General features: G+C 34.7%; 2 long non-coding RNA genes across 2 annotated transcripts; both read left to right on the top strand.

The window, feature by feature from the left end:
• The first annotated feature begins 17,224 nt into the window (after window positions 1-17,224).
• LOC112942146 (uncharacterized) lies at window positions 17,225-51,420 on the top strand. The gene is made up of 3 exons (XR_003248146.2): window positions 17,225-17,881; window positions 42,994-43,060; window positions 51,180-51,420. It is a non-coding gene; the product is annotated as an uncharacterized lncRNA (long non-coding RNA).
• A 17,570-nt stretch (window positions 51,421-68,990) lies between these two features.
• Window positions 68,991-70,971, top strand: LOC104649209 (uncharacterized). The gene is made up of 2 exons (XR_743169.3): window positions 68,991-69,200; window positions 70,693-70,971. It is a non-coding gene; the product is annotated as an uncharacterized lncRNA (long non-coding RNA).
• Window positions 70,972-72,089: the final 1,118 nt, after the last annotated feature.

The raw sequence follows: 72,089 nt of genomic DNA, 5'->3' as shown, positions 1-72,089 counted from the left end.
CCAAGCTTCCATTCCTTCGTTCTTTTATGTCTTTTGTCCCTTTTTGCAACAGAGTCTCCATGTTTTCCTTAAAACATTAAAATAACTAAAAAAAACTTAAGCGTTTCATAAGACCAGCATAGCAGATAACCTTAGTAGAATATATATGGGTAGAGTACCTCAATTTTAGGAAGAGAGTAAACAAGTTCACAAGCTTGCTCGTTTGGGAGTTCTTGATATAGAAGCTCAAATGGTGGTGTAACGGTTCAGAATGGGTCTGAATCTATATTGGTAGCGGAGGTTAAGCAAAAACATGACCATGATCCTATACTACTTCAACTGAAGGGTGAAAATCATCGGTAGAGAGTTGAGGTTTTTTCCCAAGGGGAGATGGTGTGCTTCGCTATCAGGGTCAATTATGTATTCCTATGGCGGTTAGTTGATATAGAAGATTCTTGCAGAAGCCCATAAATCCATGTATTTTTTTCATTGAGGAACCACTAAGATGTACCGTGATAGGTGAAAAGTCTTTTGGTGGAATGTTAGAAAAAAGATATATCTGATTTTGATGCTCAGTGCCGTAATTACCAACAAAATAAGGTAAAACAATAGAAAATAGTGGATATGTCCAAAGAGATAACATTCGTATTTGGAAGTATGAAGTTATTAAAATGGACTTCATTACAGGTTTACCATGTACTCATAGATAACATGACTCAATTTGAGTGACAATTGATAGAGTTACTCAGTCTCTATGATTTTCAGTTTTTAAGACTACATATACGGTGTAGGACTACACCACACTTGAAATTAATGATATTGTTACATTTCATGGGATACTTTGTCAATCATATCAAATAGATTTCCATAGTTCACCTCTCTTTTTCGGAAGTCATCTTAAAAAGGTCTTGGTACTAATGTTAATCGTAGAACATCATTTCATCCAAAGAAGGATGGTAAGGAAGAGCGTACCATTCTGACCTTAGAATACATGTTATGAACTTGTGTGATTGACTTCAAGGGTATAAGGGATGATCACCTTCCTCTAATATAGTTCCCCACAATAGTAGATATTATTCCAGCATTTAGATGGGCCTTTATAAGGCATTATATGGGTGTAGGTGCAAATCTCCAGTTGATTTGTTTGAAGAAGGTGAAAAAGTCATGATAAGAATAGATTTGGTTCATGATAATATGGAAAAATTTTAGCTCATCAAAGATAGACTTAAGACAGATAGAGTCTTTACAAATCATATGCATATGAAAGGAGAAGGGACTTACAGATCAAAGTTGATGATTGGGGTTTCCTTAAACTATCACCTAAGAAGGGGTAGATGAGATTTTGCATGAAAGAGAAGCTATGTCCTAAATATGTAGTCCCTTACAAGATCTTTAAAATATTTTGTAAAGTGGCTTATGAGTTATGGTCGCCAGCAGAACTAGCACTAGTGCATCTGGTCTTTCACATTTCATTGTTGAAGAATTGTGTGGACGATCCAACATCCATAGTACCTTCAAGAAATGTGGCTGTGAAGAATAGTCTCACTTATCAAGATGTGGTAGTTGAGATTCTTGATCTTCAGGTTTGAAGGTTGAGAAACAAAGAAGTCGTCTTAGCTAAGGTGTTCTGGAAGAGTGAATCCGTAGAGTGAGCTACTTAGAAAGCAGAAGCAACCATGAAGGCCAAGTATGCTCCTCTCTTTTCTTTCAATTCCATTCTAGCTTGAGGTAATAGTTCCTCTTAGCCTTTCAGTCATTAAGGTGTAACATCAGTCATTGAATAATTTTCCTTTAGTTTATACTTGCATTTCAGCGTATTTGCATCTACTAGGAACTTAGTTATGTCAGAAATAGATTTCTAGTAAAAAGTTGTAGGGTTTGCAGCTTTCTCCCTCCCTATACAGCTAATTTAGACCATATTTGAGGATGAATGTTTCTAAGGTGGACACATTATAGCTCCTAGGAAACCATATTTTCAAATAACAACAGGAAAACCTCCCGAACCGGTGAACAAGGGAAGGGTTCACGGACTGCGATAGGGTCTAGGGTACGTTGACCTACCCATGGTTTCAGCCCTCTCCAAAAAAAGGTGGACCACAAGACCCTTCACAGGTTGTGGACCACCTCATGGACCGTACTGGCACTTGTGGCCTCCAGGAAGAGACCACCAGGACCTGACTTTCAGACCACGAGACCTTTCACGAGCCATAATCCTAACGACGAGCTGCAGGAGTGCTCGTGGAATCCTCTTTAAAAACATCTTTGGAAATTGCCGAAGTGTCAACCTCTGACCATACCTATGGATCATTGGTCCGACCATGGTCCATGGTCCTTTTCCATGGTTAGAGGCCCAAGAAATAAAGACTTTGAATCAAAGACGACGGTAGACATGATTGACCATCGATCAGTCTATTGGTGGCTCCAGTAAACTCTTAAAAGAGGGATCATTTGGTCTTTTCCATATGCGTTGGACCCCTAACTATGTCGTTTAAACCCTCAATTACATAATTTTGATCAGTTTTAGCCTATTAAACTAATTAGAAGCTAACCTTATCCATCATTCACCAAAATCAAGCAAAGCTTAGAGCAAATTAGAGGGAAAAGTCGAGCATCCATTGTTCAAGAATGCGACAAGTTCTCGTCAATTACAGCCCCAAAATCAAAAGATTTCTCCTTGGAATTCGTCACTAGGTATGTGGGATTTCATTAACAGTTTACTTGCACTAGTGGGTTCCTTTCACCAAATAGGTCCCTAGAATTCAGTAAGTTTTTTGATTCTCTACAACATGTGAGACCTAGGATTTCTAGAATATCAGAATTTATGTTGTGATTAAGTTGTTAGACTAATCGAAATAAGATTATCATGTTTTCGTAGAATTGTTTCTTAGTTCTTGCATAAACTCAAAAACCTAGATATTTAGTTCTTTTGGTTTGTGAATCACATTAGCTAAGGCAGATAAAGAGTTATACATGCCTTATTTTTTGAATGTTTCATTATGAGTGTATTAATTTTGCGTTTTCAGTATGCAGGTCATAGTTTTAAGCTATCGAGTATTTCGAGAATTTAGTCATAATATAGCTTATATACATAATCAATTGGGAGTACGCTTAATACAGAGTTGGACTAGGGTCATTCACTCGTATAGTCCGAGCATTACATGTCCCATAGGTTTATAAGTCCTCTATTTAGGCATCAATTTTGTGATCACGCCAGAGGTTATGTTGGGTCCTTTTGATTGACTTTATACACCTGACTCCACATTTGTCACTCATGGCTTTATGTCAATGACTAGTAGATCCCACAGTCAGATTCTAGTGTATTGACAAGGTTATCAATTACAGTTCAGCATTCAGTTTCAGCATGCTATCTAACTTATTCATTACATCAGTTAGTTCATGTTCTATATTTTCAGTATAGTATCATGCTTTTTTCATTTACGTACGTTGTTCAACTTTATCCTATCATACATGCTCAGTACCTTTCAAATATTGATGCACACTCTCCGCTACATCTTCTCGTGCTGTAGGTTTAGTCCTCAACATCAAGATAAGGCATATATCGGTTCTCGATCTCTATTTCAACAGCATCTGTGATAAGTTTGATATTTCAGTTATCAACAAACTCACAGATTTTTTATAAATATAACTTTGGGTAATCTCCATCATTTCATTTTATGAATGTTTCTAAATTTTGCACACTATGAATATTATGTTGAAAACGTTTAAGTATGCTTTTGATATGTTGGCAGAGTTTTCTTGGACTCTTCCCGTGCTTGCATCCTAAGGGTAGCCTCGGGGCATGATATATATATATACACACACACACACACACATACTATCACATCCTGAACCATACGAAAAAGTTAAGAACTATACAAAAACTTTAAAAGATATGAATGATTAAATCATTTAAAGATAATTTATACAGAGGTATGAAATAAAACTGTATAATAATGATAATTTTTAAATATTTAAATATCAAAGACTCAATTTTCTCGTTAATTTTTCTATAAAATCTCTACTGAACTAGGATAGGTTTTGAGACAAAACCCACAACTATCTTTTGGGCCTATATAAACTCCATAATAGTTTAAGTTAGAGTTAATGACAAGTTAGTACTGAAAACCTAGTCTCGATGAATTTTAATCTTATCAAACCTATAGTTTATAAGATGAGAATTTGTATTGAAACTTAATTTTTGATACACTTTGATCTAATCAAGGCTCAAATTTAGAACAATTTATATGTAGGCTTTAGGAATATTTTCCATGTTGACATCCTTTAAATGGGAGCAACGTCCCGATGACTCAAATAAAAAATAGTTAAAAGAATGTTAAATGGTTAAAGAGGTAAAACGGAAAATGGATTTGAACACCTTATTTTTAGGAAAACTTGAAAATCAATTATTTAATTAACTTAAAAGGAAGTTTACGAAATCAATTGATTCTAGGTAAGGGGTTCAAATTATTCCAAACAGAATGAGTTAGACACCCTTCGGAATCCAGAAGTGTGGGTCCTGACTGAATTCATTTTTTTCAAATTGAGAGGAGACAAAATTAATATTCAAGTATAATAAACATGTAATATGCACATGTCATAAAATAACATAATACAAGAATAATAAATGAAGAATATAATTTGAACTTAATTCGAATAGCTTCAATGAGGAGGAACTCCAGATACCTATAAAGACACTAGTAAAAGTGTTAGCAATTAATAAATATGAGTAATAATAAATTAATCAAATAATACCTTAAAAAATAAAAAATTCATTTTATTAACATGGAAAGTCTTGAATATTGACGGTAATTTCTTCATCGGTAAATTATAACAAACAAAATATGTAAACTTAAATTAAATTTTGCGTCTTTTAAAATAGGGAGGCCTCCAAAACCAACGGAGAGATTTTTATTGGTCATTTAATGTGAAATCTAAACTCATATAAAATCAATATGCAATGATTTAAATAAAATGCAACAACCAAAATGATAACATGAACAAAATGGTAGTAAAAACTTTAATTAAATAATAACAAGAATGCGGGACATCCTTAGAATAATAGGAATTGAAAAAAACAAATAATAAACAATAATGAAGGGAAAAATGATTTTTCATAGAAAAGAATAACACAACCAACAATACAACAATACCAATAATAATTTAATTGATAACTATTAGCATGAGGAGTCAACAAAACATATAATAACTTAACAATAATTTGAAATAATAATAAAATAAATAGTAGCAACCAAAACATATGACTTATCAATGAAGCATTTTTAAATTATACACCATATATTCAACAAAAATAAGATTAAATCACCTAGCTAGCTGTACAAGGCTAGAATTAAAAATAATAAAAACAAACACCAAACTGTACTATACACTACCATTTTTTATTTGATAGTCAAAAACGTTAATAGCATAACCTAGACAAAAACAAATAAAGCCAAACAAAATTATAGATGCAGATCTGAAAATTTGAAACTAAACAAAAACTCAACCTCAACATAACAAGCAAAGAGATGGTAGCATCAAAACTAAAATATTAATAGTAATACACCATCACAAAAAAGAAATACTAACAGTAACAGACCACCACAATTATACATGAATGAAAAAAGTAGACCGGTAAGCAAAAAATAAAATAAAAGAAAAATTAACAAAGAGAAGATAGATTTGTATTACCATTTGGAGCTCACCGAATTTAACGTTGCAGCAGCTGGTTATTTAAACGCCTAAAAATTTCATCCACCACCATCTTAATCTAGTGAACCAGTAAATGTATATATAGGAAATTGTTAAAAATTGACCTAACTTATCGGCTTAAGAATGTGACCCATAAATTATTGGTTGATTAAATATTTGTGTATGCAAATTATATTCGCATTTGAATAAATTTTTTAACTGTGTAAAATACTAAAATGAATATTAACCAATGTAATGAGCAAAATTAATATTAAAAAACATAATGAACGTAACTAATGCATATGAAAATGCAATCTCAATATTTACTAATAAAAATCCTAATTTTTGATAAGTAAAGATAGTTATCGATAAACTTATTTAAGATTAAAAACAATTATTTTGAACTATTAAATAAATAAAAAAATAAATAACGAATTTTGAATAATGTTAGGCAAAAATTGAATGTCAAAAATTCAAATGTATGTGTTACTATTTGACTATATTAAAGGACTCCCTGTGAAGAGATGAGCTCTCCAGTGAAATCTGGTTTATTGTGCCCGAGGGCTTACATACACTACCAAAACCATAAAGGTTACATTGTCACTGCTATTGTTTAACATTTTATAATGCAAATAGAGTCTCATTAGTTGTCAAAATTTAAAGAGTCATTAAAGTAAGAAAAGAAAGATTCATCTTCACTTTTACATACACTGCCAAAGTATAGAGGCTACATAAGTATAAACAAAATGTATATATGATATTAATTAGAATATTCATTAAAAGAAAATGCATATATAATCTGATCAAGTTTATCAAGTACTTGAGGCAACCTCAAAGTTAGAATTTATATAGAAAGGTCCAATTGTCTATCCCTTGAAAGAGGTACCTGAGAAAGTTCCACAATAAAAAGGCGAGCATTAACATAAAAGCAAGTCAGGTGAGAAACACCACGCAAAGTTGTTCTCAGAACAAATTTCAATGAAGAACTTCACGCTAACCTTCCCAAAACCTTCTACAAAAGAATTGAGAAGATGCAAGACTTCTAAGTTCCATGAAACCACAATAAAAAAGGATAAATAATTTACTGATGATTGCATTTCTCCTTCATCAACTGCGAATGGTGATTCACAAGCATGTAATTAATACTAATACTAATGTATCTCGTATGATGAAGATTCTTATCATGTTTTTCACTATGACCCTAAAGGATGAACTGCAAAAGTTGAATTAGGAAAAGGTTAACCATTAAGAAGAATTTGGAAGTCCGCTCAGTGTGTATTCCTTTATGAAAGGTGAAGTAGGAAATGAAAGATTTGAGATTGAAAGCGTGCATCATGTTTGTTATGACTTGCTAAAAAATTGGAGTTGTGTCTAATAAAATTGGAGAGCCAGATGCGTTTGGTAAACAAAGAAAGAGGTGAGCCTATTGCACGTTTTTAGTCCTAGTATCATTTAATTCTAAAGGAGTTAGAAACCATTTCAAAGTTGTATAAGGGTTACTTTGGAGGAATTGTTTTGGGAGAAATTAAGGCAAAGAAGAGTTGTGTTGTGCTTTATGATAGGTAGACTTTCAAAAAGGTCTAAAAATTATCAGTGGGTTCTTGAGAAAAAGGAGGTAACACATATTAAGATAAGGCGACGTTTTGCCTTGAAGATGCTTGTAGAAGGGACACACAAGAACGAGGAGTATTATGAGATGCTCTTTTGTAGGTTCCTTTTGTGTAAAGAATCAATTGAGTACATTGGACATACGAGTCCTCGATCACTGAAAATCCGGTTATTTATGCAATTTGAGAATGAATAAGCTACGACTCTTGTTCGTTTTCATCCATTCTTATATTGCAGGAATAAATTTCCTTGCAGCGATCTATGATCCACATGTCCAATTGACTCAAATGATTCTTCCAACAAATGGGTCCTACAAATGAACATCTTGTATAGCTCCTTATTTTTGAATTTCCCTTCTCGAAGCATATTCGAGGAAATTGTTTTTCTTATTTTAACTAAGTTACCTCTATGTGCAATATAATCCACGGATAATCTCTAGACATTTTTGATAGTCTAACAATTAAAAAGCAGAATGGAACTCTTCTTTCCCTCTTCTTCTCCTAAATTCCTCCAAGCTCTTGTATAGTTTTGAAATGCACCTTAACTCCATTAGAAGTACGAGATACTAAGACCAATAAATTACAATTGGTTCACCTCTTCATTTTTTATCGCTAGCTGTCTTGTTTCATTAGACACTACTCTATTTTGTCCAAGTTACAAAATACATTAACCACACCTTTAATCTATATTTTGTAATTGTACATCTCAAATCATTTCCTTCCTACTTCAATCTTACCTTGCTTCAATAAAGGGAAAATTAATCGGACAACCAAATTCCTTGAAGCTATATTGTACACTTCACGGGATGTATAAAATTGATAAACTAATTCACATCTTTACCTCATAACCCTATAAACTCAACTGATCACAAACTCAATTTACTTGTTTCAAACTCGTGAAAGATGAAAAATATCCTGTAATATTAGCACATTCCTAAGATCATACCACTTCATCGTAAATACTAAACTACTACCAAACAATATATACAGAGCATCATTAAAACCAACAATCCCTCTAACAAATTTATAGAACTCTAACAATATAGGAGCACTATCAAGACCCAACCCACTAGACAATGTAAGCACCTCTTTTAGCATTTCCGTAGATTGTTTAGTTTATACTTGTTGTTCTTCATCAGAGGATAGTTCCATTCCCCCTCAGCTTCTATAACTTTTTGGATTTTATATGCGCGGAGATCAATGATATAAAAGGTATACAAGAAGAAGAAGACAACCGACAACACCTTAGAAAATGTCCTTGGTCTGATATAAGCCTCTTCGTAGATAGCCTCAACACCATAAATATTCTATGTAAATTGTTGTGCTAAAAAGGAAATAACCTCTAGGAAGTTTTGGAATTCAAAATCAATGATTACTTTTTATACAAAGTCAGAAAATACCCTAAAGATATTTAGAAAATAAAACAAACACATAAATAAATTATAACATGCACTAGTATATGCACTCTCATAAATTAGAAATAATTGATTGCGGTGATACATGAACCTCCTCTTTATATATGTCCATATAATGTTAAGAGTAAAAATATTGTATTCGGAGATTAAGGTGAAAAATTACACTTAAATGCATCCATTTAGAGAATGACTAACCTTTCTTACACCTTGGTGGAATCATTGGAACTCAAAGACCAACATAGAATACTATATCTTCAATGCTTGTTTAAATTGATTGAGTATTGGAGTCTACCAATGGCTGCATTAAAGGATTCCCCACTAAGAGATGAACAAGTTTGAAGGTTGTCTCTCAATTTTTTCGTACTGTCAAAATAATATCTGATTTATTGGATCCTAGAGTTAAATCAAGAAACAAAAAGCTAACTAAAAAATTATCAGACACATGTTAGCTTGTGTAAACTTAAATCCTCATTTCCACTACGTATATCACTTTTATGATCATGTTTATCAATTAATTGAGGAAACCTTAATGTTTGCATTGTAGAGAGGGCCAAACAAATTGAATTCTTCCAGAAAGAGGTAACATTATCCCCCTAAGAAATTTTCACATAACAAAAGACAACAATAACATAAAACGTCAGCTGAGGAACACCACACAATGTTGTTATCATAACTAATTCAAGAAGAATTTCAATCCTAATTTCCCCAAACCTTCTATAAAAGGATTGAAAAGATTCAAGACCTCTATGTTCCATGAACCCACAATAAAAAAGGATAAATAATTTATAGATGATGGCCTTTCTCTTTCATTAACTAGAAAACGTGATTACCAAGTGACTAATTCTACTAATAATGTCTCTCATATGATAAAGATGCTTATCATGTTTCTCACAATGACCCTAAAGCATGACAGTAGTATATCTGAGGAATATATCCTAATATTTGATTACTCCTTTGTTCCTGCGCCTCCTTCTATATTAAGCAAACAAGCTGCTCATGGATGCATTTGTAAATTTGTAGATTCATGTAAGACATTTTCCCCAACCATGTAACCGTATATAGGTAGTGTGCTCCTATTTATTAGAATTTGTAATCTTTTGTCAGGGGTTGTATGATGTTAAGAATATTTTAGGATTGCAGATGCTTTACATTTGTTCGCCCATTGGGAACAAGGTAATTGCACATTTTAGAATATAATGTGTAATCAAATCTGTTTATGAGGTTATCAGGTATCCATGATTTATCAAGTTTATGTAGAGAATAGCAAAAGAAAACTATAAATAGGAAGGTTGATTTAGGAAGAGAATGTAGCTTCAAGAATAAGACAAGACCAACCCAAAGTCTAAGAATAAGTTATAGGGCTGGGAGGTATGAGTTGATCGGATGCGAGGAAGCTCGAGTAATCCGTTCCTATCAATCATTCTTTAGTCCAAGATAGTTATCTATGAATGGAAGACTCAATTAAAGAAGAGGAAGCTAAAGAGGAGAAGAAAGATCTTGGATAAGAGAACTTTATTATATAAGAATACACTATTGATTTAGGTTGTTTTTGGGTTTTTCTTAGGTTGAATATCAATGACTAAATTCACCCCTATGTATACTTGTTTGGAATGGTTGTTGATATTATAACATATATATTATTCTATATTTTACTTCAAATATCTAACTCTCTAAAATATCTAGTTATTTCTTCAAGGAAACATCTATAAATTTTTTTTAAAAATTCATTAAAATAGTTATTTTTCAATACAACACTAGACTATTCTAAAAATCATACTTGAAATCAACGATATTCCAAAAATCAACTTTAATATTTTTCACATTTTATGCATCACTTGAACTGTGCAATATACCATTAAGAAGAGTTTTGTTGTACACTTAGTTTCCCTTTAAAGTAAGTTAAAACTGAAGCAAGAAGAAAAGATTTGAGATGCACTATTACGAAAAAAAGATTGAAGGTGTGCATTATGTCTAAAGAAATTGGAAAGACAACAAGAAGATGTAACTCTATTGTACTCTTGTTGGTTTTGGTAACAAAGAGATATATACACATTCCACTCTTTTATGTTATGAAGGATTTTAGAAGAAATTAAATTCCATATATAGGCATTTTACTCCTATATTATTCTATTTTTGTTAGATTCTACGAGGGTTAGAGGGTGCTCCTGATGCTTTGTATATATTTTGACATAGTATTTTAGCTGTGATGATGAAGGGATGTATCCATGATGTTAAGTGTGTGTTAAGATTACAGGATGCTTGTCCTTCTGGTAAACTTGGATCTATGTCCAAAGGAACTAGAAATCCAGCCAGGTTTGGTAAATGAGAAAGAAATGAGCCTATTGTATGTTGTTGGTCCCAGTATCTTTTAATTTTAAAGGAGTTAGAAAGCATTTGAAAGTTGTTTGAGGGTTTGGAGGAAATGTTTTGGGACAATTTGAGGCAAACACGAGTTGTGTTGTGCTTTCTTATAGGTAAACTTTCAAAAAGGTCTAAAGAATATCAGTAGATTCTTGAACACAATGAACTAACACATTTTAAGATAAGGAAGCATTTTACCTTGAAGATGCTTCAAGAAGGGAGGCATAAGAAAGAGGAGCTTTACGAGATTCTCATTTGCAGGTTTCATTTGTTCTTGTGCCTCCCTTTTCGAAGCATCTTCTAGGAAAAATGTTGCCTTATCTTAAAATTTCCTACGTCCTCATGCTAAAAGATCCACTGATTATTTGTTGACCGTTTCGAATATGTTACTATCCAAAAGCACAATTTAACTCCAGGCAGCAAATGCTGCTTTGATATTATAGTGATAACTGATTTTATGGGCCTGATACAGGTGAACTTTTAGTTAGTTTGAGGACACAAGGTTGGTCAAAAGTTTTCTTAAAATATAATAAACAACATAAAATGGGAATAAAAAACACATGTCAATTCTATATTAATGTGTGGTGAGAGATGTTTACTTCATTTTTAACCCTTATGACATGCTGACATCTTGGATGTTCCAAGCATGGGGTAGTGTCACAATGTGAAGCAAGATTGACCTCCACTTGATGAATTGCTTTCAAGCTTGTATATATCAAGAAGCTTATCAAATATTCCCATGTTAGAGGCTCATACCAGAGCTGAGAAAGGTGTTATGCTTCCCTTGTAGAAACTATTGTTTGATGTTATGCACAAACTGATGTTCCTAAGAAAGCGCAAGTGTACTGACGTGAATGAATGTCACCCTTATGGAGTTATTGATTTATCAAATTCCTCTACATTTGTCCTAACTCATCTCGTGTGACGTGCATTGAATTTCTAAGAAGGATAAACAAAGTATGTGCTTCGTTATCAGTTCTACTTGGAGTTTCTCTTTTAAAACTTTGGGATTTCTATCAAAATTTGGAGAAATTATTCCGCTTGGGATGCTTTAGTGTTAGTGAACCAGGCAACTATACATGCTCTTCGGAGGAGGGGTTGGCGTAAATGCACTACTTCAAAGGTTGAGGACACTGCTTGTTAGCAAAGATGGGGGGTATTACAGCACTTCAAGACAGTCACGTGGATTCATGGATCATCTGTGTGTCACCTATAGAATTTAACATACTGAATTTGTGGATGACGCGCTAGGGTCAAGGCGGAGCTTCCCCACGTTGAGGATGTCTTTGAAACTGAGAGGTGGACTAATTTTTCTAATCTAAAGGGTCGTGTTGATCTTATTAAGAATGATATTTCATCATACTCATCCCATTCTTCTTCTTCTTCTTCTTCTTCTTCTTCTTTGTCCTAATCATTCTTACCCTTCCCATTCCATGTTTTAACCACAAGTGCTTGCTTTTACCTTTTCTTTTTGATTACATTTGTGGTGTAAATGTCTTAATTAATGCTATTGTTGTTTTTTAGTTTCTTATTATTGTAGATCTCCTCTGATGCAGGGTACTCATTACTGAAATGTGTTTCACTCTGACACAGTCCGAACGGGATTAGGAGAAGAGGTATCACATGAATAAAAAAGCTTAAAGGTGGTGAAAAAAATAGAGTTTATGACAAGACTTGTTTACAAAAAGTTTCTTTTTATAGTGGAAGTGTACAAATAAAGAGAAGTTGTATAAGGAAGGACTACTACAAACTCAAAGAAGGAGAAGTCCTGCATCTATTAAGGGTTTCCCAAGAACTTTACTCACTTACAGTGAGAGCTACAAGTAGAATACAATCAAATAATAGAGAGTTTAGGTTGAAGATTCTAGTGCATTGATACAGAGAAACAAGATTAAAGAACACGTTCTATAAGCTTATCCATTCTAGTTCTTCAGTGTAGATCATTTGGATTGATAATTTTTGAGTTGTAATATTTTGTTTCGATAGATTAGATTATTCTTCGAGTTGGAGGCAACTTGAAGATGTGTTCAACAGTCAAGGATGGTTGTTGATACAAACGATTCAGAGTTAAATTCCTAGGATTTAGAACTGTTATAGTCTAAATCTTTTTTGTAGTCTCAGATTTTTTTGAATTTTAGTTAAATCCTATATAGGTTTAAGTTGTGGTTTGTACCCTTTGTGAGATGGGGTTTTCCATGATAATTTATTGAGGTATTACTCTACTTTTTCTTAATTAACGCAGTGCCAATAATTTATTAAGGAAAATATAGAGTATATTTTTTCTTTGTATGATTAATGGCTCAATATTCCAACACAAACATAACAACAAATAGATATGAAAGATATATTGAAAAACAAGACTTGCAAAATATATAACAATAAAACAATATGAAAACAATAAAACTAAAGGCAACTTAAAAGAAATCTTGAAAATAATGCTGGAGGTTGGAACCTGGAGTTTGAAGAGGAGATTGTATGCACTCTGATGCAAAGGAAAAATAATTCCAGCCAAATTTATAGCTTCTTGGTTGTCGGAATCTTGTTGCTTTTTTTGGGTAAAAAGGTGACAGTGTCCTGGAGGAGAAAAAAAGGGGAAACGAAAATGATGGATAAATTGCCAAAGAATTGTCGTGATGTCTAAAATGGATAAACCCTAGAATATTTTTGATAAGAGAGTATAATATTTTACTGGAATTCACGAAGAGAGTGGATCTGAGATGCAACAATGAAAACGTGTTGTTGGTTTATATATACTGAGAGGGGAACTTATTACAAATTCTCTAAATCTAATGAACGCTTACATGTTGACGCTTGAGGTACAATAATTTATTTTATTTAAGTGAAAATCTTACTATTTGTGACCTTTGGATAGTAAATGGGAAAAATCACACCCCAAAAATAAGATAGAGTGCCCATATATTACCTCAATAATTTTAATATATAAAATGTGATAAAATATTCTTATATGTGATATTTTTATCTTTAATCTTTTATATTTAAGAATTTAAATTTAATTTTGATTACTTGATTTCATCATTGCATACTAGAGGCACGACTAATAAGAATTCATGCCAATTTTTTTTTCATTTCCAAAGCAGAAACCAATTCTCTAATACATATTGAAATTTACATATCATCGGTAGAGATCATTATTTTCCTTAATTTATTAACAGATCTATGAAACAAGACACACTTGTCGCATTCAAGTATAAATGATAAGCAATTAATTCAAATTACTATTTTATATTTCTTGTTTTCTTCGAGTAAAAAATTAGTCTAACAAATAAGATTTTTGCATTATTACTATTTTGTATTATCCTACAAAGAGGAAACAGTTAGTTTAATTGATTTATACTTTTTCATACAAATCTTTTTGCCCACCAAGTAATTTTTCAAACCATACAAATAGACAAAACCCCTTTGATTTATAAACCAGTATATTCATATCATTTGTTTTATTATGGTGTATGCATAGACCTAGACAATTGCAAAAGTGTACTTGTTAAAAATTCCACCAAAGCTCTACGATCTTGTTAAACTCAAAGAAATTGCGTCACTTTAAAAAATAAAATTTAAGAGACCATACAAATTAAAGTATTGAAAATGTAAACAACCAAGATATCTCAGTGTCTCATACAAAAAAAGTGTTATTTTTCTAAAAATATGAAGCCTACAATAAAAGTTCAAAATATCTCTCAATCTTTTAATAAGCATATGGGGCTTTAAATAGAAATGTTACAACAAAAAATCTCTATAAGAAAATTTACGCACCTAAAATATCTATATGAAAAGACAAAAAAACCTAATAAAAATTTAAATTTCAAATTCATCCAAAGACTAGGAAACCTATGCTAGAAATTGCTAGTGTAACTTGAAGCAAATTTCAATACTCATCCTTTTCTTTAGTTACCGCAAATTTAAAAATGTTATTCCTTATTTTTTCGTAAATGATTGGTGATAAATTATTTTCATTTTTTTTGAAATTGTAAATTTGTGTATTTTTTTTATGCTTAAAAGATAAGTTTCCAAATTTTTATTCATTCTTACCAACAAAATTTAATAATCATCATCAATAGAAATTTGTGGGGCATTGAAAGAGAGAATATTGCTTGTCATGGTTAAAAAGTTATTAGAATTATATGCATGTTAGATATAAGCATGGTTGGCAATGAGTTGAGAATAGTCCTAAGGGGGTTAAAAAGATCAGAAATAGGTAAGGTGGTCAAAATGAGTTTAAAGTAGCCTTAAAGGGTAAATAATAGTTTTATAGAAAAACTCACAAATCATGTAAGATCATTTAGGCTCTTGATATCCCTGTTGCTATGGGGCAACAAAAAAAGCGTTTAAAATATCTTCCAAACATTTTATTATAGGGATTTACATATCCAACTTTAAACAAAAAAACTATAAAATTAGAAACTTAAAAATCTAAAATATATCAACAAAGTAAAACAACATAATGAAATATAAATTTCAAATTTATCCTAAAAGTAGACAACTTATTATGCTAAAAAATACTACATATCTTAAAGAAATTTTAACAAAAAGGTCGAAATAAAAAAAATCATGATTGAACTTGGGCTTCCTAATGGATTAATCTGTCATGTATGACGATAAGACAACTAATCACATGATTGGAACTCCCAAAACTAGAATTAGGAGTCGCGACTATGGTGTCTTCTTGGAGACATTTGATGGGTTTTTTTGCGATGGAAGTTGATTTTTTAAAGCGTTAGTTGGAAAGGAGTGAAATATAATAGGGGTGAATGAAAGAGAAAGGGAAACAATTTACAAGGGAGTGTGATGGGTGTGGAAATTTAAGGGAAAAAAATTAATGGGTATGAATTTTATGAAGTATAGATTGTGTCACGTGTAGAATCAGGTGGTCTTTTCTTAGGATTGAGAACTACGAAGCTAAGAAAGATCGTGTATAGTTCCATGGTTCATAGAATAATTCCATGGATTGGTTCTTGATACTTAGAAAATTTAAAGTCATACTTAAGATCTACAAACACAATCGATGGACCATGGTTATATTTACGCTTCGTAAAAGATGGTCATATATCTAAACATGCAGCTCATAATGCCATACCCACTATGAATGTCATCTATGGTCCGTAGGATAAAATATGACTCGTAAATGGGGCTCCTAGAAAAATTTACGCCGGTTGTATGTTTCTATTAATTCTACCATGAGATTCTGATACTTATCGCGACCAATTACACTAACTACGCTTCAAGTGTCTACGATTGTCGATAATATAGTAACCCAACCGAGGGTTGAGGTCATGTTCCAAGGGAGCAGTTTCGAGAATATGTAGCTAATTAGAATTCTATTATAATTAGTCGTAGTTAAAGAAATTTACGAGTAAAAACATAATAAATTAAAAAGGGGGTGACATGAAAGTGTCAAATATCAAATGGGAGGTTTGTCAAAAGTATTAAAAATGGTAAAATTAAAGAAAAATCAGGTATGAGGGGGAATTCTTGGGATATGACCACTATACAAGTTAATATAGATTATTGGTTGCATGCTTTCGATAGAAAATTAGCAGATAAATAGTTAACTAAGCTAAGTTTTAATTGGAAATAAATTCTCTCTCGAGCAACTTACCCCATGTTGACACCCAATTTTGACCGACCTTTAACAATTTGAGGATTTTATTTGACTAAATACGTATTTTAAAATTTACTTAAAGTTTTAAAGTTTTAGTCGACTTTTCTCAAAAATCATATATTTTAGTATCGTTTACTTTATAAATTTATTTCAAATGTTTTAAAATTGAGGTGATTTTCAATTATACAAAAATATTTTAATGTATGTAGTATTTTAGTTAAATAGTAATTCCTACACTTTCCTTAAAATTATTTAAATTCTAGCCTATTCTATTTTAATTTCTTTCAATTCGAGCTACTCTAATTAAATTTTATTTCAATCATAATCCCTCTTTCATTTTCAATTCTAGCCATTTTAATTGCAATTTTATCCATTCTATATCTTTGTCAATCTAATTTCAAAACATTATCTTTTAATCTCATCCGTCCATCTTAAAAATAAGCGAATCCTAACCCTTCATCTCTATCTAATCTAACGGTTGTGATTAACTCTCTTATTCTCTCAACATCAAATAACTAAAACCTAAACTTTTTCACTCTCAAAAACCTAAACTTTTTCACTCTCTCTTCCTCCCCTCCCTTTCTCCAGCCGCCTCTCTCTCTCTCCCCATTCTTGCTGGCGAGCCTCCCTTCTCCATAGCCGTCGCTCCTCCTCCCCTCTCTCTCCTTGCCTGAATCCCCTCTTTCTATCCTCTTCTCCTTCTCGTCTTGCTCTTCCCTCTTTCTGACGAGGAAGCTGCTACGACCAGCAGCTGGACAGCAGTAGCAGCCAGGTGAGGCCATGGCAAACAGCAGCTTCAACCGGCGACCCCTCTTTCCTCTCCTCGACTCCTCTTCTTCTCCATCTCTTCCTCTCTTCCTTTCTTCTCCGCTTTCCTTTTCCCGTCACTGGCAGCACTCAGGCGAGCTGCCAGGCACCCGCGAAGGAAGACGGATAGAAGCTCCAGCGCCAGCCGCCTCCCTCTCCCCTTCTCCCATCACTCCTCTTCTTCTTCTCCCTTTCTCCGTCTCCTTTTGCAGCCAGAAATTAGCGGGACAGCAGCCTGCTCTTCCTCTCTATTTTCCAGCGAATGCAACCGCTCAGACGTACCAGCAGCAGATCAAAACCAGCAGCTCCAATCAGCCCCAACAGTGACAGGTTTGGCCATATATTCCGGCAAGAACGACATCGAAATCCGGCGAAACTCAAAGACGGATCTTAACAGATCCATCCAGGTTCGATTTCTCTATTTAGTTTATTATCCAATCTCCTAATGTTATTATTGTGTCAATACATAAAATTTTCAGCATGTTTAATTTGGAAAAATAAGTGGCTTCAGCTTGAGTATTTTCGTTTAGCTTCTTTACTTGTCATTTAATCTTAGAGTACGTTCATTGTGATTATGTCATTTGGTCTACCAAAATAATTATCGTTGGAATGAGCTGCCCATATGATTTGATTATCATATATCCCCTCTTGATGTAATATAAAAAAAAGAAATTGGTGATTCATTTTACCTCTCTGTTTTCATTCCGTAATCAATTGTAAACCTTTTGAAAATTAGAATAATTTGTTATCTAGCTTAATTACGGCATATAATGAAATGTTGTTATAATTGTTTCTTTGTAATTCAATTTTGTTAATACATTATCTGTGATTCACTTCATTCCATCTATCATAACCTATAGAGTTAGAGTAACTTTGTAACGTCGTATTTGAATCACTTAGTTGTCTTATCGGAAATGGTATAATAGCTTGAGTTATAATTTAATTTCAATCCAATTTAATTTATTTAGTTGAGCTCATTAAGCTTAGGATTTGCTTATGGTAAGTATATATTGATGCAATTGTGATTTGTTACGGTATCTTTTAAATGGTATTTGTTGATTTCTTGTATCCCTTAAAATATTATATTCATCTTTTGTTGATAATTTATTACCTTGATTAACTTTAATATTCTTACATGTTGTATTTTTAGAAAAGTGATATTTAATTAAGTTAAGAGAATTGCATTGATTTCTTACTTGCTTATTTATGGTAAAATAATATTTTCTGATTTTGGCTTCGTTTATTTAAGGAAAATATATATTACTCTTCTCATTTTATTACTTGCTTATATTTGGTAAAATATTTAAATAACTTGGCTGATTTGACTTCCTTCAAAATAAGGAAATAGTATTATAATTGATTCTTTAATTTATTTATTTCCCTTATTAAGTCCACCCCTCTTTGCTATATAAATAAGACCCCTTTTATTTATTAGAAAGAATCAACTCATCAACTCAACAACTCATACACTCATTCACTCTCAATCACAAGTTCTCATCACTCTTCATTCTCATTTCTCTCTTGCTACTCTAAATACATTAAGATTTCAATAGACATTCAAGTGCTCTTCTTCGCTATCTTGCTTTTTACTTTTGTTCGAGTAAAGGTTGGATCAACTTGCTTTTCATTGCTACCATTTCTAATGTACTCAACCGTTATTTGACTGCTTTAACTGGTTTCAAACTTGAAGTTCAAGTTGAAGATCAACCATGAAGAAAGATTTATTTGTTTATTTGAATCTATATTTCTTTTTCTTATATTTATTTATTTGAATGTTGTAACATTTGTAATCATATATATAAAATTATTTGGGGGATCGTCTAGGGGAGGGAGATTTACATGCCTACTTGTTCATTGTAATTTTTTAGAAATCATGCCTATAGGTTTGTCTTTAACCACCTAGATTTAATATTTGTAGGCGTTATAATCTAATCAATTTTCAATTTGCTTGACGCTTTTGTTAATAAGTCTTAAAAAATAATAACTAGATTCCATTAATTTTTTAAATGTTAAAATCAAATCCTAATAATCTAGTAGGTTGTTAGATGTTAAAAATATATTATAAATTTTCATTTGTCTTATCACGTAGAAACCATGCCTAAGTATTAAATTGTTCATATCATTTACAAAATCATGCATATATATGTTACTCTATTATTTAAACACCTAGAAATCATGTCTATAGGGTTGTAAATAAACTTTTAGCATATCCATAAAAAATAAAATTTGTTTGTGCATATTTGAGCCCTCCCCTTAAAGTTAGTTAATATTATTTAATTAGTAATCCTATTTGTTTTCCGCATTCATGATGCAATATTTTTCTTAATAATACTAAATTAGAATCATTTCATGCATTTAACAAATTACTTGGCTTTAAAAATATTTCATATCAAAACCTTGTAACATAATTTTCTTAAAAAGTCATTATTCAATCTTCCTTTAAAACTTTGGATTGATTTTGACATTGTTTATTTTGAAAATAAATTATAAGCACTATCTCCTAACCTATCGTTAGTGAAAAGTCAAAGGAACTACGAGGTCTAGTTCCAATTTTTAAACCTGACGCGCCCCGGAAGTACCACTTACCCATGAATTTCAAAAGGAATTATGTGTAAATATTTATGTGCCTAAATGTAAACTAAATCTTTAAATCATTTTCTAAAAGATAAACTACTTTTAGACCGACCTCAAATCAAAATTGTTTCTATGGTGGAGGAGCGCGATCAACAATATCGGCATCATCCCTATAAAGAAACAAACATTTTTTTTAAAAAAAAATAAAAAAATTTTATATTCAAAACTTATCAATTTTCAAACTTTACTTTTTGCACATATTAATCGTTTATCATTTGCCAATTTTGTTTATAACATAGTCTCATATGCTTAAATAAAAATAAAACTTGATTGTTTATTTATTGCTATAGCCTACCCTTGCATGCTCAAATTAATGAAAAATAGTATTAATTATTTTGTATTTGTTATCACTTAGGAAGATTAAATAAATCAATAAAATGAAGTGACCTTGATTGATAATTGTAACCCCCACATAGATTGCATGAGATACGGCCTGGACCCACACTTGTGGACCTCGAGGGATGCCTAACACCTTCCCCTCGAGGTAATTTGAACCCTTACCCTAATCTCTGGCTCGTTGACCTTAGTTAGTCTTAGTTAGGTTAGATAGGTGCCCTAACACGCCTTAATTCGTTAGGTGGCGACTCCAAACTCGAAAATCCCAAAAGAGTTGTTAGGTCGTGCACAAAACTCGTTTTTTGCGAAAATGGGGCGCGACACCCCGTTTCAAATGGGTTACTCTCGGACACCCATTTGCCGCATGAAGACCAGCCTACGCCTTACCCACTCTCTCTCTCGAGCTGTGTGTTAGGAGATGTGACTATGGCTCGCCCTCTCGGGCTGAACCTCATATTGATGTACTCCTTAGCCATCAATCTAGTGGTCTTTTTTTGTGACCTTTCTCTCTCGAAAACCAAAAACACATTGTTGAAATTGTATTTATAACTACAAATCCATTAGATTAAACAATAATGACTAGACGAAATCACAATTAAACTACATCTAAACTATTTGCAAGCAAGACCCAACAATAATACTAACTCATATTTGCTAAATTACACCACAAGAACGGGTTCTTTTTAGCCATATATAAAGAAATAAAACAACATACATTCAATAATGTTGAAAGCAAATGGGTATAAGAAGGTAAGTCTTGATTTAAGAAAAAACAATTGAGAAGAATTACTTTCAATTTGGGGAGTATAAAATCCTTCCATATTGAAGTCTTCCAAAACCCTTCTTCAAACTTAACAGAAAATATGAAAAACTAAAGTTTAATGTCTAATGACTAGAATAATGTTAAGACTCTCTAATTAACAACTAAACCTAGTATTTATAGTTTTCAGATTTTGTGTTGCGATGGGTCGTTCGGCGAGGTTGTTTAAGGTCACTAATGACTCGGGGACTCGCCTAGTGGATTTAATTCAGCCTGAACAAAGTTAGAGGGTGTGAATTCCTAAATCCATTTACCTCATATAGTTCATCCCCCTTTTGTTATTTCACAAAACATCATTGAGTCTTGGACTTTGGGCAATATAGTACTTCTTCACAGAGCAGTTTGGTGGTGCGCAAACTGCTTCTTTCTCCGATGATTTGATCCTCTTCGTTCAGAGCTCAGCTGCTGGAATAAAGGAAAAATTATAATCAATATAAGGTTTAGGAATTAGACACAACGCTCACACTCAAAAAGAGGAACACAATGCATGTTTTCACCCATATGCTTGCCCTTATTTTCCAATCAAGAATATTTCTGGTTTCTCAAACTCAGAAAGGTTTTTTCAAGGCTTGTAATGGGGCTGAATGTTAAGGTATGGTTATTTAGGCTTAGTTAATAAAGATCCTTATGAATTGTGGTGCCCACAACACTTCGTCTTATTTACCTGCTTTTATTAATTTTTCTTCAAGTGATTCTAAGTCATCCTATTATTTACATCCATGAATTGATTGGAAACCCAAATTTCTTTTGTACACTTATTGTACAACCTTCTTTTTAATTATTTTCTTTTATTTTTATTTTTTCTCTTTTTCTATTTTTTTTACATGGAGGGTTTCCATTCCTTTGCAATACCATGGGTTAAATTAGACTTTTCTTGCACTTCGTGACTTCCCTTTCCTTTTCACTATACCCAAACTTTAGCTTTTATCTTAACTTGGTTATTCAGTAAACCAAAAGTCACGAGGATTATAGGTAGAAGATGAATTAACGTCTATATTCTAACAAGTTTCTTCCAAAGAAAGGTAAAGTTCAAGGTTGTTCAAGAGATGTTTACAGACCCACATTGTGGGTCACAGGAGAGGTATATGTCAAATTGACTCACACTCTTCCAAAAGTGCCTAAGATTATCCAAGAGGAAGCATTACTCAATTGACTGGACTAACAGGGGAAATTCTAGTTTTATTGATGCATGGTTCATTGTAAGATTATCACATAAGGCATCAATACTTAAGTTAAACAAAACATTAAACTTTAGCTACTGTGCAACAATCATTAGAAGAGAATCAATTTTTCAATTGGCTAATCACAAAAAGATGTAAAAAGTTTACATATTGTGTATGAATATTCATTTGGTCTCGGTATGGCCACACATTCATGTATATTCAATTGAAATCACTATTTAAATTATCTGAATTGAACGGAAATGATACTTAACACGAGAACAACCACTATCAACACAAGCGGTGGAAAACATTATTGAAAAGTAATTCTTTTGGAAGGTCCATTTTGCAATTAAAATCAAACAATGGAGCCATAATATTAAACAATCGCACAAGAAGTATTAAAAAAAATATAAAACAACAACCCAACTATATATATGAGACAAAATCCAATTTAACTCAAACATATATAGTCAGCAAACAAAGGTGAGACTCACCCACGCTAAATAAATGTGTTCGTCCTTAAATGCAATTACTAAAAATATATCGTAGAGAATGAATGAAGAAAAGAGTAATATTAAGAGGGGATCCTATCTAGACACTTGCTTTATCTGTCGGGGCTTCAGTGCCTGAGGCATCCGCCTAGAACGGGACAATGATCCCCACGTTATTATCATTCTGATTTTCCTTGTTTTTAGTTGCCTTATCCTCTGCAATGATATTATCTGCATTCATCTTGTCCATGTTCTACGCTGCAATAAGGGAGTTTATAGCAGTGTAGACTCCACATTTCAACAAAGGGATAGTAGGGTCAATAGGAACCCTCCTGCTGGAACTTGTATTCTTCTTCTCTCTCCTCTTCTTGGCTAGCTCTGTTATCTTTTTGTCTCCTTTAAACATCCATGCTCTTAACAGTCAAGATTACATGTCTTTCCCCTCTACATTTGGTCTAGCCATTTTGGCAAAGACATGAAGATAAAGTTAGAGAGTATTTAAGTAGGGGCAATAAGATAAATTTATAGTGTAGAGTCACTTCACAAACTAGTTAATGAAGTTTTCATCCATCTAGGCGATTTGTTGAAAGTAATGCACTAAGTGTATAAGTATGCAGACAAAAAGGCAAACATGAAATCTTTGGGCAAGTCGACGAATGCATTCGAAGACATAAGCTTTATCACCAACAGTTACAGAGTCAACTACACATTTGAAATTAATTTAAAAGTTATATGGGGACATTAGGCGAAAAACCAAACCATTCGGCAAACTCTAGTCAGCATGCCAAACAACTCGATATACATATTTAAAAATCATCCTTTCAAGTTCAACCCGACAACCTCTGGGAAAACAATATAAACCTATAAAATACTAATTAAGCAAGGATTAACAATATTGTCACACTCCCAAAGTAAATAAATTCAACTCAAAGCTTCATTAAACAAGATTCTAGCATTTAACAGGAGTTGGACTGCAATAGAGAATGTATGTACTTCAATCAACTAAGAGAGAGTCAAGAATGATTTATATTATGTGAATGAGTATAATAGTAATTAAAGAAATTCGAGGTTTGAGTTATTAACATTTGATGCGGAATAAGATGTTACAAAATGTTAGGCGTCAATGCATTCCAAATCCGAGCATAATTCAACAACTTTAATACTCTAAAAAACAAGAAATATAAATCTACAGTGCAGGTGTGAGTTTGTGTAGAGTTAAAAGTGAGCGAGAGTAATTGAAAATGGAGTTTTAAACCTTTTACTTTTAGTGACCAACCATCTTATGCGGTTCAGAAATATTTATTAAACTTGCCCATTCTCTCGGTGAAGCATCGAGTATTTGGTGTCTTCACCAAATGTCAGAGGATCTTCTACTCATGCAGGAATCCCTATAGTGTTCTTCATTGTGATTGACAACCTAAACGGTGGTACACCGCTAATGCTCTATGGACTGCCGAGTTCATAGTATCCAAGTTGAAGGCTCAGTGAGTCGAACGGTTGAAGAAATCATGTTCGCTAACCCTAACAATGATTCGCCAACCGGACCTATTATTGTCCTTCGTACATTCTTTCAAACACTTCCCTCACATCAACTTGTACCAACATCAGACCATTATTTTACTCGGAAACAAAAGCAAATTTAAGATGGATTTTGGGTTGCCTCCCAAATAGTGCCTTAGTTTACGTCTGGCACGACGTGACTCAATTTTAGATCTCACTTTTGGGGTTATACATAGTATCACTAGGAAATGCCCCCTTAGGTGTTGGATTAAGGTGAGACACGATATGACATATCTGAGTTTTAATAGTTAGACGGACACTGAATGTGAGGTAACAGTCTAACTAAGGGTGGATATTTTTTTAATGCATTTTCACATCTTGTCTAAACCTTCAACTTTTTTGAGGATGCGCAAGAGCATGTCCTCAGTTTTTCAACCTTCCTAATAATTTGGCTTTATACGCTCATGGGGAGGCACATATCGATCTTTCTCCCCATCTTTCCAATTCGTATTATGGTCCCTCCATTAACGATCTCTATCTTCCGACCCTTTATTTTTGCCCCAACCATGATTTCTATCATGTCTACAATAGACAGATGACTCTCTTTCAAGGACAAAATGCCCTGGATATCAGTATGATTCTTTAGGGTAATACATAAGATTATCCATGGGCAAATCGAGATGCGGTCCGCTTCGAGCATATGCAGTTTCATATCCATATCATGCCGATGTTGATTCTTTTATTACATAATACGTTTCAGCAGGCTGGGTTTTTGTGGAAGCATTTAACCAGAATGCAACCACAATCACCTCTTGGTCACCCTTCCTTGAGGAATTATACCAAAAGGGTTTATGTGCTCAGATGCACCTAAATTCTTATCATCTATATCCATTTTCCGTAAGGATGGTAAATCCTTAGAACTGGTAAGGAGATCCTTGCCTTGAAGAACACTAAATACCTACTGATAAACCAATATAAAGCTGAGATTTGGAGGACAAAACAACCACCTAGGTGTAGTTCAAAGGTTCCAACCTGCTCCAATATCGTAACACTTCCAAACGTACCAAAACTTGATTAATTCATAATCTTCGTTTGATCGTTTCCAAGAAGTGGCACATATAGGAACATCAAATAGTTGATCAATGGTCACATCTAGTGATAATGGTACAGTATGATACCAAGTAAGCCAAGTCAACCACTATTTCATCCAATTAAGGATAACAGCCCGCTCAAGGATTTTCTGTTCTCCATCAAATACCAAATCTTTTGGAAAGATTTATATCTGCTTAGGCTTTACAGCCTCACGCACATAATCTATTATTTTCTCCTTCAAATAAGGATTGAGGCGCTACTTTTATCCATGCCTATCAAAAAAGCAAGAGGTAATCGATGTAACCTGTGTGGTTTACAAGCAGCCGCCTTTAGTCTTTCCCATTGTGGTGACTGAGAAGACATCAAGAGAGAATGAACCTTATAACATGCACCCGATAGACTTAATAAAGTTGATATTTCTATCGAGTATCGGTAGGAAGATAGGCACAGGCCTACAGTCGTTCTACAGGAGGTTAAAACTTTGAGAGAGATGGGAGAGATATCTTTTTGCATATCTCGTATCCAAAACCTCTTAGCAAAATCAATTGTTCCATTTTTAGATACTATTTATTTAGCAAATGAAAAGGTTACACTGAGTCTATCCAATAACCTATTGTACTGATTGGTCACCTTCTTGTCGGTGATTAGGATATAATCACAAAGAAGGGCATAATAACCAAATAGTGTGCTTCGAAGCGGATAAGCCTTCAAATTTACCAACCACACTAAATAGTGATGGGCCAGCGAGAACAGTTACCATGAACCATAGTAACCTAACGGTTGTCCAGTAGGAAAGGCTACTTTTGATTCGAGAAAGGTGTTAAGAACCAAGGAACTGTTGACTACTGAAGATGCTAAATTACTACCACAAATCATTTCTATTAAGGTGTATATAACACTCAATGGCCAACGGTCGTTGCTGATTTTAAATCAAAAGAGTAACAAGACTTCGGGATTTTACTCTTAGATACTAAAACGGACGCTCTTGGTTTAATGTACCATCAATCTTATGAATTTATAGTACATTCATAGCCCAAAATATGGACGGGATGCAGAAGTCTTTGTTTAATATAATTACATATAGTAAACATCCACCGCTTCCCACCACCTTCAATGGCCTGAGCCAATCTACCTGTCACGACCCAAAATCGAGCCGCGAGTGGCACCCACACTTACCCTCCTATGTGAGCGAACCAACCAATCTAAACCTTAACATTTCAATGTAATATCAACATAAAGTAATGCGGAAGACCTAAACTCATTAATAAAAACCAATTCAAATAACTATTATTTCCCAAAATTTGGAAGTCATCATCACAAGTTCATCTACTTCAAATTAATAAATCTAAGAGTTTATAAGAAGCTAAAAATACATAAAAGCTAGTCCATGCCGGAACTTCAAGGAATCAAGACATGAAGAGGAAGATCCAGTCCAAGCTAGAAGCATTAGCTCACCCTGATATCCGGAGTAATGAAGACTGGCTAGAGTTACTGTTGAGTCGAAGATGACGACACGTTTGCTGCACTCCACAAATAAACAAGAAGAAAACATAAAAGTAGGGGTCAGTACAAAACACGGGTACTGAGTAAATATCATCGGCCTACTCAAAATAGAAATCAATATATACCAAGTAATATCATAAAATCAACTATGATACTCAACATGTAGCAACAGCAAGTACTATATCATTAACAATTACCGTTAAGCTCACACATGAGGACTCAAGCCTCAATACCATACTCATTTGGGAATTATGTTCATTAGATTGAGTATATTAACATCTTTCAAGATTCATTATCTTTATTTCTCTTGTGTCGGTACGTGACACTCCGCTCCCTCATATTCATTAATCCTCTTGTGTCGGTACGTGACACTCCGATCCCCTACTACTTTGTGTCGGAACGTGACACTCCGATCCCCTACATCTACATGTCGGTTCGTGAATCCCCTAAATCTATGTGTCAGTTCGTGACACCTGATCCCCTAAATCTACGTGTCAGTTCGTGACACCCGATCCCCTAAATCTACGTGTCGGTTCGTGACACCCGATCCCCTAAATCTACGTGTCGGTTCGTGACACTCGATTTCCTAAATCTACGTGTTGGTTCGTGACACCCGATCCCCTAATCTTCTTCTATCAATTCATCAAGCCTTATTTCTTACCAAGGCATCATCAATCTCGTTATTTTAGTTCATCACGCCTTCTTTTATACCAAGGCCTCATCATTAACAAAGAGATTAGGGTTTTGCAAGATTTGGGATTCAATAACTTCATCATACTTATATAATCACAATTGTATAATTACATTCATGCAAGCATACAATTAAGCACATAGTAGGGTTTACAATATTATCAATACATATCATTCGCTATTAAGAGTTTACTATCAATATCGTAAGAGAAACCATAACCTACCTCCACCGAAGATTAGTGATCAAGCAAGCAATTTCCCAAGCTTTGTTTCTCTTCGTTTCTCCTCTTTCTCGTTCGACTTTCGCTCTCTTTCTCTTGTTCTTTCTATTTTCTTTATTCAAAACCCTCTTTTTTTACCCTAATTAGCATATAATTAAGAATAAAAGATGGCAATAATAACCCACTAATTAACTTAAGGTTACCTCTTTTAACCCCCAAGTAATTAGACTTATTAACATTAACCCACTAACTATATAATTAAAGCAGGAATAGTCAATAACATCCCTTAAAACAATTGAGGAAATCCGACTTAGACTAGGATTACGCAACCTGTGACGGCCCGTCGCACCTGCGACGGTCTGTCCTGCTGCTTCGTCACAGAGTTCAGAGACTCAATTTCTCTGAAGAGTCTGTGACGGTCCGTCACACCTGTGACGGTCCGTCCTGCCATTTCGTTACGAAGTTTAGAGAGTCAATTTTCAGTACCCAATTTCAGATTTTCTAAGTGTTTTGAAACGAGACCCTGCGACGGTCCGTCGTGCCCATGACGGTTCGTCGTGGGGTCCGTCGTCTCAGCCAGTTTTCCAAAAATAAAATCTGCTGCTTAAAACGACTAAACAGGTCGTTACACTACCATTCAGTAATGGAACTCCTTGGTAAGCCCCTAATAAGCTAGAGAAAGAGGGTCCTACTTGTTTTTCAAATAAATCAAGGGATCATTAGCAAACCAGGTATTATTAGAATCAAATGGGTATAAACCCTTTGCGACCAAAGAATACCAGGGGAAAAGAACCCATCTTGAATGGAATGAATTTTATTCACATTAAAGATGAACACTGCTATCTCATGCTTTAAGTTCACAAAGATATTGTGTTCTTTAAAATATTTAGCCGCAACTCCGTCTACAACATCATCCACCGAATATTGAAACCAGCGGACAAAGTTATTGAGTAATGGAGTACTTTTCCAGGTTGGTTTACAATTCATACCCTTTTATATAGGTATGGATTTGAGATGTTGAAGATACATTGGTCGAAGCTTCTATGAAGAAGTTTTCATTTCTCCAAGAACTTCGCGGACACTATCAATATCTGAGTGAGGAGTCGTAATGTAGGAGCCACCGCAATCTATTTTGATAAACCAAACCAAGATAGATATATCCTGACCAAATAATCACCATGATCAGGCTTTTCCCTTACGTATTTTTGTAATACCGCAGGTATGGTCTTGGGAATTCCTTATTAGGTAAATGAAACTGGAACAAACATGGTGTGATTCTTAGAATAACACCCAGCGTAAAAACGCTGAAGGGAAACTGTACAGTGTTTTAAATAAAGAGCAGTATAAAGAAAACCTCAACATCGTTTCAGTTTCACAACTGTTTTTATGAAATCGCAGCCCGCTAGGGCGACATCCTTGTGCATGGACATAGAGACAACTAAAGGATCCCGAAAAATAAGTCCCTTTAGTTGTCGGGTCTATTCAAACAGACCCCGCCAAGATCATTTTTTTGTTTATTCGACCGCACTAAAAAAATGCATTATTGTTTTCATAATAGTGTTGTAATTTTCTTTAATTCTAACGTCGTAAAACACAATCATAATCTACTCTCCCTACTAATCCAAATAATTCAGATTCAGGGAGGGGGGGGGGCTAAGGTTCAAACTTAGGAATCAATAAACTTTAATCCACAACCATTATTGTCTTTCTACAATAATGGTATGGATTTGGTTGATGATCGGAGATTACAAAAGTATATCGTCTGTCTATGATAATCAATGTTACCATTAATTACCATAGATGTTCAATCACTCTTGGTGCTCCATTTCGACACCAACGAATATTTAACTAAACACTCTATTTTGTGCTCAGAGAAATCCATTCAAGAAATTTTCCAACTCCTTGACCGGGTCTTGAAAACCCGGATGATGCCATCAAAAAGAAAAAAAATAGAATATACAAATACGTCATACTTAAATAAGTATAATCAACACGCAATAGCTGGGAAATTTGAAAAACAAGGGCGCAAGATTTTGACATCACAATTTTTTTGTATTTCATTTTTTCACTGGGCTTGGACCATCCCGAAAAATCACAATACATATGGTGCAAGAGGATTCAACATATAGAGGTCAGAATGGGATTGGGTGTTTTCACGTCTTACCGTAGTGCCCAGTTTTTCTTGATTTCTGATTGATGAACAAGAAGGAAAATTGAACAATTGGAATTTGGACTCGCCCCTGGCTACGTGTCCTTTGGACCCTTCGCCCGGCCGCCACCAGTGGAAGCAAGCTAGCCCTCTATGTTGGGAAGTTGGGGGAAGAGTGCATTTCCATTGCGAACGATTCAATCCAATCACAGTTTCCCCTACGGCTACCTTGTTACGAAATCACCCAAGTCAAAGACCCCACCGTGGTATGTTCCAATAATACTACTAAAGACCTTTGTGGCACTAGTCTTCTACAGAATTCATGAGTGATCATTGGTCCGATGCTTCAGGCGAAACCAATTCCCAAGGTGTGATAGGCGGTGTGTACAGGGCCAAGGTACATATTCACCGCGGCATGCTGATCCGCAATTACTAGCGATTCAAACTTCATGTTCCCGAGTTGTAGAGAACAATCCTAACTAAAGCAATCTTTTCGGATTTGCTCCGCCTTATAGCCTTTCTTCCCATTGTAATTGCCAATGTAGCACGTGTGTGGCCCAGCCCATAAGGTCCATGCGGACTTTACATCAGCCCCACCGTCCTCCACTATATCACCGGCAGTCCTTCGTGAGTGCGATACACACCTTTTTGTTTGTTTTAAATCCTTTTGTTTGGGCGGGGCATACTAAACAAACTACCTACTTCACTACCGGGTGGCTCTCCTGAATGCCGAGTCTTTCTCTGCTGTCAACACGACGTCGTCATCACCTGTAAGATAAGGCCAAAAACATGACTTTACTAAACAAGTGAGAAAAGCCCATTCTATCTTATTAGTCAAGCGCGCTACCTGCAATTAAAAAATAGCGCTAACTAGAAATAGAAAGTGCTTCAAAAGGCGCCGGCTACCTTCTTACTAACAGCACAGCTAGGTGCTGGCACTCAATTTATAGCTGGCACGTCTCTCGTCTCCTCGGCTCACTTTGGTTGCAAAGACTTTCTCCTTAGGCACATGTCTAAGCAACACAAAATGAGGGTTTCACTCATTATAGAACTTGACCAAACATCTCAGGGCACGAGCTGATTATAGCCATGCAACACAGATTCACCGCCTACGTGCCCTTTACGCCCGATCATTCTGAAAAAGACTTGCCCTTCGTCTTATTGCGACTGCTGGCACGGAGTTAGCCAGGGCTTATTCCTCAAGTACTGTCATGATCGCGCACTCGACGAAAGAGCTTTACAAGAGGCATTGCCCTTCTTCACTCATGCAATATTTCTTGGTCGGTCTTTTGCCCATTGTCCAAGATTCCCCACTGCTTCCCCCCATGGGCGTCAACATCGTGTCTCAGTCCCTGTGTGGATGATCCAAAAAGACCAGCGAAGCATCATTGGCTCGGTGAGCCTTTACCTGACCAAATACCTAATACTAAGCAGGCTTATCAAACAACCTTTTTAGTTTTCTTCCAGATTTGGTCAAAACTATTCAGTAGATTCCCATGCGTTACGCACCCGTTCGCCACTTTCTTCTCAACTCTTCTCACCTTCTGGGCGAGCCAAGCTACCTTTATCTAGGAGCCTCTTTTCCTTCTGCCCAGCTCCCCGAAAACAACGTTTAACTTGTATGTGTTATGCATATAACTAGCGTTCCTTCTGACCCAACATCAAACTCTTCTTTTGAGTATGATTGGGACCTGTAGTGGTAGAACCTGGTGAATCGGGCGTACTATTTCCCAACCTTCTGTGAACTTTTCTTCTCTAATGATTTTTGCATGAGTAGAGGTTCTTTATTGGTGACCCAGATGATTCGGCCCCCACTATCCTTAAGGACAAATGAGATCTCTTGATTTGCCCACAAGCCCTACTAGCGTAGCAAGTCTAGTCGCTGGTGTGTTATTCGTTCTAGCGATAGGCTCCAAGTGCAATTTGATTCTCAATTTGGTTTTCTTTTCTAGAATAAATCTGTTCTAAAGAAAGACCCGCCTATACTCAAGAGGGGTTGGTTCACGGTTATGAATGGTGGTATCGGTTGGGTCAAGCACAACACTCGTTCCCGCAGCCCTTGTTGCAGCTGATAGACTCAAAATTAAGGGCACAAAAAGATATATTAAACAAAAAACCGTCCAATTTGAATAAGCTAATATAACTTTCTTTGTCGTCAAAGGAAAATGGAATCATACCTTAGTCAGGATCTCCATACTCGTATGTAGGAGGAGCTACTGCCTTCCTTTTAATTTGTTCAAAGAGAAAAGGAAACGAAACAATAAAGGTTCACATTCATTGGTGCTTCCCCCTACACGTATATTGGGGCAAGAGCGGGCGCTAGCTTTCTAAATAGGATTTCTATGAGGTAGAGGCTGGATCAATAAAAAAAAGATAAGGAAAGTGTACAAGATTCTAATCGGGCCACCTTCCTTTAAGTTGTGGCTAAAAATAAGCCTTGGTGATCTATCTTCCTTCTCTTAGGCCCTAAGACAATGATGTATTAGATGACCATGAATGAGGAAAGGTATTTTAACCTAAGGTCTTAAAGTCCAGCCCCCAACCTTTAAGGAGTTGTAGAGCAATGTCTTTATTTGCAGTTTCGCAACCTTCAATTGAAGCTACTTCTATGGATTGCGACATCATCCGGCCTTGGATCAAGGCTCTCACTCGCTCAAGACGTCTATGGACATCGGGTTGACCCCTTTTTTACCAGCATGGGGAGTGGCGATGGATACGAAGATGAAGACTCCTCTGCGCCAATTAGGGGGAACAAGAGATAGTTGGATCATAAGACTTTCTCTCACATCCCACTCCTATCCATGAGATAATAAATTTTAGCCGATCATTAAATTGAGTAACCTGAGATGAGAAACTATCATGTACGAGTTCTACGATTTGGGTTCAGAGTGGAGTTTCATGACGATAAAGAAGTGGTGCTTCTTTCGTGTACTCTAACTCAGTAGCTCATTCCAAATTAGCGAGTGAATTTCAAGCCAAGGAAACTTCCTATTAGGAATGGCTTCCTTTCAAGTTGTGTTGTTACATACCAGACTATTTTAAAAGGGCAGGGGAGACGGATAACAAATCTAATACAGTACAGCTATGATCGCGCAATAGAGCAGATACGATCAAACTAAATGTGTAAAGGATATGGTTCTGGTTTTTTTCTGTCCCGTTCCTTCAATCAAAGAAGAATTCATTCCCTGGGCTAGTGCCAGCGCATAGTCAGAGTCTTCCTTGCGTCCCTAAAATCCCCTCCTTCTAGTCTAGTGCCTTGCGGTGCCTTTAATGATGAGAGAAGGCGATACCAAGGATGCCGGTCATCATAGTCTGAACTTGAAATTTTCGTTGGCTCATCTCGTCCATTGACATCTGATCCTGGTCATTCAAAGATAGTCGGCGCTATTAGTCATAGGATATCACCCATTCCTGATAGCCGCAACTCTTCCCGTTCCCTATTCCATTAAAGAATGAATGGGAATTGATCTGACAACAGCTGGGAAAAATCCATCTCTTTCCATCTCTATGTTTGCTAAACTTGCTTCCTTTCTTGCTTTCATGAAGCTGACCTTAACAGACATCTCTTCTATTTTCGTAGATGGAAGGTACGGTGAATCAATTCAATAAGATGCCGCTTACTTGTCCCTCAAAGCGAAGGTAGACACCAAGGCAATTGGCATTCTGAATGTTACCGCACTTTCCTCAAGTCGAACGCCTATCGATCCTGGACCGAGGAAGGGATTTTTTCCAATATGTCGCTCCTCCATCAAGGAGTGAGAGAACAAATTCTGTACTATTATGTCACCTTTTTTCTTTAGAGGCATTCTCTCTCTTATTGCAACCTTTCTGGGCATTTCGCTATTAGAGTAATGTCGATTCGAATAACTGGTAAGTGTCTCATGCTGATCCTTTAAGTGATTATGGGGTTGATCCTTATTTTGAGATTGTTTGGTTTTCGTTCAAAGAGAAAATACCGGTTTATTAATCTATTTATTTTTATTCTTCTTTTATTTAGTATCTCTTTATTTAAATTTTTTCTTTGGAACTACGTGCTATACCATTTAGGGATTTTGTGTTCTAAATTTCTCTCTAGGATTTTGGTTTTTAGTGTCGGGGGATCACTACCTCTTCCGAGCAAGCAAGTGGGGCTGAGATTGAAGAGGATCACTTTGGGATTGATGTCCTCTTGGAATCATGGTAAAAATCTACGGAAACGGGCACGTGAGTGGATCAGCCTGAACCAAAAACAGGACATGTGCTGTCTGCTATTAAAGTATCTCCCCGGGGGAACAAAGTTGGTACATCGAATCATCCCCCACGAGTGGTCCCCTATCTGTATCAACTGGATGAAGTGATTGGGGGATTTCGTTCATTCTTTTTAGCAAAGTCTCCTAGAAAAATTCTCCTATACTCACCATATAGGGATCATGTACCTGTCTGAAATAGAGGCAAAAGACCTATTCGAGGTCAAGGTCGAGATTCTAACGATCATGGTGGTCCTAGATCCAACGGGTATAGCCTAGGACGGGGAGCTAGGGACCTCGAGAATTTGTGTACCGCCACGGGAGAGCATTCCTTGGATAAACTCCATACCCTTCTTTCGGATCTTGAATCAAGGGGATTCAATTCCGAGTCCCTATATCAATTAAAAGGAAATGTACCCCTGCGAAGGGGTTGGGACGAACACTCTACCACATAGTGGAGTAGAAAGCTAGGACTACTAAAATGGAGATCGTGTACAATAAAAATCCTAGATTTGATGTCGATTCATTCACACTTCCATTCCATCTAGAGGAAGTCTAACTGCTTGCTTGCTAGGAGCTTTATGAGCGGTAACGTCCACGTACGACTCCGTGAGAAAGGCAGTGGATAGAAATGGACTTGTTGTACCTCACTCTCGTCTTCAATGGGGTCTACTCTTTCTTTTTTGAGAGAGTATGCCAATATGATCTTAAAGAGGTATGGAGCTTTGCATCTGACATTTTTTGGTCTTCTCTCTTCTGGAGCCTACCCCCGACCTTTTTGTGCAATAAACCCCTTTGGCCGAAGACTAGTTATAGGCGGTCCTGCAGATCTTTCGGAAAAGGGTAGCCTTGTGTGTAAGCATAGCAAAGAACCGCGGCGAACGCTCAGACAACCTATATATGATTACGGCGGGATCTTAAGTAGTGGTGACCATTTCACTCTTTCACAGACTGATACATGTACCGAATGCTCATACGGGAAAGTTGACTTCTTGGTTTGGAACCTGAGGGGTTGCTTTGAGAAATTCTTTCTTTCTCGTCCACTCAGGGGGGTGCGAACACACCTACACGGATTACATGTGAAAGTTACAACAATGGCGGGGAAGTTAACAGTACCCGACAACATTCAAGGATGGATGTAGACGTATCAGGCAAAGATAATCATTCCGGTCCTAGTAGAACTGGTGACCATTCTCAGGAACGAAAAAGACTACGCTAAGGGAATCCCTATGAGTCACTTAAAAGACGGCAGGAGTGCCCTTTTTCTATCAATAGAGGGAGCAAAAAACAGGCTTTGCTCCCCTTTACAATATGAAGAATGAAATAAGGGTCAATGTTTAGACTACTCACAGTAGTTCTACCTATAGAAAGGATCATGAAATAGGTGATCAGAATGATACTCGAATCCATTTGCGACCTCGAGTTTCCAGACACATCACACTTCCACCTGGGTCGAGGCTTCCACTCAGTCCTAAGACAGATTAAAGAAGAGTGGGGAACCTCTTGTAGGTTTTTGGAATTCGACATCAGGAAGTGTTTTCAGACCATCGACCGACATCGACTCATCCCAATCTTCAAAGAAGAGATCGACGATCCCAAGTTGTTTTACCCCATTAATAAAGTCTTTTCTGCCGGATAACTCTTAGGAGGTGAGAAGGTCCCTTACATCGTCCCACATAGTGTATTACTATCGGCCCTACCAGGCAGCATCTACCTACACAAGCTCAATGAGGAGATAGGGAGGATTCGATAGAAGTACGAAATTCCGATTGTTCAGAGAATAAGATAGGTTCTATTAAGAAAAGGTCGTATTGATGACCAAGAATAGTCTTCAGAAGAAGCAAGCTTCAACTCTCCCCATGACAACAAAGTCATCATTGTGGGAGGTTAAAGAGCATCCAACGCAAAGAGGCCTTTCATTCCCTTGTTTCGTCGTGCCCCCCCCCACTAGCACCCCCCGGCTTAGGGGGACCACAAAACGCCTTTCATTTCCACCCTTTGTTGGCCCTTAACGCCTTCCTTAACAAGCCCTAGCCTCTTTTGCGCCGCCTTCTTCATAGAAGCCGCCGAGTTTACCTAGAAGTCCGAATTTTATGGTACAGAACATTGTAATAATAATTGGGCCATGAGAGACTCTTTTAAGTATTGCAAAAGGAAGTGACGCTAATAGAGCTGTGCGGGGAGCCGATACTAGTTATTAGGTCAGAGAGAGGTGTGTCCCATAAGCGCGATATGCCGACAACCTACTACTAAGAATCCTGGGTTGCGTCGATCTTCTCATAGAAATACAAAAACATATCGCCCACTTCCTACAATCTGGCTTGAACCTTTGGGTAGACTTTGCAGGATCAACAACCATAGCTGCATGGATTGCGGTAGAATTCCTCGGTACGGTCATTCGGGAAGTCCCTCTAATGAAGACTCCTATACAATTCTTGCGAGAGATGGAGAAGCGTCTACGGGCAAAGCACCGTATCCATATAAGAGCTTATCACCTACGCTCTGCCATCATTTCTAAGATTACGAACCTAGGTAACAGTATTCTGATCAAAGAGATGACAAAGGGGATGAGCGGAAGAGGGAGTCTACTGGACGCTGTTCAACTAGCGGAGACTCTTGGAACAACTGGAGTAAGAAGTCCCCAAGTAAGAGTCTTATGGGGGGCCGTCAAGCACATACGGAAAGGACCAAGGGAGATTTTGTTGTTGCATAGCTCAGGTCAGAGCAAGGTGCCATCGGACGTTGAATAGGTAGTATCACAATTGAGACTCATGCCATGACATTGTCATTATATATTCTCGCGGGGCAGAAAGCGGTGGGGGAAGGAGGGGGACACTGGGTTAGATCTATCAGCAGCAAATTCCCAATACAAATAGAGGCACCTATCAAAAAGATACTTCGAAGGCTTTGGGATCGAGGTCTCATTAATCGAAGAAGACCCTGGCTAATCCATGTGGCATGCTTGACAAACGTCAGTGATGGAGACATCGTAAATTTGTTCGAAGGCATCGCGATAAGTCCTTTGTCCTACTTCAAGTGCTACGACAATGTTTACCATGTCCCAACGATTGTCCACCACCAGATCCGCTGGTCTGCAATATTAATCCCGGCCTACAAGCACAAATCCTCGGCGCGGAATATAATCCTAATGTACTCCAAAGACTCAAATATAGTAAATCAAGAAGGTGGTAAGACCCTTGCAGAGTTCCCTAACAACATAGATCTTGGGAAGCTTGAATCCGGTCAAGATCAGAACAACAATGAGCACTCAACTACTAGTAAAAGAGGAGAAAGTGGACTTTGAGATAAGAAAGAAAAAAAGGTTCTTCTTGCCGCTTTATAAGTAAGTAAGATTATTTTATATCTCCTTAATAAAGGTGAAAGATGACTCCTAAAAGGAAGCTTTCTCTTATATACGATACATACCACAAAATTGCATTTGCCTTCCTGCTTAAGGCACTAGTTTGGATGGAAACCATGATAAGGCAGGTGGCCTAGCAAACATGACTATCTGTCAACAATAGCTGCATTCCGTTGCAGGCTACCATAGAGGCATATAATTTTCCAGGTGTTAAGGAAGATATTGAATCAAAAGCGGACATGCTTGCTCACTGGCTAGATCGGGCTGTGTGTACCTTTTCTTACTCTTCTGCATGTATGGAAGCTTGAAATAAGGAATTTTCTAATCTATGATCCCGTAAGAAAGATAGAATTATTTTCGATTCCACACATTAGAACTGAAAAGGGCTATTCATAAATAGTCTTTCTTGCTTCTTACCTCTTATCTTATTATAGAAGATAATCGAAGAGAGAAAATCCTATCAATTTCTTTTGAATAAGGCTACGCTTCTTCAAGCCTTTGAAACCTATGAAAATACAATCTTTTTTTTCAGGCGGGTTTGAAACCTTCAATGTAATTACCAATATTTCTCTTATTTTTCTACCAAGTGTCGGTTTGGGCTAGTAGGTCTTATTGAAGAAGAAAAAAAGGCTTTGATAGCATTCTCTAAGACCAATGGTAAGTTCTAAGGTCCTAATGTTAATATTCTTGTGTTTGAACCAATATTGTTAATAAAACAAGTATAGACACCCTATTTTCATATATGAAAGAGTTTGACATTGATTGTTAAAGTTCTAAATACTTTCGTATGTTTCAATGTCTTATGAAATGATAATATAATAAGGGCTTAGATAAAACCTCTTTAAGGTTGAGTATGTCGTTTTATGACTAGGGGTGATCTTAGGTCGTGACAAGCTTGGTGTTAGAGCCTATGGTTATTGAATGATAATTAGGATTGGTATCTCATAAACCATGTCTATTAGTGTCTTGTTCATAGGTGTGAAGCGATCCACACTTATGAATGAGAGGCTATACGATGCTTGGGAACATTCACTTCTTTTGATATTCTTATAGTTGTGCCTTAGAGTCTTGCATCTATTTATACATGCCTTTTAATATTTTTCTCGTGGATATAAGATATGACTAATAGGAGGGCAGCCATAAGAAGGATTGTAGAGGAGGTTGCGAATGTGAGAGTTCCTCCCCAAGGTACTCAAGCTCCTTCTAATGAGCAAGTTCCTGTAGGTGGTCAAGATTCATTCAATCCTCCAATCTTGACGGATGGAGAGACAAGGCAAGCTTCCCAAACTTGACCAAAATAATGGCTACTCATTCTCAAGTCGTAACTATACAAAATCAAGTTATGATGGCCCAATCTAATCGGGAAATTGGGACTCATCTGAATAAAAATTCTAGTACCATGGCTTCGCATTTGAGGTACTTCACTAGAATGAATCCACCAATGTTCTATGGGTCCAAGGTAAACGAGGAGCGTCAATACATTCTTGATAAGGTATATACCATCTTGTTTATTATAGGGGTAACTTCGAATGAGAAGGTCGAGCAATCCACATATCAACTCAAGGATGTGGCTCAAATATGGTAAAACTCAATGGAAGGAAAATAGGGCTTTTAAGAGAGGGTCCCATAAGTTGGGAAATTTTAGGAAGGCTTTTTTTGATAAAATTTTCCCAAGGAAGTAAAGAGAGGAAAAAGTTGAAGAATTTATCAACTTTCGTATAGAAGGGATGAGAGTCCAAGAATACTCTTTGAAGTTCATTAAGTTGTGTTAGTATGCTTTGTCTTTGGTGTCTAATAATATAGATAAAATGAGTCATTTTGTGATGGGTGTGTCCAATGATCTTGTGGAAGAGGGTCGTGAGGAAATGCTTCATGATAATATAGGCATTTATCTTTGATGCTCACCAAGTTTAAGAAACTAGGTATAGGAAGAGAAATAAGGATGTTAAGAGGGCAAGACACTATGACAGAGGTGCTTCCAACGGTAAGCTAGAGATCCAAGATAAGGTAAGATTTGAGAAGAGGTTTTCTAACCAAGTTCCTTCCAATGTTGCAAGGACCAACAAAGATAGAGTACTCAAACCCAATGACACGGGAGGAAAAAGTCGTGGTTCTGAAGCTGATAAATCAAATTGTGCCTAATGTGGCAAGAGGCATGTGACCAAGTTCATAGTTGGAAAGGATATTTGATTTGGTTGTCAAATGAGCGGCCACATGGTTAAAGATTGTCCCATAACAAAGATTTAACAGAGAAAAATTAATCAAGTACAAGAAAGTGATCCTAACTCTGATGTTATTAAGAAGAACCTCTTCTATGCTCTCCAATCCCAAGGTGATCAAGAGATCTCTCCCAATTTTATTACCTTTATGTTGCAAGTAGTTTCAATTAATGTTTATGCATCGTTAAATCTTTATGCCACCTTTTATTTTGTAACTCCTTTAGTGGCTATGGAATTTAATATACTCCACGATGTCTTCTAAGAAACCTTTTCAGTTTCTATACAGTGGGTGAATCCATTGTTTCTAATAGAGTGTATACGAGTTGTCCCATGTCATTGTCCAGTAGAGTCACATAGTTTGATTTGATAGAATTTGATATGTTGGACTTTGATGTTATATTAGGGATGTATCGATTAAATACTTGTTTTACTTCTATTGATTGTAGAACAAGGGTAGTCATGTTTCAATTTCCTAACGAACCAATCTTAGAGTAGAAGGGGTGAAGTTCAATCCCAAGAGTTCAAATTATTTTGTGTATAGAAACTTGCAATATGATTTCTAAGGGATGTATTTATCATATTGTGAGGTTCAAGGATCTTGGGTCCGAGTCTCCTTCTTTTAAGTCGGTCCCCCTAGTGAAAGATTTTCTGAAAGTCTTCTCCAATGACTTGCTTGAAATTCCTCGTGAATAGGAAATAGATTCCGGAATAGATTTATTGCCGGATACTCAAACCATATCGATTACTCTTAACTCTAAGGATCAGGACGAGTTGGAAGAATTGAAAGATAAACTCAATTATTTTCTATACAAGGGTTATATTTGACCAAACATATCTCAATGGGATGCCCCGTTATTAGTTGTGGAAAAGAAATATAGTTTATTATGATGTGTATTGACTCTCTCCAATTGAACAAGGTCATTGTAAATTATAAGTATCCTCTCCGTAGAATTAATGATTTGTTTGGCCAACTCCAAGGGGCGAGTTACTTTTCGAAGATTGATTTAAGGTTGGGTTATGACCAACATAGAGTGAGAGGAGTTAACATTCATAAAAAAAGCTTTACGAACAAGATACGGTAACACTGAATTTATAGTCATGTCTTTTGGTCTAACTAATACCACGACACCTTTATAGACCTTATGAATCGGCTGTTCAGGAACTATTCTTGAATCTTTTGGGATTGTCGTTATCGATGATAATTTGGTATACTCCAAGAGTACGGAAGATCATATGAGTCATTTGAGGATAGTGTTGCAACTCCTCAAGGATGACAAACTTTTTGCTAAGTTTAGCAACTGTAAGGTTTGGCTAAGATTCGTTGCTTTTCTTGGTCATATTGTTTCAACTATATGGGTATAAAGGTCTATCCAATGAAAACGGAGGCATTTAAGAATTGGCCTAGACCCCTAAGTGCCGTGGATTTTAAAATATTTTGGGTGTATCCCGTTATTATAGGAGATTTGTTGAGGGTTTCTCCTAATTTCTCCATTCGGGGAAGAATTATCCCAAAGGGCGGCGGGGGAGGTAATATTTTAACACCTCAGAAACAAAACATAGAAAATACAATAGGAAAACCAACTGAACTAGTGATCCATGTAAGGGATCACAGAGGGTGATAGGGTTCACGATCCTTTGCCTATTTGTGGACTTAGCCCTTTCCCAGCAGAGGTGGACCACGATACCCTTAACAGGCCATGGACAACCTTATGGACCGTACTCTCACTCGAGGTCACAAGGAAGAGACCATTTTGACCAAACTTCATACCATGGGACCCGTCACAGTCCATGTTCACCATTGGGTAGCCCATGGAAACCCTGCCAAAAACAACCTTGGAAATTGTGTAAGTATCAACCCATGACCAGACCCATGGACCGTAGGTCAAGCCACGGGTTTTGGCCCTGATCCATAGATTGAGACCCTAGAAATAAATTCTATTGATACAAGATGATGATTTACACGATGGACCAGTATTCAGTCGATTGGTAGCTTCTGCAGACTTTTAAGTCAAGGTTCGTTTAGTATTTTACTTATGCGTTGTACCCCTAAACTGTCTTTTAAATCCTAAACTACTTGGATTAATTTTATCAGTTTTAGCCTAGTAAACAAATAAGATCCTAACCTAATCCATCATTCAAAGAAATCAAGGGACACATAGAGCAAATTAGAGGAAAAAGTCAAGCAGTCGGAGGTCAAGAATGCAAAAAGTTGTCATCGATTTCTACCCAAAAATTGTATGATTTCTTCTTGGAATATGTCACTTGTATGTGGATTTTCATTACTAAGTTTGTTTTACCCATTAGGTTCCTATTATTGATTCAGATTTTTCATTCTTTATAACATGTTAGACCTAGGTTTTCTAGAATTTCTGAATTGATATTGTGATTCACTTGTTAGACTAATCCAAATAAAATTATCATTTTTTCATGAGATTGTTGCTTATTTATCACATAAACTCAGAACCCTAGTTATGTTATTCTCTAAGTTAATTAATTACATTATCAAGGACAAATAAATTTATATACGTGCCTGAGAATTTGAAATACATTAATGTTCCATTTTCACTAAGCATTCAAGTATTTTAACCTATCATTTATTTTAGAAATTTAATAATAATATTTATTACATACATAATAACTAGGTAGTAGTCTTAATATCGAGTTGGAATTGTCCAAGTCACCGTTATAGCCCTAGGACCGAGTTCCCCCATATATTTATAAGTCCCCTATGTAAGCCTCAATTTTGTGAATATGCTAGTCATGCCTCTACACCTTTGTTGTGTTATATTGGGTCTTTTAAATGGGGAGTATACATTGGAATCCACATTAAGCTCATGTGGTTTTTATGTTGGTTATTACTAGCTCCCACAATGAGATTCTAGTGTAATGTCCATGTTATCAATTACAGTTCTATATTCAGTTTCGGCATGATATAAACTTGGCCATTACATTCAGTTGTTCATATTCAGTATTTCATATATTGTATCATGATCATCTTATGTCACTTCTAAGTTATATTTTTTGTTCAGTTATGTAGATTGTGTAGCTTTATTGTATCTTGGATTCTCCCTAACTAATTATGCATAATTTGCGATACATCTTTTCATGATGTAGGCTTAGGTCCATAACATCAACATCACGCATAGATAGGCTCCCAATATTTATTTCAGCAGCATCAGTGGTGAGTTATCATTCTTCGAGGATGATTCACATGATTATATTTTATACATTTAGTATTTAATTTCAATTTTTGCTCGATCTAGTTCGGGTATGTTCCAACATTTCTAGTCGGCGAGAGGGTTTATTTCATACACACCTAGTTTCAGTTTTCACTTTGGAGTTCTATATTTTAATTGTTATTAAACTCACATATTATTTATTTATATAATTTTGGGTATTCCCCAAAATTTCATTGGATGATACATTTCTAGCTTCCGCACAATGTGACTATTATGTTGAAAATCATTGAGTAATCTTTTGATATGCCAGTAGGGTTAACTTGGGTTCACTCGTGATCCTAGGTCCTGTGCCTGTATCCCTTGGGTAGCCTCAACGACAGGCAAACATTGTTTTAAAGCACTAGGTTTATTAGACCTATAATGGCTTAAAAGTCGCATTAAGTAGAGTCCTTCTCATGGGTGTGAAGTGATGTACATGTGAAGAGAGGGAGGCCACGAAGTGTTTTAGGAAAATTTGCTTTCTTTATATTCTTATCATGTGTATGGTATGATCTCTTTCTAATCCATCATTGTGAACTTTCTAAACATGCCTCCTCATAGAGATTACGGGAGGAATGTGAATGCACACAACATTAACACAAATCATCCAGTCTTACGGATGTTGAGTTTCAAAAAATCATTCAGCCTTTGGCTTAGAGTGTGACTAACAATAACAACCAACATATTCTTGTAACTGCAAATTTAGTGTTAGATAAGTGGAATCGAGGGTTCGTAATTTTGTAGGGATTTATCCTTCTTTTTTTTAGGGTCACAGATTGGGGAGGATCCCCAAAACTTCATAGATGAGGTCAAGAAGATTTAGACTGATTCAAGAGATTAGAAATGATAAGGTGGAGTTTTTTACCAGCTTAAGGATATAGATTACATTGAGTTTACTCAATGGAAAGAAAATAGGGGTACAAATGTAGCTCCTATACTTGTGATTGCTTAATTAAGACATTTTCTAAACAATTTCTTCCTAGTTGAGTTGAGGGAGGCAACAACTTAGGAGTTCACGAATTCGATGCAAGACAGCATGTCGGTTCAAGAGTAAGCAATCAAGTTCATCTGATTCTCAATCCATACTCTTCACATTTTTGCATATTCCTGGGTTTAAATGTACAAGTTTCTATATGGGGTATCCTATTTAGTGAAAAACATAGTGTACGAATGCTATGTTGCTGGAAAATGTGAACATCTCTAGGCTAATGAGTTCCGCAGGTTAATAGGGATAAGCTTAGGGAACAAGCTATGGTTAAAAAGGTCTAGGACATGAAGCTATGAGTATTTTCAACAGAAGTCTTCAACCCCTGCACCTTAATTATCTAGTATTCTATCATCCACGTTTTGACATGATAAAAAAGATATGTCATCAAGCTTCAAGTCTTATGAGAGTATTTCAGTCAACAGAACCTAATGAACATGTCATAAGTGCGGTAAGAACTATCATGGCGAGTGTCTTTCAGGAAAAAAAAGGATGTTTTGGGTGTAGTTAGACATGGTCAAAGGGTGTTTGACTTTCTTTCTTCTAAATAGGGTCAATGAAGCAATAATGGTAGGTCTCATACTAAAACTTTAGCACCACCATCACATCGATCGGTTTAGTAGGAAACTCATCTCGTACAGGTGACGTTCACCACAAAAATAGGTTGTATTCTCTCCAAGCATGCTAGGATAAGGAAGATTCTTCTGATTTGATCACTAGTACGTTATGAGCATTTAACTTTGCTGTTAATGCTTTGTTAGATCCAGGAAATACTCTTTCTGTTGTAACTTCTTATATTGAAGTCATCTTCAATGTTAGTCAAGAAAATCTCTAGTATTCCTTATCAATCTCCACCCCATCAGGTGTCCCTATTACAGCTAGAGGGCATAGAGAAATTGCCATGTCACAATCTGTTAAAAAGTCAACAAAGCAGATCTTGTGGATTTGGAAATGGTCGATATCATTCTAGGGATTGATTTATTATATTCCTACTATGCCTCAGTCGATTGCAGTACTAGGATTCTTTTCTTTTTTCAGTTTTGAGACGATCCAATCTTAAATTAGAAGGGTAGTAGATTAATGTCCACGGGTCAATTCATTTTGTACCTTAAAGCAGGAAATATGATTTCTAAGGGTGTCTCTGTAATCTTGTTTGGGTTAAGGATTCATGTTCTAAAACCCTAACTCTTGAGTCAGTACCAATAGTTAATAAATTTTTACAAGTGTTTCCAGAAGATGTTGTTGGAGTTCCTCTCCCAAGAAAAATCGACTTAAGAATTGATCTACTTCAAAATAACCAACTTGTTTACATTCCTCCTTATAGAATATCTCCAACTGAGCATAACGAATTGAAAGAGTTGTGTAAAAACCTTCTAGTTAGGGATTTATTAGACCGATACTGTTATTCATGAAAGTATGGAAGATGGTTCTCTCAGTATGTTCATTGAATATGGACACTTGAACAAAGTCACAATCAAGAAAACATATCCTATTCCCAAGATTGATTACTTGTTTGACCAACTTTACAGTGTTAGTAATTAATCAAAGAGAGACCACATATTTAGATATCATAAGCTCAGAGTCAGAAATAGTGACATTCCGAAAATAACCTATAAATCTAGGTATGGTCATTATGAATTTGTATTTATGTCATTTGGACTAACCAATTCACCTGCACCTTTTATGAATTCGATGAACAAGGTGTTCAACTAGTATTTGGACTTGTTTTTTGTCATCTTTATTAATGATATCCTCATTACTCTATGAATGAGGAAGAACATGCGACTTATTTGAGAGTTGTCCTGAAAACTCTCAAAGATTGCTAGTTATATGCTAAGTTTAACAAATGTGAGGTTTGGTTTAAGTTTTTTATTTTTCTTTGGCGTATAGTATTTAAAGAAGGGGTTATAGTCGATTATGAGAAAATAGAACTATTGAAACAATGGCACAGACCTAATATTTCCTATAGATATTCTATGTTTCTTGGGTCTAGCAGGTATTACTGGAGGTTCGTGGAAAGATATTCGTCCATAGCTTCTCCATTGACTAAGTTAACTCCGAATATAGTTGTGTTTTAGTGATCATATTATTACAAGAAAAGATTCATAGTATTATGCACTAGATCGACTACAACTCCTGTTTTTACATTACCGGAGGATTCAAACGACTATGTGATCTATTGTTATGCATCCAAAATCGTCTTAGGTTTTGTATTGATGCACCAAGATAAAGCTGTAACTTATGCTTCTATTAAACTTAAGGTGCATGAGAAAAATTATTCAACTCATGTCCTCGAGCTTGAAACAGTGGTATTTGCCCTAATATTTGGAGACATTACTTGTATGGTGTACACATAGATATGTTCAGAAACCATAAGAGCCTTCTGTATGCGTTCACACAGAAATAATTTAATCTTCGCCATATGCGATGATTTGAGTTCCTCAAGGATTATGATATGAGTGTGCATTACGATCCTGGTAAGGGTATGTTTGCGTAATCAATGACACAATTTCCAGTACAAATTTCAACAATCGTGCAATATTATAGTAACTCAAAAGTGTCAAATATCATAGGGGGGATTTATTTACAAGTAGTAAAAATATTACGAAACGAACAAGGAAATTTAAGCAATGAGAATGTATATTCTTCAGATTTCACCGAAATATGGATTAATTTAAATGATTGGGTACATGCTCTCAACAGAAGATTTATAGAGTAATAGTGACTAGCCTATGTTTTACGTGGAAATAAGTTCTCAGTCGAGCAACTTATCCTGTTTCAAATGGGTTCTTCTCAGACACCCACTTCTTGCATGAAGACCAACCTACAACTTACCCCACTCACTCTCTCAAGTTGAGTGTAAGTATATGGTACTAGGGCTTACTTTGTCGAGCTTAACCTCATGTCGACCCACTCCTTACGCCATTTATCTAGTAGTCTTGGTTTAACGACTTTTCTCTTTCTCTCATGCCAAAACTACAAAAATAAACTTTTATTCACAACAACAATTTTGTTAAATTAATCCAGAACAGCTAAATAAAAAAACCATTAAATTATAATTAATCTATCAGCAAGGAACATCGTACAACAATCTTAACCCGTATTGACTAAGTCACACCCCAAGAATGGGTTTTTAGCAAAACATAATGAAATACAAATTATAACTTCAATCTTGTTTAAATGAAATGGGTATGAGAAAATAAGTCTTCATTTAGCAAAGAAACAACAATGAAAGAGATCCCCTACCAAATGAAAAAGATAAAATTCTATTCTCCTTCAAGTTTTTAAAACCCTAACAATCTTAGAGTAAAAATGTGAAAAACTAATATTCTAGTAACAAAATAATAATAATGTTAGACTCTTAAAATTACAACTTTAACTAGTATTTATAGTGTTTCAATTATCTGTTGCGGTGGATCATTTGACCTCGCTAGTAAAAATCCTTGATTGACTCGGCAAATCACCCATTGGTGTACTTCACCTCCTTCCGGTACAACCTTCAACATCGTCATGCTTGGTTTATTGGGCGATATGGTACTACTTCACGGAGCTACTCTGCGATGAGTCAAATTCTCTTTTCTTCAATCGATTTGACCATTTCCTTAAGGGATCCTCACATTGGAACAAAAGGAGAAGTAGTCCTCTTTGGCGATCCAGCAAGTGGACTAAGTGATCCCCAAGCTTCCATTCCTTCGTTCTTTTCAGCCTTGTTGTCCCTTTTTGCGGCAGAGTGTCCGTGCTTTCCTTAAAACATTTAAATACCTAAAACTTTAGTGTTTCAATCAGCTATTAAGGTAAAATAAGCATTTGATAATGTTTTTTCCATTTAAATATAGACCTAATGAGTCTAACTTGCCTTGTCATTAGGAAAATATAACAAATGACCCTTGTAGACTATCTATGGGTAGTGTAGCTCACTTTCATGAATAGAGTAAATATGTTCACAAGCTTGCTCGTTTGGGACTTATCGATATGAGCATATCATATGGTGGTGTAACAATTAAGAAAGGGTCTGAATCATTATTGGTAGTAGAGGTTAAGGAAAAACAACACCATGATCCTATACTAGTTCAACTGAAGGGTGCAACTCATAGTAGAGATTTGAGGTTTTCTCCCAAGGGTAGATGGTGTGGTTCGCTATCAGGGTCGATGATGTATTCCTATGGCGGTGAGTTGAGATAGAAGATTCTTGCAGAAGCCCATAACTCCAGGTATTTTATTCATTGAGGCAGCACTAAGATGTATGGTGATTAGCGACAAGTCTTTTGGTCGAATGTTAGAAAAAAGATATATCTGATTTTGAGGCTTAGTGCCGTAATTACCAACAAATGAAGGTAGAATAATAAAAACTAGTGCTTATGGACAAGGATATAAACATTCATACTTGGAAGTGGGAAGTGATCAAAATTGACTTCATTACAAATTTACCTCGTACTCATAGATAACATGACTAAATTTGAGTGTCAGTTAATAGAGTTACTCAATCTCTACGCTTTTTGGTTGTTAATACTACATATTCGGTGGAGGACTCACAACACTTTAAATTAATGAGATTGTTATATTTAACGGGTTCGTTTGTCCGTCATCTCAAATAGATTTCCATAGTTTACCTCTCATTTCTTGAAGTCATCTCAAAAAGGTCTTGGTACTAAGGTTAACTTAGCACAACATTTCATCCACAACAGGATGGTCAGGCAGAGCTTACCGTTCATACCTTAGAATACATGTTAAGATCTTGTGATATTGACTTCAAGTGTAAAATGAATGATCACCTTCTTCTAATAGAGTTCGCCACAATGATAATTACTATTCCAGCATTTAGATGGTCCCTTATAAGGCATTATATGGGTGTAGGTGCAAATATCATATTGATTTGTTTGACGAAGGTGAAGAAGTCTTGATAAGACTAGATTCAGTTCATGATGCTATGGAGAAATTTTAGCTCATCAAAGATAGACTTAAGATAGACAGAGTCTCTACCTATCCAATGCAGATGTAAGGAGAAGGGACCTAAATATCAAAGTTGATGATTGGGGTTTCCTTAAAGTGTCACCTATGAAGGAGTAGATGATATTTGGAAAGAAAGGGAAGCTAAGTCCTAAATATGTAGCCCCTTACAAGATCTTGAAAACATTATGCAAAGTGGCTTATGATTTACAATGTGGCTAATGAGTTAGGGTCGCCAGCAGATCAATGCATCCGATCTTTAACATTTCGTTGTTGAAGAAGTGTGTGGACGGTCTAGCATCCATAGTACCTTCAAGAAATGTTGTAGTGAAAGATAGTCTCACTTTATGAAGATTTTCTAGTTGAGATTCTAGATCTTCAGGTTTGATGGTTGAGAAACAAAGAAGTGGTATCAATTAAGGTCTTGTGGAAGAGTCAATCCGTAGAGTGAGATACTTGGAAAGCAGAAGCAGCCATGAAGGCCAAGTGTGGTAATTTCCTTTTTTAGAATCCGTTCCAGCTTAAGGTAAGAGTTCCTCTTATCCTTTCATTCATTTAGGTGTAACATCAGTCATAGAATAATGTTCCTTTAGTTTATACTTCCATTTGAGTGTATTTGCAAGTACTTGGAACTTAGTTAAGTCAGAAATCAGTATCTAGTAAAAAGTGATAGGGTTTGCCGCTCCCTCCCTCCCTATGTAGCTAGTTTAGACTTTATTTGAGGATTAATGTTTCAAAGGGGGAGACATTATAGCACCTAGGAAATCAGATTTTCAAAAAATAATAGGAAAACAACCTGAACAAGTAAACCAGGGCAGGGTTCGTTGAATGCGATAGGGTCTAGGGTCCGCTGACCTACCCATGCTTTTAGCCCCTTCCATAAAAGGTGGACCACAAGACCCTTCACAGGTCTTGGACCACCTCACAGACCGTACTAATACTTGTGGACTCCAGGAAGAGACCACCTGGACCTGACTTTCATACCACGGAACCCTTCACGAGCAAAAATCCTAACAACGAGCTGCAGTAGTGCCCGTGGAAGCCTCTCTAGAAACATCTTTGGAAACTGCCAAAGTTTCAATGTGGACCATACCTGTGGATCGGTGGTCCATCCATTGTCCATAGTCCTTTTACATGGATGGAGGCCCAAGAAATTAATTCTTTGAAGCCAATACTACAGTAGACATGATGGACCGTCGATCAGTCTTTTGGTGGCTTTGGTAAACTCTTTAAAAGAGGGGTCGTTTGTTGTTTTCCATATGTGTTGGACCCCTAAACTATTTCTTTTAAATCCTCAACTACGTGGTATTTGTAAGTTTTAGCCTATTAAATAAATTAGAACCTAAGCTAATCTATAATTCACAAAAATTAAGCAAACCATAGACTAAATTAGAGGGAAAAGTCAGATTTTTTGATTCTCTACAACATGTGAGACCTAAGGTTTCTAGAATTTCAGAATTTGTGTTGCCATTCAGTTTTTAGACTAATCAAATTAGATTATCATGGTTTCATAGAAATGTTTCTTAGTTCTTGCATAAATTGTTCTTTTGGTTCATGATTTACATTAGCTAAGACAGAGAAAGATTTATACATGCCTTAGTTTTTGAATTTTTCATTATCAGTATTTTAATTTTGCATTTTCAGTATGCAAGTCATAGTTTTGAGATATGGAGTATTTAGTGAATTTAGTCATAATATTGCGTATATACATAATCAATTGGGAGTACAATTAATACAGAGTTTGACTAGGGTCAATCACCCGTATAGTCCGAGCATTACGTGTCCCATAGGTTTATAAGTCCTCTATGTAGGCAACAATTTTGTGATCACGCCAGAGGGTATATTGGGTCCTTTCGATCGACTGTATACATCGAACTCCATATTTATCACTAATGGATTTTATGTCAATTATTACTAGATCCCATAGTTAGATTCTAGTGTATTTACTAGGTTATCAATTACAATTCAGTATTCAGTTTTAGCATGCTATCAAACATAGTCATTGCAATATGTTAGTTCATGTTCAATATTTAAAGTATAATATCATGCTTTGTTCACTTATTTACATCGTTCAACTCTATTCTATCATGTATGCTCATTACCTTTCAAGTATTGATGCACACTGTGCGCTACATCTTCTCATAATGTAGGTTTAGGTCCTCAACAACAAGATAAGGAAAATATCGGTTCGCGATCTCTATTTCAACAGCATTTGCGATAAGTTTGATATTTCAGTTATCAGTAAACTCACAGATTTTTAACTAAGACAATTTTGGGTAATCGTTTAGCTTTTGCACACTATGAATATTATGTTGGAAACGATTAAGTATGCTTATGATATGTTGGCAGCGTTTGCTTGGAGTCGTTCCTTGCCCGCATACTGGGGGTAGCCTCGGGGCATGCATATATATATATATATATATATATATATATATATATATATTCAAAAATTTACTATCACACCCCAACCCTATAGTCCGGGCATGACTCACATCCTAAACCATGATAAAAACTGAACAACTACACGAAAGCTTTAAAACATATGAATGTATAAATCATTTAGAGATAATTTATACAAAGGTGTGAAATAAAACTGTATAATAATGATAATTTTTAAACATTTATATATCAAAGGATCAATTTTCGCGTTAATTTGTCTATGAAATATCTATTGAAACTAGGATAGGTTTCGCGACAAAACCCACTGCTATCTTTTGGCCCTATATAAACTCCATAAATGTTTAAGTCAGAGCAAGTGACAAGTTTTTACTGAAAACTAGTCTTAATACATTTTTATCTTATCAACCTTTAGTTTATAAGATGAGAATTTGTATTGAAACTTAAGTTTTGATACACTTAGATCTAATCAAGGCTCAAATTTAGAACAATTTAATTGTAGGCTTTAAGAATCTGTTCCATGTTGATATCTTTTGAATGGGATCAACTCCCGGTGACTCAATTAAAAAATAGTTAAAAGAATTTTAAAATGGTTAAAGAGGTAAAAGGGAAAATGGAGTCGCCACCTTATTTTTAGGAAAACTAGAAAATCGATTATTTAATTAACTTAAAAGGAAGTTTATGAAACCAATTGATTCTAGGTAAGGGGTTCAAATTATTCAAAAGGGAATGAGTTCCACACCCTTCGGAATCCATAATTGTGGTTCTCGACTTGCTTAATTTTTTCAAATTGAGAGGAGACAAAATTAATATACAAGTATAATAAACATATAATATACATAGGAAATAAAATGATATAATATAATAAAGGGCCTAAAGTTTGTATAACGTAAACATATACAAAATAATGAATGAAGAATATAATTTGAACTTTTTTCGAAAAGCTTCAATAGGAAGGAATTCCGGATACCTGTAAAGACAATAAGTAAAAGTGTTAGTACTAAATGAATATGATTGTAATAAATTAATCAAATAATACCTTTTAAAATAAAAAATTCATATTTATTAACATGAAAGGCCTTGAAAATTGTTGGTAATTTCTTAATCGATTAATTTTAAAAAAAAATTGTAAACATAAATTAAATTTCAATCTTTTAAAATAGGGTCCATTTAACATGCAATCTAAAATTATAGAAAATCAAAATGCAATAATTTAAATAAAATGCAACAACCAAAATGATAACATACACAAAATGGTAGTAAAATTTTTAATTAAATAACAACAAAAAATTTCTGGACATTCTTAGAATAATAGGAATTGAAACAAACCAATAATAAACAATAATGAAGGAAAAAATGAATATTCATAGAAAAGAATAAAACAACCAACAATACAACAATACCAATAATATTAATTGATAACTATTAGCATGAGGAATCAACAAAAACATATAATAACTTAACAATAAGTTAAAATAATAATAAAAGAAATAGTAGCAACCAAAACATATTACTCATTAATGAAACGTTTTTAAATTGTACACCATACATTCAACAAAAATAGGATTAAATTCACCTAGCTAATTGTACAAAGCTAGAATTAAAAATAAAAAAAACAAACACCAAACTGTACTATACACTGCCTTATTTTATTTGATAGTCAAAAACATTAATAGTATAACTTAAATAAAAAGAATTAAAGCCAAACTAAATTAAAGATGCTGATCTGAAAATTTGAAAACTAACAAAAACTCAACCTCAACATAACGAGCAAAGACGCGCTATCATCAAAATTAAAATATTAATAGTAACGCAGCACCACAGAAATGAAATACTAACAGTAACAGACCACCATTATTATACATGAATGAACAAAGTAGATCGGTAAGCAAAAAAAAAAGAATAAAAGAAATATAAACAAAGAGAAGATAGATTTGTATTATCGTTTTGAGCTCACCGAATTTAACGTTGAAGCAGCTGGTTATTTACACGCCTAAAAATTTCATCCACCACCATCTTAAACTAGTGAGCCAGTTAATCTATATATATGAAATTGTTTAAAATGGACCTATGTTATGGGCTTGAGAAGGTGACACAAAAATTATTGGTTGATTAAATATTTGTGTATGCAAGTTTTATTCTTATTTGAAGTAATTTTTAAACTTTGTAAAATATTAAAACGAATATTAACCGATGTATCGAATAAAATGAATATTGAAAAACGTAATGAACGTAACTAATGACATATGAAAATTCTATCTCACAATTTACAATAAAATCATAAATTTTGATAAATAAAGATAGTTATCGATAAACTTATTTTAAATTATATAAAATTTTTCTGAACTATTAATAAATAATACTTAAAATTTATGAATTTTGAAAAAAGTTAGACCAAAATTGAATGTCAACATTTCAAATGTATGTGTTACTATTTTACTATGTAAAAGGACTCCCCGTGAAGAGATTAGCTCTGCAGTGAAATCTAGTTTATTGTGCCCGAGTTCTTACACACACTACCAAAACCACAGAGGTTACATTGTCATTGCTATAGTTTCACATTATATAAGGCAAGAGAGTCTCATTAGTTGTCAAAATATCAAGAGCCATTTAAGTAAGAAAAGAAAGATTCTTCTGCACTTTCACATACACTGGCAAAAGTACAGAGGTTACATAAGCATAAAAAATGTACATATTAGATTAATTAGAATAATGATTAAAAACAAATACATAAATAATATGATCAAGTTTATCAAGTACTTGAGGCAACCTCGAAGTTAGAAATAATATAGAGAGGGCCAAACCAATTATCTTTCCTTTGGAAGTGGTACCTAAGAAAGTTTCACAATAAAAAGACTAGCATTAAAATAAAACCAAGTCAGGTGAGGAACAACACACAAAGTTAATCTCAAAACTAATTTCAAAGAACTTCACGCTAACCTTTCAAAAACCTTCTACAAAAGGATTGAGAAGATGCAAGACCTTTAAGTTTCATGAAACTACAATAAAAAAGGATGAAAAATTTACAGAAGATGGCATTTCTCCTTCATCAACTGCAAACAGTAGTTCACAAGAACCTAATTTATACTAATACTAATGTCCCTCGTAAGTTGAAGTTTCTTATCATGTTTTCACTATGACCCTAAAGGATGAACAAGAAAAGGTGAAGTAGGAAAAGGCTAAGCATCAAGAAGAATTTGGATGTCCTCTCAATCTCCCTTCCTTTATGCAAGGTGAAGCAAAAAATGAATTTTTTGAGATTGAAGGCGTGTACCATGTTTGTTATGACTTGCTAGAAAAATTGGAGTTGTTTCTTATAAAAATGGAGAGCCAAATGCATTTGGTAAACAAAGAAAGAGGTGATCCTATTGCTATAAGGGTTAATTTGGAGGAAATGTTTTGGTAGAAATTGAGGCAAAGAAGAGTTGTGTTGTGCTTTCTGATAGGTAGACTTTCAAAAAGGTCTATAGATTGTCAGTGTGTTCTTGAGAACAAGGAGGTAACATATATTAAGATAACAAAGCGTTTTTCCTTGAAGATGCTTTGAGAAGGGACACACAAGAACGAGGAGTATTATGAGATGCTCATTTGCAGGTTCCTTTTGTTTAAAGAATTAATTGAGTACATTAGACATGCGAGTCCTCGATCGCTAAAAAGCCAGTTATTTATGAAATTTGAGAATCAATAAGCTAGGGGTCTTGTTTGTTTTCATTCATTCTTTTATTACAAGAATAAATTTCCTTGTAGGGATCTAGGAACCATATGTCCATCTAACTCATATGATTCTTTCAACAAATGGGACATACAAATGAAAATCATTTATAGCTCCTCATTCTTGACTTTCCCTTCTCAAAGCATCTTTTAGGAAAATTGTTTTCTTATATTAACTGAGTTACCTCTATGTGCAAAATAATCCACGGATAATCTCTAGACATTTTTGACAGTCTGAATATCAAAAAGCAGAATGCAACTCTTCTTCCCTCTCCTTCTCCTAAAATCCTCCAAGCCCTTATATAGTTTTGTAATGCATCTTAAATCCATTATAATTCCGAGATACTAAGACCAATAAAGTACAATGGGTTCACCTCTTTATTTTTTATCGCTAACTTTCCTGTTTAATTAGACATAACTCTAATTTGTTCAAGTTACAAAATATATGATCCACACCTTCAATCTATATTTTGTAATTGTACACCTCAAGTCATTTCCTTCTTACTTTTAATCTTACCTTGCTTCAATAAAGGAAAAACGAATCTTGCAGCCTAATTCCTTGACGACATATTGTATACTTCACGGGATGTATAAAATTGATAAACTAATTCACATCACTACCTCATAACACTATAAACTAACCTGATCAGAAACTCATATAACTTGTTTCAAACTCGTGAAAAATGGAAAATATCATGTACTTTTAACACATTCCTAACATCATACCACTTAATCATTAATGCTAAATTACTACAAAAAATATATACAGAGCATCATGAAAACAAACAATTCCTCTGACAAAATTAAAAAACTCTGATAATATAGGAGCATTGTCAAGACCCAACCCACTAGACTATGTAAGCAGCTCTTTTAGCATTTTCGTAGATTGTTTAGTTTATGCTTGTTCTTCTTTATCAGAGGTTAGTTCCATGCCTCCTTAGCTTCTGTAACTTTGCTGATTTTATGTACGTGGTGCTCAATGATATAAAAGGTATACAAGAAGAAGAAGAAAACCGGCAACACCCTAGAAAATGTCCTTGGTCTGATATAAGCCTCTTTGTAGATAGCCCAGCACCATAAATATTATATGTAAACTGTTGTGCTAAAAAGGAAATAACCTCTCGCAAGTTGGGGAATTCAAATTAATGATTAGTTTATAGATAAAGTCGGAAAATACCCAAAAGATATTTAGAAATTAAAACAAACACCTAAGTAAATTATAACATTCACTAGTACATATACTCTCATAAATTAGAACAGATTGATTGCGGTGATAAATGCACATCCCTTTAATATATGTCCACATAATGTAAAAACTAAAAATAATATATTCTGGGATTAAGGTGAAACAATAAACTTAAATGCATCCATTTAGAGAATGACTAACCTTTCTTACAACCTTGTGGAATCATTGGAACTCAAAGACCAACATAGAATACTATATCTTCAATGCTTGTTTAAATTGATTGACTATTGCAGTCTACCTATGGCTGCATTGGAGGATTCCCCATTATAAGATGAACAAGTTTGAAAGTAGTCTCTAACTTATTTCGTATTTCCAAAATAAAATATGATTTATTGGATCCCAGAGTTACATCTAAAACTAAAAAACTAACTAAAATTATTAGACACACGTTAACTCGTCTTCACTTAAATCCTCATTTCCACTTCGTATATAACTTTATAATCATGTTTATCAAGTACTTGAGTAAACCTTAAAGTTGACATTGTAGAGAGGGACAAACCAATTTTATTCGTATAGAAAGAGGTAACATTGTCCACCTCAGAAATTTTAACACAACGAAAGACAACAATAACATAAAACATCAGGTGAAAAACACCACACAATGTTGTTATCATAACTAATTTCAAAAAGAATATCAATTTTAACTTCCCCAAACCTTCTAGAAAAGGATTGAAAATATGCAAGACCTCTAAGTTCCATGAACCCACAATAAAAAAGGAGAAATAATTTATTGATGAAGGCCTTGCTCTTTCATTAATTATAAAAGGTGATTACCAAGCGACTAATTCTAATACTAATGTCTCTCATATGATGAAGATGTTTATCATGTTTCTCACAATGACCCTAAAACATGAAACTAGTATATCAGAGGAATATTTCCTAATATACAATCACTCCTTTGTTACTGCGCCTCCTTCAATATTTAGCAAACAAGCTGCTCATGGATGTATTTGTAAATTTGTAGATTCATGTAAGACATTTTTCACCAACCATGTAACCGTATATACATAGTGTGCTCCTATTTATTAGAATTTATAAGCTTTTGCTAGAGGTTGTATGATGTTAAGAATATTTAGGATTGAAAGATGCTTTTCATTTGTTTTCCATTTGAGAACACGATAATTGCATGTTTTAGAATATAGTGTGCAATCAACTCTGTTTATGAGGTTATTAGGTATCCATGATTATATAAACTTTATGTAGAGAATAGCAGAAGAAAACTATAATCAGCAAGGTTGATTTAGGAAGAGAATGTAGCATCAAGAATGAGGCAAGACCAACCCAAAGTCTAAGTTTAAGTTACAGGGCTGGGAGGTATGAGTTGATCGGATACTGGGAAGCTCGCGCAATCCGTTCCTATGAATCATTATTCAGTCGAAGATCGTTATATATGATTGGAAAACTCAATTAAAGAAGAGTAAGCTAAAGAGGAGAAGAAAGATTTCGGATAAGAGAACTTTATTGTAGGATAATACACTTTTGATTTAGGTTGTTTTTGGGTTTCTCTTAGGTTGCATACTGATGTCTAAGTTCACCTCTATGTTTACTAGTCTGAATGGTTGTAGATATTACAACATATAGATTATTCCATCTTTTACTACAATATCTACCTCTCTAAAAAATCTAGTTATTTCTTTAAGGCAACGTCTCTAAAATATATAACAACTTCGATAATATAGTTATGTTTGGATACAACAACAGATTATTCTAGAAATTATACTTGAAAAAGCAATGATATTCCAAAAATCAACTTTGTTGTTCTTCATAGTTTATGCATCTCTTGAAGTGTGCAATGTGCTATTTAGAAGAGTTTTTTTGTCTACTTATTTTCCCTTTGAAGTAAGGTAATGGTGGAATATTAAAGGAAAGATTTGAGATTCACTATTACAAAGAAAAGATTGAAGGTGTGCATTATGTCTAAAAAAACTTGAAAGACAAAAGGCAGATGTAACTTTATGTACTCTATTGGTTTTGGTAACAAGGAGATATATATGCATTAAACTTTTTTTAAATCTGAAGGATATAAGAAGAAATTCAAACTCCGTATATAGGCAGTTTGCTCTTATATTCCTATTTTTTTAGATTGTATGAGGGGTAGAGGGTGTTGCTGATGCTTTGTATATATTTTGGCATAGTAGTTTAGCTTTGATGATGAAGGGGTGTATCCATGATGTGAAGTTTGTGTTAAACTGAAGGTTTCTTTTCCTTTTTTTCATGAGTTGGAAACGAAGTTATCTCATGATTTGGAATAGAGTTTGCAATCAACTAAGTACATAAAATTATTAGAGAGTGGTGTTCATGAGTTTGTTATGTTCATGCAGCATGTAAAGTGTGCAATAAGACATAGAGAAGCATTGGGAAGTCTGTACAGTTTCCTTTTCTTGATGAAAGATGAAGTTGAAAGATTTGAGATTAAAGGCGTGCATCATGTTTTTTGTGTCTTGCTAGTAAAATTGGAGCTGTGTCAAAAGGAACTGGAAATACCGTTGGGTTTGGTTAACAAAGAAAGAGGTGAGCCTATTGTGTGTTGTTGGTCGTAGTATCTTTTAATTTTAAAGGAGTTAGAAAGCATTTCAAGGTTGTATGAGGGTTTGCAGGAAATGTTTTGGGACAATTTGAGGCAAAGAAGATTTGTGTTGTGCTTTCTTATAGGTAAGCATTCAAAAATGTCTAAATAATATCATTGGATTCTTGACCACAAGGAAGTTACACATTTTAAGATAAGGCATCGTTTTTCCATGAAGATGCTTCGCGAAGGGAGGCATAAGAAAGAAGGAGCTTTATGAGATGCTCATTTGCAAGTTCCATTTGTTCTTGTGCTTCCCTTCTCGAAGCATCTTCTAGGAAAAACACGACCTTATCTTAAAATGTACTACATCCTTGTTTTAAAAATCCACTTATAATCTGTTGACCTTTTTTAAAGAGTAACTATTACAAAGCACAATTCAACTCCGGGCAACAAATGCTGCTTTGATATTGTAGTTATTAGTGATTTTAGGGGCTTGATACATGTGAACTTATAATTAGTTTGAGGACACAGGTTTGGTCAAAAGTTTTCTTTAAATGTAATAAAAAACACAAAATGGGAAGAGAAAACACTTGCCAATTCTATATTAATGTGTCGTGAGAGATGTTTACTTTACTTTTAATCCTTATGACATGCTGACATCTTGGGTATTCCAAGCATTGGGTAGTGTCACTATGTGAAGCAAGATTGGCCTCCGCTTGGTTAATTGAATTCAACCTTGTATATGTCAAGAAGATTATCAAATATGCCCATGTTAGAGGCTCATACCAGAGCTGAGAAAGGTGTTATGCTTTCCTTGTAGAAACTACTATTTGATGTTTTGCATAAAATGATGTTCCAATGAAAGCACAAGTGTAATGAAGTGAATGGATCTCACCCTCATGGAGTTTTTGATTTCTCAAATGCCCCAAAATTTTTCCTAACTCATCTAGTATCACGTGCATTGAATTTTTATGCAGGATAAACAATGTATGTTCTTTGTTATCGGTTGTGCTTGGAGTTTCTTTTGTAACACTTTTGTGTTTCTATAAAAATTTGGAAAATTAATCCACCAGGGATGATTTAGTGGTAGTGAACCAGGCAACTATACATGCTCTTCGGAGGAGGGAGTGGCGTAAATGCACTACTTCAAAGGTTGAGGGCATTACCTTTTAGCAAAGATGGGGGATTACAACACTTCAAGACAATCATGTGGATTCATGGATGATCTGTGTGTCACATATAGACTTGAAAATACTGAATTTGTGGATGACGTGCTAGCATCAAGGGGGAGCTTCCCCACGTTGAGGATATCTATGAAACTCAGAGGTGGACCAATTTTGCTAATCTCAAGGGTCTTTTTGATCTTATTAAGAATTATCTTTCTACATCATCATCCCATCCTTCTTGTTCTTCTCTGTGCTAATCACTCTTACCCTTCCTATTCCATTTTTAACGACAAGATCTTGCTTTTACCTTTTCGTTTTATTACATTTGTGGTGTAAATGTTTTCATTAATGCTATTGTTTGTTTTTAGTTTCTTGTTATTGTACATCTCCTCTGATTGTGTACATTCTTTGTTATAAATTTCTGAATTCTTACATAAAGTATGTGTGTAGGTTAAATCCCAATGACCATGAGTAATTAAATTGCATCACTGTGTTTTGTCTATGGTCATAGTGTTTTATGATGCCAAAGAGGGGGAAATTCATCCTTGTGTGATATTATATTCTTGTTATACTATTCTTATGCTCTAATATGTTTCTTTTATTAGTGTGCTTCGAGAAATTGACATGTCTGAGGTTGAAGTTATACACATAAGAAGCCATGGTTGAAGTTAGAGCGACTAAGATTTTGATAATTGATAAATAAGGGAGGAGATGCAGGGTACTCATTACTGAAATGTGTTTCACTCAGACATAGCCCAAACGGGATTAGAAGAAGAGGTATCATGTGAATAAAAAGGATTAAAGGTGGTGAACAAAGAGAGACTATGACAAAAGTCTTATTTACATAAAGTTTATTTTAATATTGGAAGTGTACAAATAAAGGGTATTTATATAAGGAAGGACATCTACTATAAACTAAAAAAAGGAGAAGTCTTGCATCTATTAAAGGTTTCACAAGAACTTTACTCACTTATAATGAGCGCTACAAGGAGAATACAAACAAATAAGAGAGAGTTTAGGTTGAAGATTCTAGTGCATTGATACAGAGAAACAAGATTAAAGAACACGTCCCATAGGCTTATGCTTTCTAGTTCTTCAATCTAGTTAATTTGTATTGATAATTTTGAGTTGTGTTACTTTGCTTTGATATCTTATATTATTCTTTGAGTTGGAGGAAACTTGAAGATGGGTTCAATAGTCAAGGATGATTGTTGATACAAATGAATCAGAGTTTAGTTCCTATGATTTGCAACCGTTATTGTCTAAAGCCTTTTGTAGTCTCAGATTTTATTGAAGTTTATTTAAATCCTATATTCGTGTAAGTTGTGGTTTGTACCCTCTATGACATGGGGTTTTCCATGGTAAAATATTGAGGTATTACTTTACTTTTTCTTAATTAACGCAGTGCCAGTAATTTAGAAAGGAAAATATAGAGTATAATTTTTCTTTGTACAATTAATTCGTCTATATTCCAACACAAACGTATCAAAAAATAGATATTAAAGATATATTGAGAAAAAAGACCTGCAAAATATATCACAATAAAACAATCTGAAAACAATAAAAGTAAAGGAAACTTAAAAGAAATCTTGAAAATGATTTGGGAAGATGGAACCTGGAGTTTGCAGAAGATATTGTATGCACTCTAATTCAAAGGAAGAATAATTCCATCCAAATTTATATCTTTTTGATTGTTGTAATTTGGTTGCTTTTTTTGGGTGAAAAGGTGACGGTGTCCTGGAATAAAACAAAAGGGGAAATGAAAATGATGTATAAATTCACAAAGAAGTGTCGTGGTGTGCAAAATGGAGAAACCCTAGAAGATCGGTGATGAGAGTGTAGAATCTTTTATTGGAATTTAAGAACAGAGTGGATCTGAGATGTAACAATGAAAACGTGTTGTTGCTATATATATACTGAGAGGGGAACTAATTAAAAATTTTCTAAATCTAATGAACGCTTACATGCTGACGCTTGAGATACAATACTTTATTTTAATTAAATGAAAATCTTACTATTTGTGATATGTGAATAATAAAGGGGAAAATCACACCCCATAAATAATATAGAGTGCTCATATATTTCCTCAATAATTTTAATATATAAAATGTGATAAAATATTCTTAAATGTGATGCTTTTATCTTTTATCTTTTATATTTTAAGAATTTAAATTTATTTTTGATTACATGCTTTCATCATTACATACTAGAGGCACGGTTAATATGAATTCATGCCATTTTTTTTTCATTTCTAAAGTAGAAACCAATATCTCTAATAAAAATTGAAATTTACATATAATCATTATAGAACATTATTTTTCTTAATTTACTAAGAGATCTATGAAACAAACACACTTGATGCATTCAAGTATAACTGATAAGCAATTAATTCAAATTACTGTTTTATGTTTCTTGTTTTCTTCCTTAAAAAAATAGTCTTACAAATAATATTTTTGCACTATTACTATTTTGTATTATCTTACAAAGAGAAAACAGTTAGTTTAATTGATTTATCCTTTTTCATATAACTCTTTTTTCCCACCAAGTTATTTTTCAAACAATAAATCGACAAAACCTCTTTGATTTATAAACTGAAATATTCATATCATTTTCTTTATTATGGTGTATGCATACACCTACCCCACTACAAAAGTGTACTTGTTAAAAATTCCACCATAGCTCTACTATCTTATTAAACTCAAAGAAATTGTGTCACTTTAACAAATGTAATTCAAGAGACCATACAAGTTAAAGTATTGAAAGTGTAAACAACCAAGAGATCTCAGTGTCTCATACAAACAAAGTGTTATTTTTCTAAAATTATGAAGCCTACAATAAAAGTTGAAACTATCTCTCAATCTTTTTATTAAGCATATGGGGCTTTAAATAGCAATGTTACAACAAAAAATTTCCATAAGTAAAAGTCAAACACCTAAAATATCTAAATAAAAAACAAAATAACCTAATAAAACTTTAAATTTAAAACTCATCCCAAGTCTAGGAAACTTATGCTAGAAATTACTAGTTTCACTTGAATTAAATTTCAGTACGCATCCTTTTCTTTAGTTACCGAAGTTTAAATAATGTTCTTCCTCAATTTTTTCGTAAATGATTGGTGATAAATTATTTTCATTATTTTTGAAATTGGAATTTTGTGAATTTGTTTTTTATGCTTAAAAATAGACTCAATAATTTGTCTAATTTAAAATTCATTTGAACTTCATCTCGATAATTATAGGACTAATATAAAGTTGTAGTACAATTATTTCGTCCATCATAATATCTCATAAAACATACGTTTCCAAAAATGTATTCATTCTTACGAACCAAATTCAATAATCATCATAGATAGAAATTTACGGGGCATTGAAAGAGAGAATATTGCTTGTCATGGTTAAAAAGTTGTTAGAATTATATGCATGTTAGATATAGGCATGGTTGACAATGAGTTGAGATTAGACCAAAGGGAGTTAAAAAGATCAGAAATAGGTATGGTGGTTAAAATGAGTTCAAAATAGCCTCAAAGGGTAAATAATAGTTTTATAGAAAAACTCACAAATCATGTAAGATCATTGGGGATCTTTATATCCCTGTTTCTATGGGGCAACAATTTTTTTTTAAAAATATTCCAAACATTTTATTTAAGGGATTTATATATCAAACTTTCAACAAAAAAAATTGTAAAATTCAAAACTTAAAAATCTAAAATATATCAACAAAGTAAAACAACATAGTAAAATATAAATTTCAAATTTATCCTAAACATAGACAACTTATTATGCTAAAAAATACTACATATCTCAAAGAAATTTTAACAAAGAGGTCGAAATTGGAAAAAAATCATGATTGAAATTGGGCTTCCTAATGTTTTAATTTGTTACATATGACAATAAGAAAGATAACTACATGATTGAAACTCCCAAAACTAGAATTCGGAGTCGCGACTGTGGTGTCTTCTTGGAGATATTTGATGGGTTTTTTTGAGATGGAAGTTGATTTTTTCAAAGCGTTTGTTATAAAGGAGTGAAATATAATAGGGGGTGTACGAAAGAGAAAGGGAAACAATTTAGAATGGAGTGTGATGGGAGTGGAAATTTAAGGGGAAAAATTAATGTATAAGTTGTGTCACGAGTAGAATCGGGTAATATTTTTTAGGATTTGCGAACTACAAAGCTAAGAACGATCGTGTATAGTGCCACTGTTCATAGAATTATTCCATGGATTGAGTCTTGAAACATAGAAAATTTAAAGTCATATCTAAGACCTACAAACACAACCGGTGGACCGTGGTTACATTCGGTTCATAATAGATGTTCATATATCTAAACATGCAGTTGATCATAATGCCCTACTCACTATGAATGTCATCTATGGTCCGTAGGATGAACTATGACTCGTAAATGGGGCTCCTACAAAAATTTACGCCGGTTGTATTTTTCTATGAATTCTACCCCTAGGATTCTAATACTTATCGCGACCAACGACACTAACTACGCTTCAAGTGTCTATAATTGTCGATAATATAGTAACTCAACCGAGGTTGGGTTCGTGTCCCAAGGGAGCGATTTCGAGAATATGTAGCTAATTAGAATTCTATTATAATTAGTCATAGGTAAAGAGATTTACGAGTAAAAACATAATAAATTAAAAAGAGGGTGACACCAAAGATTCAAATATCAAATGAGAGGTTTATCAAAAGTTGCAAAAATGGAAAAATTAAAGGAAAATAAAATATGAGGGGGAATTCTTGGGATATGATCGCGATACAAGTTAATATTTATTATTGGGTGCAAGCTTTCGATAGAAAATTTGCAGATAAAAAGTAACTAGGCTAAGACTTAGTTGGAAATAAGTTCTCTCTCGAGCAACTTACGCCATTTCAAAGGGGTTCCCCTCGGACAACCATTTGCCGCATGAAGACCAGCCTACGCCTTATCCCAATCTCTCTCTCGAGCTGACTGTTAGAACATGGGAATATGGCTCTAACTCTCGGGCTAAACCTCATATTGATGCACTCCTTAGGCCATCAATCTAGTGGTCTTGTTTTTGCGACTTTTCTCTCTCAAAAATCAAAAACATATTGTTGAACTTGTATTTACAACTACAAATCCATTAGATCGAACGATAATGACTAGACTAAATCACTATTAAATTGCATCTAAGCTATTAGCAAGCGAGACCCAACAATAATATTAACTCACATTTGCTAAATCACACCACATCAATGGGATTTTAGCCACACATGAAGAAATAAAAGAACATACATTCAATGATGTTGAAATCAAATGGGTATAAGAAGATAAGTCTTGATTTAAGCAAAAACAATTGAGAAGAATTTCTTCCAATTTGGGGAGGGTGAAATCCTTCTATATTAAAGTCTTCCAAAACCGTCTTCAAACTTCAGAGAAAATATGAAAAACTAATGTTTAATGTCTAAAGACTATAATAATGTTCAGACTCTCTAATTAACAGCTTGGCCTAGTATTTATAGTTTTCAAATTTTGTGGTGCGATGGGTCGTTCTGCGAGGTTTGTTGAGGTCGCCTAATGACTCGTGGACTCACCCGGTGGATATAATTCACCTTGAACAATGTGAGAGGGTGCGAATTCCTAAATCCATTTACCTCTTCTTGTTCATCGCCCTTCTGTTCTTGCCCAAAACATCTTAAAGTCTTCGACCTTGGGCAGTATAGTACTGTTTCATAGAACTGTTTGGTGGTGCGCCAACTGGTCCTTTCTCCAACGATTTTATCCTCTACCTTCAGAGCTCATCGTGCTGGAATAATGTGTGAAGTATTTCACTTCGGTAATGTGCCAAGTTTACTTGGCAATGCTCAGGCTTCAGTTTTTTGTTCTTTTCACCCTTCTTGTTACTTTGTCTCCATAGTGTCCATGCTTTCGTTAAAATATCAAATACATGAAATGTGATAGTTTTAATCAGATATTGAGGTAAAAATAGCATTATAGAATACTATTTATATTAAAATGTAGCCCTAAATTAGTCTAATTTGTGGATTTATCAACACCCTCAACTTAAACTTTTGATTGTCTCAAGTAAAACTTATGTTCAACAGTACGATTTATAAAATTGTGCTACACAAAACTCAATCATGAACATAGGCAACTAAACTAAAACTACTTATTCAAGTATTAATTGTGTACTCAATGATTCAAGTTATGACACACCATTATGAAAGATTCTCAAGCTCGCATTACTTGTTTCAAGTGAAAGTTCAAGATCAAATAAAAGAATAGGAATGCCATGATGATTCCATTCTCACATACATGTGTAAAATTAATCTATGGTTTAGGAATTAGACACAACGCTCACATGTTTTCACCCGTATGCTTGCCCTTATTTCCATTCAAGAATCTTTCTACTTTCTGAAAATCAGAAAGGTTTTCTCAAGGCTTGTAATGGGGATGAATGTTAAGGTATGATTATTTAGAATAAGTTACGAAAGATCCTCATTTATTGTGGTGCCCACAACACTTCCTTTTATTTACTTTCTTCTATTAATTTTTCTTCTTGTGCTTCTAAGTCAACCTATTATTCACATTCATGGATTGCTAAGAAACCCAAATATCTTCGGTACTTTTAATATACAACCTTCTTTTTCATTATTTTAGTTTCTCTTTTTCTATTTTTATATGGAGGGTTTCCATTCCATTGCAATACCATGGTTTAAGGGAGACTTTTCTTACACTTCGCGACTGTCCTTTTCTTTTTTACCATACCCCAACTTAAGCTTTTATCTTAACTTGGCTATTCACTAAACCAAAAGTCACGAGTATTATAGGTTGTAGATGAATAAATGTCTATGTTCTACATGTTTCTTCCAAAGAAAGGTATAGTTCAAGGGTGTTCAAGCGAGGTTCACAGACTCACATGGTGGGTCACAAGAGAGGTATATGTCAAATTGACTTACACTCTTCAAAAGTAACTAAGACAATTTCAACAGAAAGCATTACTTAATTGACTTTACTAACGGGGGAAATTATAGGTGTATTCATGCACGGTTCATAGTAAGCTTATCACATAAGGCATCGATACTTAAGTTAAACAAGACTTTACACTTTCGCTAGTGTGCAACGGTCATTAGAAGAGAATTAATTTTCCAATTGGCTAATCACAAGAAGATGTAAAAAGTTTATACATTGTCTATGCAACTTAATTTTGTCTCGTCGATCTGTAAATTCATGTTTATAAAATTAAAAGCACTATGCAAGTGATCAGCATCGATCAGAAGCGATACTTCAATTTTCACGAGAACAACTACTTTCAACACAAGCAATGGCAAACATTTTTTTAAAATAAATTTATTTGGAAGGGCCATTTTGCAATTAAAATCAAATAATGGAGCCATAAGATCAAACAATCGCAGGAGTAGTATAAAACACAATTTAAATCAACAACCCAACTATATATAGTAGACAAAATCCAAATTAACACAAACATTTATAGTCAGCAAACAAAGAGGAGCCTCACCCCATAATAAACAAATGTGTTCAACCCTAAATAAAATTAATAGAAATATCTTGTATAGAAAGAAAGAAAAAAGACTGAGGTTAAGAGGGTATCATATCTAGACACTTGCTCCATCTATCGATTCATCAGTGCCACATGCATCCGCCAAGAACTTGACAGTGGTCCCCATGATATTATCATCCTGGTTCGCCTTGTGTTTAGTTTCCTTAGCCTCTGCAGCGATATTATCTGCAATCAATCAATCCAAGTTGTGCGCTGCCATAAGGGAGTTTATAGCAGTGTAGACACCACATTTCAACGAAGGGATAGTGGGGTCAATAGGAACCCTCTTGCTAGAACTTGTCTTCTTCTTCTCTTTCCTCTTCTTGGCCAGCTCTGCTATCTTTTTTTTTTATCTCTTTTAAACTCCCATGCTCTTACCTGTCGAGATGACATATCTCTACCCTCTACATTTGGTCTAGCCGTTTCAGCAAACATTTGAAGAGAAAGTTAGATATTATTTATGTAGGCGATTTGTTGATAGCAATGCACTGCGGGTATGAGTATGCAGACAAAAAGGGCAAAAAGGGAATCTTTCAACAAGTCGACGAAAGCTTTTGGAGACACAAGATTTATCACCAAAATTTACAAAGTCAACTACACATTTGACATTAATATAAAGGTTGTATGGGGACATTAGGTAAAACACCAAACCGTTCGGCAAACTCTAGTCAACACACCAAACAACTCGATATGTCTATTTAAAACCCATCCTTTGAAGTTTAACCCGCAACCTCTGGGACTACAATCTAAACATACACAACACTACGTATGCAAGGATTCAGAGTATTTTCACACTCCCAATGTAAATAAATTCAACTCAAAGTATAGTCAAATGAGATTCTAGATTTTAAAGTCTTTATACCAAACGAGGAGTGCAAATATAAAGGGGAAAAATCCAAGGCCCAAAGCCAAGGTTGACCCAAAAGGGAGGCTACTTCCTCAAACTCCACGGGCTTGACCTTGACTCATGGTCAAGACCATGGCCAAGTGGGGGGTCTCATTGAGCTTCTTTTGCCAAACAAGAAGGACTCAGAGTGTCTTAGAAACCTCCCCAAAATTCACTAGGGTGGGCCACTCAAAGAGTCGTGAAGGTGGTCATGGAGTTGGCTTGGTTTTAAAGAAGGTGGGTATGTTTGGAGGGGCTACTACCCAAGACACTATGATCTAGTTAATGGGCCTTGGTGCATATTGACGATTAAGGGGGCCTGGTCGTAAAAAGTAATTGGTGTGTGAGGTTGATGCACCTTTTTTGGAGGCTACTGCCTCACCTTACGATCCACAACACAACTCATAGTGTTCTTAACGACTCATGAAGGGGATCGTGAGGGATGGATGGGATTAAACTAGTGAAGGTCAAGTTGGACTTTTATTTTGAAAGTCCAACTAAGTGAGAGGTGTTTTGGTTATTTTAAGGGTTAAGTATATATTTATTTTAGTCGTTTTTACATCTATTACCAAATAAAAATATAACCTCCCAAATTGAAATAAAAATCTCTCATTTCCCTCAAAACTCTCTGTCTACCAAGTTTTACCATTGAAAAGAAATCAAGCATCTAGACAAGGTTCAAGCTCCAAGGTTTTCAACAAAGTTTCATGGTGAATATTCCATTAGGTATGGTGGCTCTTCAATGTTATCATCCTTTGACAAGAGGCTCTTCAATGTTAGATTTCAAAAATCCCCAATTTCTAGGTTTTCAATCAATCACATGGATCTCTTTCTAAACTTTTTTTCATTGATCTAAATTGATTAATTATGAATATATTTGATTTTTTAATGGATGAATAAAATTAATGTTATGGTTTTCAAATTAAATAACCCAAGACCCAGGTACCTCCATTCTTTATAAATTATAAACCCTAGTTGTGGTTGACAGTGATTAAATGATGAGAATGAACAATGTTCTTTTATAATTCGTTATGTGTATTGTATTATTCATATACATTATTAATGTATGAAAAGGAAGTTGGGTAAATTCGTGAAGGCTATAAGCAAGGGATTTCAAGGTGATGAGTATTATTGTATTGAATTGTTGGTTCAATTGTGATGAACATAATTACTTGGTTATGTATTGTGGAGTAGAATTATTTTTCCTCTTCCCTTTAGCCTTAAGCTTGATCAAGCATGTATGATGTGTCACGAATGTTATGCTATTATATGGATATGAATTTTGTGAGATAATAACATTTGTGTTGTTATGTTGAATTGAAGGTAATTCTCATGCACCCTAAAATTACTATGTTAAGAAAGAAATATTCTCACATGATGTTGGTTCTATGATGAATGGTCTTCTTATATTTTAAGAGTTGAGTTAATGATATATGAGGCATTAAATCCTTAAGATATTCTTTATAAATTATTGCTTAAATAAATGCTAAAGGTTACCTAAAAACGGAATCAAGCTTAGCACTGAGAGGATATGCATGAGATAGGTTCATTCTGAATAAAAGGAAGGTTCTTTGAATGATTTTATGAGATTGAAACTATAATACAATTAAGTAAACAGAGGTTTTGTAGTAATAATCTTTATATCCCTCAATTATGAAGCCCACATAAGTTTTAGCTAGTGTATTATATATTATCATTAATGTTATGCCCTACATTATCAAGTAGGACATCCTCCCATCACTGTGAGGGGTTGAAACCAGATTCCATGTATCTCACATGGTGTATGTTGATTATGTCAATGTTTCTTGATTGATAAAAACAAGAATAAAGGAAGTATGTGGTGATGCTTGCTTTCTCTTTAGTGTTTGTTTGATATGTTTTGGGGTATGAGGCCTCATATCTATATTGCACTAGTAGTCTTAAAAAGGGGGTAGTGTGCAAAGTCTTATGATATAATGATCAAATGAAATCAATAATGTATGTTATGAAAGGTGGTTTTTATTATAATGTTGCTTGTAATCTTAAATCTCTTTTTATATTATGCTATGGATTGATTGTGTATTATTAAAATGTGCATTATGAATTTTAACTTGAAATAGCATGGTTTGAACTAAAGGTCCTTTTTGCATGTTATAATGGTTTTAATTGCATAACTTTCATACTTAGTACAAGTGGAACGTACTAACCCATATTTCTCTTGTTTTTCTACCAAGTGTAGGTTTGGGCTAGTAGGTCTTATTGTAGAAGAAGAAAATGCTTGGATAACATTCTTCAAGACCAATTGGTTTGTTCTCAAGCTTTGAGGACAACATGATACCAATATGTTTCTTTCTTTAATTTTTGTACTAGACTACTATTGCACTTCTTATATGGATACTTTTGATTGTAAGGGCTAAGGTCCCTATGTTGAGATTCTTATGTTTGAACCAAGATTGTTAATAAGACAAGTCTAGATGCTCTATTTAATATATGAAAGAGGTTGACATTGATTGTTAAAGTTCTAAATATTTCCGTATGTTTCAATCTCTTATGAAATAATGATATGCTAAGGGCTTGGATAAGACCTCTTCAAGGTGGATTATGCCTTGTTATAAATAAGGGTGATCTCGGGTCGTGACAAACGTGGTGTTAGATAAGAAGGTTATTGAATGATAATTAGTATTGATATCTCATGAACCACGTCTATTTATGTCTTGTTTATGGCTGTGAAGCGCGCCACACTTAAGAATGACATGCTATATGATGCTTAGGAACATTCACTTCATTTGATATTCTTATAGTTTTTTTTAAGAGTCTTGCTACTATATGTACATGCCTTTTAATACTTCTCTTGTGGATATAGGATATGTCTACTAGGAGGGAAGCCATAAGAAGGGTTGGAGAGGAGGTTGTGAATGCGGGAGTTCCTCCCCAAGGTAACCAAGCTCCACCTAATGAGCAAGTTCCTCTAGGTGGACTAGTTTCGTTCAATACTCCTATTTTGATAGATGGTGAGATAAGAGAGGCTTTTTAAAATTTTACCCAAGTCATGGCTACTCAATCTCAAGTAATAACTACACAAGCTCAAGCTATGATGGCACGGGCTGATCGTGAAATTGGGACTCCTGTGAATAAAAATTATAGTACCATGGCTTCACATTTGAAGGACTTCTCTAGAATGAATCCTCCAATGTTGGGTCTAAGGTGAATGAGGATCCTCAATACTTTATTGATGAGGCATATTATATCTTGTTTACTATGGGGGTAACTTCGAATGAGAAGGTGGAGCAATCTACATATCAACTGAAGGATTTGGCTCAAATATGGTACACTCAATGGATGAAAAATAGGGCTTTGAGGGCGGGTCCCATGAGTTTGGAAATTTTAGGAAGGAAGTTTTTTATAGAATCTTCCCAAAGGAAAAAAGAGAGGCTAAAGTTGAAGAATTTGTCCACCTTCGTCAAGAAGGAATAAGAGTCCAAGAATACTCTTTGAAGTTCATTAAGTTTTTGAAGTATGCTTTGTATTTGGTGTCTAATACTAGAGATAAAATGAGTAGATTTTTGACGGGTGTGTCAAATGATCTTGTGGAAGGGTGTCCTGAGGCAATGCTTCATAATAATATAGGCATTTATT

Source organism: Solanum lycopersicum, chromosome 9 (genome assembly GCF_036512215.1).
Source record: "Solanum lycopersicum chromosome 9, SLM_r2.1".
NCBI lineage: Eukaryota > Viridiplantae > Streptophyta > Magnoliopsida > Solanales > Solanaceae > Solanum > Solanum lycopersicum.
Note: the sequence above shows the minus strand (reverse complement) of the source record. Positions and strands in the feature narration are given on the sequence as shown.